This window comes from Electrona antarctica, assembly GCF_951216825.1.
Source record: "Electrona antarctica genome assembly, chromosome: 9".
NCBI classification, from domain to species: domain Eukaryota; kingdom Metazoa; phylum Chordata; class Actinopteri; order Myctophiformes; family Myctophidae; genus Electrona; species Electrona antarctica.
In genome coordinates this window covers 46230895-46302983 of record NC_136790.1, presented here as the reverse complement: position 1 = coordinate 46302983, position 72089 = coordinate 46230895, and the positions used below count along the sequence as shown (strand labels likewise).

The 72089-nt window shown below is 43.3% G+C and overlaps 2 protein-coding genes across 10 annotated transcripts; both read left to right on the top strand.

The window, feature by feature from the left end:
• Window positions 1-4571: 4571 nt before the first annotated feature.
• On the top strand, window positions 4572-12705 carry timm17a (translocase of inner mitochondrial membrane 17 homolog A (yeast)). Of its 2 annotated transcripts, XM_079510538.1 has the most exons (7): window positions 4572-4670; window positions 7050-7149; window positions 8178-8241; window positions 8392-8520; window positions 9438-9548; window positions 10185-10230; window positions 11784-12705. In XM_079510538.1, the coding sequence occupies exons 1-6, from the start codon at window positions 4645-4647 to the stop codon at window positions 10208-10210; spliced, it is 456 nt and encodes a 151-aa protein (XP_079366664.1). In that variant the 5' UTR covers window positions 4572-4644; the 3' UTR covers window positions 10211-10230; window positions 11784-12705. The 2 variants fall into 2 exon arrangements, with proteins under 2 accessions (XP_079366664.1, XP_079366663.1); XM_079510537.1 differs by lacking the exon at window positions 10185-10230.
• A 5622-nt stretch (window positions 12706-18327) lies between these two features.
• Window positions 18328-54270, top strand: LOC306929611 (ras-related protein Rap-1A-like). 8 transcript variants are annotated; one of them, XM_079510207.1, is made up of 8 exons: window positions 18328-18481; window positions 25465-25553; window positions 27043-27111; window positions 27721-27777; window positions 31220-31360; window positions 38578-38721; window positions 40018-40151; window positions 53164-54270. In XM_079510207.1, the coding sequence occupies exons 2-7, from the start codon at window positions 25497-25499 to the stop codon at window positions 40105-40107; spliced, it is 558 nt and encodes a 185-aa protein (XP_079366333.1). In that variant the 5' UTR covers window positions 18328-18481; window positions 25465-25496; the 3' UTR covers window positions 40108-40151; window positions 53164-54270. The 8 variants fall into 8 exon arrangements, with proteins under 8 accessions (XP_079366333.1, XP_079366334.1, XP_079366332.1 ...); XM_079510208.1 differs by having other exon boundaries at window positions 25460-25553; XM_079510206.1 differs by lacking the exon at window positions 53164-54270 and adding an exon at window positions 52998-53011.
• Window positions 54271-72089: the final 17819 nt, after the last annotated feature.

Below are 72089 nucleotides of genomic sequence, written 5' to 3'. Positions count from 1 at the left end.
CAGCGTCATGAAAACCCCCTAGTTTGATATGTCACATGCTACTTAAAGCACAAGGACATTTAGAAAATATTACCTTATAATAGGATGTCAATGGTGGCCACACTGTACAGGCTATTTTCAACACTTTCCCCTCAGACAATTCCAGGCAACCTTTTTTCTGTTATTCAGGATATATTGAAGATGCAAAATCAGCGGAGTTTCGTTTTTTTTGCAATTAGTTAGAGGTTGATCCTGTATTTTCCATAGATTTCCTGTACTATAGCAAACAGCTCAACGTGTCCCCATGTGCAGTTCTTAAACACTGTCTGTCACAGAGCGCTGTGGTGACATAGACAGATTAATGTAAAGTACTGACTCAATTAGTTGGACGAGCTCTTGGCCCTTACTATCATAAGGGACATTGTAGAAGAGAATGTGTGATGTAGCTGGGCCTGTCATAGCAAACTTCCGAAAATGCCATGAGGTTTTCTTTGCGGTTGTTTGTCTTCATTTTTATATATATATATATATATATATATATATATATATATATATATATATAATTCGCACTGTGTGGTTACGCAGAATACAAATTAAAAGTTAGTTTGTGTTGTGTGTGTGTGTGTGTGTTTCATCGTCAAATCTCAAGACAATCTCAGGCAAGAGTTTACCTAGTCCATAGCTCTAATGCGTTGCATTTAGAGCTATGTTACTCTCGACTTCCGCCGCTCACATGAATGCAGACCAGCCTCTCGTCTTTAGCGTAAATAAAAAGAAAGTTTTTGCTACTCACCAAAACAAAGGCGGCTTGTGTCTTTAGAAAGTCTACTTTCCTTAGTGGAAGCACTCTGAGCCCCCCACCACACGTATAAACGGTACTTTTTGGCCAGAAAGGGATTTTTTTTCACCGGAGGAAAAATATTCTCTATGAGGCAATTCTCTGGGCAATATCGGTAGAGGTCGCAGCGGAGTAACTAAAAGTATTTTTTTCCCGGTGGAAACAAAATTCTCTTTTGGCCAAAAAGTACCGTTTATACGTGTGGTGGGGTCTCAGAGTGTGTCCACTAAGGAAAGTATGCTTTCTAATGACACAACCCGCCTTTGTTTTGGTGAGTAGCAAAAACGTTCTTTTTATTTACGCTAAAGACGAGAGGCTGGTCTGCATTCATGCGAGTGGCGGAAGTCGAGAGTAACATAGCTCTAAATGCAACGCATTAGAGCTATGGACCAGAGCTAGAGTTTACCCACATGCATTACATTACACTTACACACATTGGAAAGCAGGCATTAAAACCTGTTCAATTATGAAAGACTTGGTAGGATGGACGTTTTCAGAAGGAAGGAATGGCTGGCCTTTAGTATCTTATCTGATATTCTGTGTTATTCTAGGCTGGATGTTTGGATCTCTTAGATATAGTCTTACATAATAAATCTACACGTCTTATCGTTGAGGATTTATGAAGTAACTAATGGCTTCTATCAGCAATGTACAACTGTTTTGTTGACTTATTCCATACTTTAAAATGAATGTAATTTATAATCTAATGTGATAAGATTTTCCAAGTGGCACTCTGCTGATGTTATGTTTAATATGGAATGATTACCTTACACAGCCTGTATACCTTCAATAAAATGATACTGGTATGTTCACATGGCAAGTCACAACTTCAATGCTGTAAGCCAGAATGAAACAATATCACAAGTGATTATATCTATGCACAATTATGGGATGTGTCTATTAGCTAATAGGCCTACATTGTTGGACTTATCCAGGTGTGTTCCTTTTTCACTGAGCAGTGAAATGGCTTTTGTTGTCTCATGAAACTAATTCTAGCATTCACACGCTGTGTGGCATGTTGTATATGGTAAATGGTAAATGGTGCATTTATATAGCGCTTTACATAGATTGTGCATTACATTCACCCATTCACACACACATTCATACACCGATTGCGGCGGAAGCCATGCAAGGTACCAACCAGCACATCGGGAGCAATTTGGGGTTCAGTGTCTTGCCCAAGGACACTTCGACATGTAGCCAGGAGGAGCCGGGATTCGAACCGCCGACCCATGGATCATTGGACGACCTGCTCTACCTCTTGAGCCACAGTCGCCCCGTATATCACATCTATTTCTTGCATTTTGCAGTATGTGCACTGGCCCTCAATACATGTATACTCAATACGTATTGTATTTATAATTACAAATATAATTAACTATGTGATGTGATGACCATGCAGCATGAAAGCCTACCTGCCCCTATGGGCCTCATGGCTCTGCAAGGCTTACTTGCAAAAATACACATTTGCATTTTTTTTAGGATATGCTTTAGACTATATCGCCACCCTGACATTCAATATTCAGTGGGATTGTGCAACCTCAAAAATACTTTTGTGAACCTCATGAGCAGCAGATAAGTATGAGGAAATAGGGAACTAAAATGGAACGTTGGTGGAAATTAATGTATTTAAGACAATTGATTAGCACAGAAGATGAATGCATCGTATCATCATTCAAGTGTGAAGAGTGTTGACCTGACTTCACTGCACTAAATGAGCTGTATAACCTTTTCATCGGGCAGTCTGTGTAATGTACAGGATTTCTCCATCATCACATCATGTGTAGCTCTCCTCCAGCAGCCGGGAGCTCATAGTAACTATCTGCTGCTGCTGGCTGCTGCTGTCAAAACATGGACCCTCTCCTTCACACCACATGAATGGCCCCCATGCAGTGCTGCCAGCAGACCAGCAAACCATCCAGCCAGCACTGGAGAGAGAGAGAGAAGAGAGAGAGAGAGAGAGAGAGAGAGATGGAAACACTCAACAATCCAGTTCTATTGCTCTGCCTCAGCCTCTGCATCCATGAAATGCCTATATTTGGTCATTTCTCCATGTTGACTTGGTCTGCGGTTCATTCCTTCCCCGTTCCGTTCCTAATAACGGGCTGTGTTCCAACGTACGTCTGTCTGTCTTTCGGCTACAGCTCCTCTCTGACCAACAGGAGGGAAAAAAGGGGAAGGAATTAGATAATGCTCTTTATCAATGGTGAGGTAATATCAGTTTGTTAGATCAATTCTTAGAGCAAACAAAAACATTTCTTGCAGCTCATACAGGTATAAAAATCACTAGCTAGAAGGTAATCCAATTAGAGAATACATGTATAAGAAAGAATGTATATTATTGTAATTGTAGAGTTCTGTACTTCAGTGCAGGGACGTGCACACATAGACAGACATCAAAGGGGGCTTCAGCCCCTTCCCTTTTACCCGTCTGTAAAACAACGACCCTCTCCAGACCACGAATGAATGCAACATTTACTACATGGTGAAAGAAATGCAAATGCCACTCCTTTCCATGCCATATACCGGAAGGCAGCATTCAGGAGAATAGCTTTTGAAATCCATGTCGTTACATCTGCATCTCCACTAGCTAAAGTGCTGGGTTGCACTGAGAAAATAGCTGATCTACAAGCTCTCAACGCGTCGCAGCGCGACACGTTGTGAGCTTGTAGATCTGCTATTTTCGCTATTTTTGTCCAAAAGTGCCCTCTTACGGGATTTTAGCCCCTAGCTGCCTCTCTAACACTCTCTGCACGTCCCTGCTTCAGTGGACTGGAAATCAAGTACAGCATGTCAAGGAATATCCTCAAATGAATGTGTTTGGCTGCAGACCGCGACCCGACTACGGATAAGCGTTTGAAGATGGATGGGTGGATGGATGGATGGGTGGATGGATGGATGGATGGATGGATGGGTGGGTGGGTGGATGGATGGATGGATGGATGGATGGATGGATGGATGGATGGGTGGGTGGGTGGGTGGATGGATGGATGGATGGATGGATGGATGGATGGATGGATGGATGGCTGCGGACCACCATCTGAAAACATTTTGGCCACAGCGACCCCCATGCTATACAAGAGAAGATTTGTGTTAAAAAGTTTCAATATTGAAACATTTTCACAATTCAAGATTTTCCTATCAGATATAAAAGCTCACGTGTTGCACAACTATTTTGGAATAAATATAAAATAGATGTACATTTTCCTGAGGACCCCCCTAGCTGGAACCCTTTCCCTTGAACCCACCCTTGGCCTAAAGCTGGACCCCCCCCCCCCACCCCCCAATCAATCAATCAATCAATCAATCAATCAATCAATCAATCAAACTAATTAAAATCTGCTGAACCAATGTTTATTTGAACGGTTGTTTATTTTTGTCATTTAGTTATCCTGCATAAACTGTGGAAATCTAAAATGACATATCGATATCAGGGAATTAATACAATTGGGCTGTCAGTCAGCTTCAGAAATTCTTACTGTGGTTAAGCAGAAGAAAAATAAATGACTAGTGAATCAAAGTTAGTGTTTAGTTAGTGTGTGTGTGTGTGTGTGTGTGTGTGTGTGTGTGTGTGTGTGTGTGTGTGTGTGTGTGTGTGCGTGCGTGCGTGCGTGCGTGCGTGTGTGTGTGTGTGTGTGTGTGTGTGTGTGTGTGTGTGTGTGTGTGTGTGTGTGCGCGCGTGCGTGCGTGCGTGCGTGTCAGCGCCGCGGAAACTATAATTATTGTGCGGAGTGTCCCTTTAATAATCAGTGTTGCGTCATTCATTCGTTGGTAACCTAACGGGCTTCGTCGTACGGTGACGTCAGAGGGAACAGCTAGAGAACAAAATGGAGGAGTATGCTAGGGAGCCGTGGTGAGTCCCACTTCTAAATAGATCATAATGCTGTTTGTAGCGTCTCTCAACCACTTCATTAACTTAATTAATTAGTTGATGAAGTAGCTTTAGGTTGTGTATTCGTTCCGTGGTGCTGGGGGGTCCGGGGACCACCAGCCCAGCTTGTTGCTGAATGCTAACATCATGTTGATCACGTTGCTGCCGGTGTGACCTTGTCGCCTGTGGTATCCACCTGTTTACACTTAATAATAACTGTCACCTCCATTATTTTATAATAACATTGAAAAGCACTGAACTTGTACCACTAAACTCACGGTTAGGCGAGTTGAAAGACAAGCAGGTGGTGAACTGTTTTCTAGACCAAACCTTTCCTTCGCAGTGCTAACGTTAGCTACATTAGCTTCCCTTTAATATTGTGTTGTTTACTGTTTTTGTATGTATGTTGTGGCATTGTGGCTGAAACTGCCTTACAACGTGAACAAACATCGGCTTGTTTTGATGTCCGGTTGGGTTATTGTACTATTTATGACATGGGTTTTTACTTGATGTCTCACTGTAGTGGCCTTCAGTCTTCTCGACAGAGCAAGGAGACCGGTCAGTCATATCAGGGCCGGCCAGCCAGGGTTTAGACAGACATGTCTTAGCCAAAACATAACATGTGTGCTCAAAGCTCTAGCCTTCTTAGTAGCCTTGATGTCCCAGGCAGTGCTCTCTGCTCTGCTTGCTAAAGGCTAACTGCAAGGAACCCAAATCGGTTACAGTAACGTACTGTTACCGATTTGGGTTCATTGCAGTTAGCAATAGCAACTCGGTAACCTTGGATCATTGTTTACTTGGTCGGTTAGAGACCTAATAATAGCATCAACAGTGTTGGCCCTGGACTGGAGACGATTTTGACAGTCATGTTTCAGGGACAATGTGTGTCTATCGGGAGTGAAGCTTTTTGGGGATAGATACATATTTAATTAATAATGTCTGCTGCTTGTGTATCTCAACTAATGTTTGTATTGGTGATCTCTATCTATTTACAAATGGACATTGAACTGCCATTATGTGTGTGTGTGTGTGCTCCTTTAAATGAGGAAATGGGTTTTGTGTCTATTTACACAAACACGTAAATTAACAAAGGTTAATGAACCCCTCCTGTTGCATAGCTTTTGGAAATCTGATTTTTTTTGAGGGGTGCTAGCCCCTCCTATAGCCAGCTTTGTGTGTACCACAGATTTGAGGATAAAAAGTGAGGATGCCAATTGTGTTTGGCCGGGATGTGAACGATGTATGATGAATCACATGAGTGTGATTCTTTTTTTGTATAGGTATTGATTGAAAATCATACCATTGGTATTTCTAAATAGCTTTTTATACCATAACATTATTCCTAATCGGCATCAGCAGCACCATCTAACAGAATCCGACGGGTAAATGATTGTGTTTGTATATAAACTAAACCTTTTGATACCTGTTTTGCCGTGCATTGAGATTGAGTTTAAGATTACAGCAATAATGCATAATCTTGCACATAAAACACGCAAATAGCCTGCATCCTCAGGCTCACTAAATTGAGAGGACGCACTCGTGTCAAACTCCGGGGCTCCTGAGAAGAAATACTGTACTCAATACTGTACTAGTAGGACTGGGACCCCTAAAAGACCACCCCCTGGGCGATGTAAACCTATTTACATCACCTAAAAGACCACCCCTGGGTGATGTAAACCTATTTACATCACCTAAAAGACCACCCATGTGTGATGTAAACCTATTTACATCACCTAAAAGACCACCCCTGTGTGTTGTAAACCTATATTTACATCACCTAAAAGACCACCCCTGGGTGATGTAAACCTATTTACATCACGGCAGAATTTACTGCCTCACATGTTTAACTTTTGTATTTATACCAGTTAGGGATGTTAATAGTTAATCGATTAATCGCTGTTAAGAAATTAGTCGTTATCAGTTAATAACTAATCGTAATTAATACAAAAGTTGGTGGTTCTATCATTGGGTGGTTTTTCTGTGAATGTAATTCTGTAACACATTATGATGCCATTGCCTGGCCCTGTATCGTCAATGGCCAAATAAATATTTGATGAACAAGGAATATAATATGACTTTTGTATTATCTCTGTATATCAGTAAAATGTAGATTTGTATATTAGACATTGAGGGAAGATTCTCAGATTTCTTTTTACAAAAACGCTTATCAACTAACCGGTTAATCGATCGATAACCTTATCAAAACGTATCAACTAACTATTAATGCGTTAATCGATAATTCACGTCCCTAATACTAGTATTACTAATAGACGTTTCCAACACTGTTGCAGTGTTTATCAGTAGTGACATAAACGTGGACCCAAGCTGTTCTCTTCCTAATGTTTGTTTGTGGTGTTTTAGCCCCTGGAGGATTGTGGACGACTGTGGGGGTGCCTTCACAATGGGAGCCATCGGAGGCGGTATTTTCCAGGCTGTCAAAGGGTTCCGAAATTCACCTTCTGTAAGTTGGAGATATATAAGTATAATGAAGACATTCTTTGTCTTTTAATTTATTACTACTGCTGTCAATATACTGTGTATAACATTTTCGCTTATTTAGTCAGCCAGTTCCACATTTCTTTTGTTAAGACCTTCCGGAAGTCTTCTATTGGTTTCCGCCAGGCTTATCTGAATCTGATTCAAACGCTCGGTTAGATTTTCTTTGCCCGCTAGAAAATAAAACTTCTGAGAGCAGGTTCCCCCGACCTTTTGCTTTTTGGATATGATGTACTGTTGGAGGCCATCGATATTGTCCTTTTCTTTTTGCTGAGGTTTGCGTGATCTGCGCAAAAGGACAGTTAACCCATTTTGGGCGGGAACCCCTTTTGGTGTTAAACATTGTTATAATTTAGCTATTGAAAAATAGCAGATCTACAAGCTCATAGCGCGCCACCGAGTGGCGCGCTACGAGCTTGTAGGTCTGCTATTTTTGAAAAATCGTGAAAATATTTATTCCAGAAAACTGGAGGATTTAGAAGGATTTTTTTTAATTTTGAGGTCAGGCCTAAATGGGTCAAATGATAAGGGACAATATCGGTGGCACCCAACTGTACAGTACATGGCAGAGATCCATATGGGGCTTGTTGTGATATGAGGATAAATGAGACGGGTCATCATTATTTATCTGGCCCTAGGACTGTACAAAAGTGTGCACAAAGTATAATGGGAGCATATGCTTGAGAAAATGTCTATTACTGTATTTGTTATTGAAGGGGTATTTCACTTTAAAACACTTAACGAATTAACGAATACTGTCTGTGTGCACTCAAGAAGACAGTTCTTAACTTGATGTTCAAAATGGATTTTGAAGTTGCAATGAGGTTATATAGGAAAAGGAATAGGAAGTCTGATCAAATGAATACCAAATATATTGAATCATGAAGTGCACACACGCGCGAGTGTTAGAGGCCCCAGAAGTGTTAGTGAAATAATAGCCCTTTTAAGTTGGATGGAATTTGAATGAATGCATGTGTCGTATGTCACTTGTAGGGGATGAGCCACAGAATGAAGGGTAGTATGACTGCCATCAAGACCAGAGCCCCACAGTTGGGAGGTAAGCATTGTGAACATTATGTTTTGCTTCATTCACTTTGATGAACATAATATCATTCGCGAAATAATATGAGCGCTTTCATACCGTGCTATGTTTTTGGTGTAATGCTTGTTTTGCTTGTGTTGTTTGAAAATGTTTCGGTGGATGCAGGTAGCTTTGCTGTATGGGGAGGCCTCTTCTCCATGATCGACTGTGGTCTCGTAAAAGTGCGAGGGAAAGAGGATCCCTGGAACTCGATCACAAGTGGGGCCATGACCGGAGCTATCCTTGCTGCAAGAAGTGAGTTAGATAAACAAGATTTCCAAGATAAACAGATGCTAGCTTTGACCCTACAACACAACTCTAACCAATACAGATATCTCGTGTAAAGTACAGTTAGAGTAAAGTACAGTTATTGAGGCAAAGCAACATCTTAACCATAACCATATTTGTTTTTTATTTTATTTTTTGCGCTGCACCGCTCCAATGAACAGCTACAGTTGGAGGCCATCGATATTGTCCTTTTCTTTTTGCTGAGGTTTGCGTGATCGGCGCAAAAGGACAGTTAACCCATTTTGGGCGGGAACCCCTTTTGGTGTTAAACATTATGATATAATTTAGCTATTGAAAAATAGCAGATCTACAAGCTCATAGCGCGCCACCGAGTGGCGCGCTACGAGCTTGTAGGTCTGCTATTTTTGAAAAATCGTGAAAATATTTATTTCAGAAAACTGGAGGATTTAGAAGGATTTTTTTAAATTTTGAGGTCAGGCCTAAATGGGTCAAATAATAAGGGACAATATCGGTGGCACCCAACTGTATGTATAGTTTGTCTCCATGTATGTACAGTATGTCCTAGTACGCCAATACCGCTGGGTGACCTACAGTGTCACTGTTGAGCAGCCACACACACACAGACACACACACGCGCGCACACACACACACACACACACACACAGACCTATTGACCACTGCAGCGCGCACACACACACGTTCAAACTGGTCGTTTTTTTTTTGGAATATGCTGGACTTTATACAATATACTGGACTTTATACAATATACTGGACATCATGGACTAGACTCGATTCTTGATAGTTTCTATTATATTTGGTAGCTGTATTTACATATTCCTTCGGCTACCATGCTAGAGCTGTAAACGCTTGTTCGTGTTCATTATTTGAACTGCATTTCCATTTCTATTCTGTGTTCTTCTCAGACGGAGCGGTAGCCATGGTGGGCTCTGCAGCTATGGGGGGCATTCTACTGGCACTGATAGAAGGTGCTGGAATCCTGCTCACTAGATTTGCTTCCTCACAGTTCCCAACCGGTGAGTGTAGTTATTTAATTTAAAAAAAATTAAAGATGGAGTGCCATGATTTTTGTTAATTTTAATTTTAAAAATGGGAGGAGAGAATTTTTCCCAAAACGTGTACAGTATTTGTTAACATTTTGTTTATGTGGGCATGCCCACCAGTTCATTAAGTATGCCTGGTTTGCCTGGTGGTTGTGATGGGTGGTGATCCACCTGAACTGAAGCCACACCCACAGCTGTTGTTGTATGATAAAGGGGGGGGGGGGGGGGGGGTTAGGGGAGGGGCTGATAGTGTGATGTCACTATAGTACAGTTTTTTTTCATTGGCACGTTTGACTGTCAAGGTTTCAGCCTCCAGGAAGAAACCCTAAATACAAAGGGAAGACATCATTGCACATAACAACCACGCCAAGGGGTCTAATGAAGTACTGTCACCTCTTAAACACATGAAAAAGTACAAAAATCACAGCACTCCATCTTTAAATAAAATAATTTACATGCTGTAATCCAATATTATTTTCACCAATCTATGTACACGAGTCCACAGAGCGGCAATCATAACTGTGTTGTTAACACATTCACTGGCAGGTATTAATTGATTAATGCCTGCTAAACCGCCAGTGTTTTTCAGTGAAACCCTTATTCTTGCAGGTCCACCGGAACCCGGCGAGACGTGAACCAGATGTAGGAAAATGCTGTATGTTGTGACCCGGAAACGAGATTTTGTGGCCGCGACCATCGGTTCTTTGGTTGTGGGCCGTTTGAATAAAGCTTGTTTTGACCAGGGACGCAGTATGGGAAAGGAATTCGAGTTTCTGGTTCTGATAACGTGGAGGTTTAACGGCAGGCGAAACTTTCACTTCCGGTTAATTTCCTGTTGTATCGGTTGCTTATCGACCTGGAGTCATGCATGCGTTGGCGAAGAGCGCAATCTATTTTAGGTAGGCATGAAGCACAAGAGTACAAAATATCCTTAGCTCTGCAATAGAAATGTTGGCACTTGCACGTGGTACCTGGGTTCGACTTTAAATTGACCTTTCGCAACAGCCCCACCCACTATAGTTAACTGTTGGTGTGCACGTGAAATGTTTTGTAAATGGGTGCTAATTCCCAAGCCAGCTTTTATTAGGTAGTGCTCATTTTGGTTCACTCTGCTTCCTGCTGAGTCAGAGTTAGCAAGATGCGATGGACACCAGACGGCAAGATGTGACAGACAGGAACAAGTTATCAACGTGAAGCAAAACGAGTGCTCCCTGCCCACGTCTAAGCCGATCGCAACGATTGCACGTGGCGTATTGAGTGTGACTGGCTTGGGAACACACGACAGGGAATTATCACTTTACAGCAGGTAGCAGCATACTCCAAAAGGGGTTGAACTTTCTTTGTCTGTGGATGGAACAGTTTTATAGTATACTTGATCCGACTCCCTATGACTTCTGAACATTAGACCTGTATACAGTGCTGGAAGGATTATTTTACTTGTAGACCAGTCATGTTCTTGTACTTTGTCCATTTTGCAAAAGCTTGAAGGACCTTCAAGTTCCAGTATAAACCGGTTGTTAGGGTAGGATGGACACTGACCTTTTGGGGCAGGATTTTTGCCAAAGGTAAATTCCTGTACACAGTACACGCACCTGTTTTAATCTTGAGGCTGATGCATGTTTCGGTGTAAAATACCTTTCTCAGGGAAATGTAGATAATTTTCTGTTGGACGTTTACTTTGTAACATCTTAATTCGCTCATATAATATAAAAGCAGGAAAGTGTGTAGAAAGAGACTATTATAATAGTAGGTATAGGAAGAAAATTCTGGGTACTTCATAAATCAATTAATCCATTCCGGACGGTAACCCCTTTTGGTGTTTAAAGCATTATGTTATACTTTAGCTATTGCAAAATAGATCTACAAGCTCAGCGCACCGAGAGCCGCACTACGAGCTTGTAGGTCTGCTATTTTTTTGAAAAGTCCTGAAAATGTGCAAATCTTTGAATATATATTCTTTCAACGTTTTTAACTCTAATCGTTGCTTCTGGTGAGGTCCCTGGAACAACATATTTTCAGATGGGGGTCGGCGGCCAAATACATATATTTTTGGGGGTCCTTGACATGAAACTGTTTGAGAACCACTGACATAGAAACATGGGGCTTTTCAGAAAACTGTCATGATTTAGAAGACCTTTATAGAATCGTTCTCAGGTCTAAATGGGTTAAATACTTAAGGTTTTCGTCTGTTATTTTCCTTCGCCTCAGGTCCCCAGTTTGCAGAGGAACCCGCTCCTGCCCCCATGCCCTCTCCCCCCTTTGGCGACTACAGTCAATATCAATGAGGTGACCATCTTCTCTCACGCATCCACTAGGCCCTCTGAATTCCTTGTTGAGGTTACACCGGGAAAATGGAGCAAAACTTCATCATTGAACCCAACTTTACAGACTGTGTGTCAGAAATGAAGGGAGAGGACAATGCTCACGTTTATTTGTGTTTGTCTTTTTAGAGCCATGTACAGACTTGCCTTTTTGCCATCCTCAGACTTGTCAATTTGCATCTAGTTCTCCCAGGCGGTGGTTAAAAATATCTAGGCTTTTGTGATAAGGAAAAGATTGATGGTTTATGGAGTTGCATGTTATTTTGTAATCATGCAATGTATGTTTGGCTCTACAAGATGCCGTTCAAGGATGGTGTTGAACCTAGCATAGACATGTCACAGATGGACCCAAATCAAATTGTACCATGTCTATTGTATGTATATACAGTAAAAGCTTACCGCATGTACACGTACTGCTCATTTGCCTTAATGATATCAGTCATGTCACCCGCTTGTGTTGGCCCTGTTTTGTAAATTCCTTACACGATGTTGGCCTTTTTAACTTTAGTTATGAAGGCAAACATCCATTACATTCAATTACATCCCGATGTATTCTTTTTTTATATATAGTGAATTATTTATTACTTATTAGTTGTGAAGAATTGTACCGGATAGCTATTTTCAGGCATTACAGTGCTGTTTATGTTTGACACCAAGAAAAGCAACGCACTGCTAATGGCGTAGGGTTGATGTTGGACAGGAAGGATGGCATTGGCAGTACAAATGTATGGACAAACTCAAGCAAGGGTGTTGATGCACATTAAATCTGTATGACAGATTGAACAATTAAAAAATAATTCTACAATATATCTGTTGTAACGTGTGAATACTGAATACGCACATAATCACTCCCCCCTGGAGTGATAGATATGTACAATAGGCCTATCTCACAGCCCCCTTTCCACACCCACTTCCGGTAGATAGTGGTGTCATTTAACATTAGGCATTACCACTTTTTTTCTCTGGAGAATCTAAGTACATTTCCTAATGTTAAAATGTCAAAGACCGATAATAATATGAAGAAAACACAATGGTATAACAACTCAAATAAGTAGAATAAACCTTAACTTTACAAAACGGTAGTTTGTGGCTTGTGAAAATACCTATTTTAACATGGAAGCCTATGGACCGCAAAAAGAATAACACCACTATCAACAAAAGGGGGCGGGGAAATGCTGTGAGATAGGCCTATTCATCCTTCGATCTGCAAGTTTACAGGGACTTGAAGACCTGTTATTATAATTTTTGTACGTTTTGATCATTTCCCCTATACAATGACGGTCATGCCAAAATGAAATGAAAAAGTTTGAGAACCACTGCTGTAATGTATCTGGCCAAGAGGGATTGCACATTGTCCCCACTAGAGGGCAGGCCTCACACAACTACTGTAGCAATCCCCTCTAATGATGATTCTTTCCCCCCCCTACAATGTAGGGGGGGAAAAGCATCATTAGAGGGGATTGCTACAGTAAATGATGTAGTGCCTACATGATTCACTGTGTAATTTGATCTTTAAAGATGTGTTTATAGTCAACACATAAGGGAGCACTTTGCCCTCATTAGCAGGCATTCTTGGTACATGTGTTGTCTCTTGACTTGGACCCAAGGCACGCACACACACACGGACCCAAGGCCCCGAAGGCACGCACACACACGCAACCTACTTGCAGGTGAAGGACACTGGGTCGATGGAAGAGGACCGCGGTTGCTCAACGTAATGCAGATTTATGTTGTGATATATTTATGATACCAGTTTTAGAGTTCTGAGATTTATTGGGTTATGGATTTGTATGGGTCTCTATTTGTTTGGTAAATTACTTTATTGAATTAACAAATGACAACGTTTCGATCGATTTGCTCCCCATTTGTTAACTACATTTTGTTTTTAATTCTTTCAAAATATTTTTAAAAATTCCCCCATTTTTCATGAATTAAAAACATTTTGCATACAAATTTCATGAATAAATAAAAGAAATTCCATAAATTAGAAAACAAATGTTTAAGAAGTAGTGAACATAGACCATCTACAAGTTCACTACGCAGTGATTTTCACTAGTTTGGGTCCCGGAGAAACTAGGCTAAAAGGTTTGGGAACCACTGCTGTAATCTAAATTACATAATGCACAGAAATCCTCTGATTAATCTTGAGTATGTTGTACAACTCTTAATTTGAGTTCCAAATGAATAAATTATTACTGAGGAGTTTTGCTGTGTTATGGTGATTACTAGGGATGATAAACATTACACCATTAATTGACATTCTTTGATACATTTCACCAGAAATCTGTCCGAGATTGTTAAATGAATGTGGAGCTGCATGCTTTGTAGTAGGCTACATCGGTAGTCCTTGGGCCCAGAACAGAATTTTCACTAGTGAGGGACATTCAAGGTGGCAAATGCTATCATGTTTTTTTGAAAAGGTCTATATCCCTAGATAATATTTCAACATGATAGCAGTTCCCAAGTGGTAGCTTAGTTGCAGTTATCAGCCTTCAAAGACACCAACCATAGATTCACATAATGAAAAATCGCCTAACTGTTTTTTGAATAAAACATGTCATACAGAGGGAAAAATGTATATGTATATGTCTTTCACTCACTTTAATCAATGAACATCATCATAATCATCACTGTCATATCAATATAAATTCTTCAGTATTCATCATCTTCATCATTATCATCACATAATCAATCAGTTTCACTTCATCTTCCTTCTTATTGCTGCAGGTTTGTAGCTTGCACATTTCTGTGCACTTTAATTTGTTGGCAATGCAGGAGCAATCTGAAAGCTTTGCAGGTCCGTACACACTTGCAGGCCATAAGTTCCAGCACGGCCATTTGTGCTGGTGGCCCCTGCATCCAGTCTAAAATAAGCATACCTATAAGAATAAGATATGTCATATCAGTTAGGAGCCTAGAGTTTGAATGGACAGGTATCAGTCAAATGAGAGACATCGAAGAGGAAGGACGGGTGGGGAGGATCAACATATGGAATGTCAGAACAGGTCAGCTCTAGTTTTGAAGCTCCATATATGCAGATCTAGGTGATGATCCAGTCTTCTCCATGTATGGCTATCCAGGGTTTGATGAGGTCAGTGTATATATGGAGACGGCCATATGATCTTTGGTTATGATCAACATAACCAAAGTCATATAGTCCTCTTCTGGTTGGACAGCATTTTGAGTATGACCTTGCTCTCTCCTCTGAATAATGTCCACAAGGCCTCCAGTGACAGTGCACAGGGATCTGATTCTTATTGAACATGAAATGTACATTGATAAATTCTTGTCTTTTAGAGGGGAATCAGAGGGGACGTACTTGCATATCACATTGAGAAAAGAAAGGTGAAGTTCCCCAAGGCATTGAGGGAATTTTGGATTACTGGCTTTTATCTTCCTCCAGGATTTTATTGTAGTAGCATGGCCTGCTGCTCATGCTCTCAACCAGCTACGCTGACTCTGCACATGAACCGTTCTAGTTGGGAAATAGGACATGTGTGCTTCTACAGCCCTATTCTTGTGCTTTGCTTCTAGTATATGCCTTGTTGTGGTAGGGCCATATACTTTATATGTGCCTATTTCCAGGCTCCATCAAGCCAACTATCTTCGTGTCCAAGCTTATCGGTCTTCCAGTGATCATGCAGTTGATCCGTTGTGTCTGCTTCAAGACTGTTATCAGTGTTTGCCATTCATGAGGTAGAGCTGCAATCAAATGCAAAGCACGAAGACCTCTGTGAAAGGCTTCTCAGATGCCAGGATTGAGTTATATGCTGACCAGATAAGGATATTCGGGTGTGGTGGAGGTAAGACTGCTGTTTCCTCAGGTCTTTCAGAGGGCAACTGGTCATTTCAATAAGTAGTGACTGCTAAGCCCTCAGGGACATCTTGCTAGGAACCCCATGAGGGTGACAGGTCATTGCCCCAGGATTAAAGTAATCAAGGTTACATTTAACTTAATTATGACAAGACATTATTGTATGGACATCAAAACAGACTTTAGACTGTAAGATCCTTCTCAATAAATGTAAAGCAAAACATATAGCTATTTATGGGTTTCAGCCTAATTATTTCATAATTTACGCAAATATGCTAAATGACAAAAGGTTGAATAATTTAGTCATGGCAAATTTCAGGACATGTATAGACTCAGAGTCTTAGAGAGACTAAGATAATCTTTGACTAAATGTGAAAAATGTAGAAATATCTTTATTTTGACCTCATTTCTTTCACGACTTAGATTCAATTTAGACTTAAATTTGCATAATAGGTGGCATGATTGCACCATGGTAACAGATTAATTTCTAAACATCACAAACATAGACTTAGACTCTTAGATCACCTTTCTAAGTTAAGTGAAGCAAAGTTATATAGTCATTTCTTGTTTTGGGGAATAATTAGCTAATTATGCTAATTTATTACTATTATAGGCCTACATGTTTATATACTTTTATAGCATACTTTTATATGTCATAGAATTTGTGTGTGTGTGTGTGTAATTATAAGTGTGAATCAAACTTAATTGTAACATATACCATCTACAGTAAACTGCACAAAATCCTACTCTGCATATAATGGGAGTTAATGAGGAAACAATGATTGTCCCAAAAAAGTATTAAAGCTACTCATTTGAAAATGCTATCATGTCTCAAAGTACTTATATGGACCCAACAAACAAAATGGTAGCAAAGATATTTTGCCACCAAAAATGTATACATAACACACAGCCTTTTCATCCTCACTCCTACTTAATTATTATTTCTCAGTGTTTTATACTATTTAACCACTTGAACCCTACAGTCCCTATTCTGGGGTGAACGTTTGGAAAATAGATCTACAAGCTCACAAAGCTTCATGTTGCAACATGCTGTGAGATCTGGTCAGCAATGTTTTCGGGCAAAGACACTAGTAGACTGTAGGGAAATACAAGAGGGCCTAGTATAGGACCCCTGATTGCAAATGATCATATTTTGAACTCTCTGAGACCCTCATAAATTCAAATATGTTTTACAAACATTCCCTGTTACGAGCCTGAAAGGTAAAACTCCTAAATGCAGCTTTATGCAGTTAAAAAAGTAATTATTTGGTTGTGAATGAGAATCATTTTACTGTTGGTTCTTCTATCAAGAGCCTATAGTCCAGTGGTTCCCAAAGTGGGGTCCTTGAGGGAGTTCCAGGGGGTCCCCAGCTAAATGATAGTTTGGAACCAAATGGACCATTATGGGTCTGTAACTCAGAGAGTGTACAAATGGTTCCATTTGTACACTCTCAGAGTTAAAATAACATTGATTTTACAATATAAATTGGGGGTTGCCGAGATAGAAATGCCATTAAATGGGGGTCCGTAGACTAATGTATGTCAAACTGGGGGTCCTTGAAATTAAATGGGTTGAGAATCACTGCTAGAGCCGTAAGCATCTTCTCTTATGGGGGGTCCCTGGCATATCATTTCAAATGGGGGTCTGCAGGGCTAATTAGTGTCCATTTGGGGGTCTAGAGACCAGTGGAAAAAGGAATAATTCAATTCAATTCAATCTTTATTGCAGACTCACGGTCCAGATCACATACAGAGGAACAAAGGACAGTAAATAATAAAACAAATTAAAAAAATAAAGAAAAAATAAAATATACATATATACATACACAGTACATAAGCTCACAGCCTGTAGAGGCAGTTACGCCAATGTCTCCAAATCATGGAAGAGTACCTATTAGAGCTCTTCACAGGGTTGGTTAACAACCTGATGACACAGTTGTCAGACTCCTCTAGTCGACACATGAATTTGTACATTAGGTTTCTAATGTACAAATACAAATACTCAGGAGTACAACATTTTTTACAAAAGTAATTGCATCAAAATGTACTTAAAGTACCAAGAGTATAGCCTACTATTTATTTTTAAATGTTTCAAATGTATAACATCTTCAGCTGCTGAAGTGGTTAATGTATGTTTTGTAATAATCAATCTACAAAGTATTAAGTAACAAAGTTTTCTGTAGTAAAAGTATAAATGTTTTTGATGATTTGAACATGGTGGACCCTATTGGAAACAAGTGTAATGCTTAATTGGGTCGTCCACTCACAGTTAACAGCCTTTGTATTGAGTTTGTGCTTGAAATGTACTGTAATTCTGCAAACTGTTAATACATTTTTCAATCAATCAATCAATCAATAATGTATTGAAAATTGGAACTCCAGTAAAGTAAAAGTACCTCAATTCTTAATTATTATGTTTTACTTATACAGTAGGCCTACTTCAGTAAACTTTACAGTTTACACCGTTGATTAGAGAAGTAAAACCAAATGCCTCCCATTTTTAATTAGCGGTGGTGGTGGTGTAGGCTACTATGGTGCCCGTTTGTTTACGTTTGTATCGCGGATTGGTCCTTTAAGAGAGAAAATGATCGCACTAGTTCCAATGACGTCTACTGCGCACACACCAACGCAGTGTGTACACACACACACGCACACGCCCACGCGCACACAGTCTCACACACAGTCACACGCACGCGCACACTGAGGCCGGAGGGAAACTGACACTTGCGGAGCGGCGAGAGACAGCCAGCCAGCCAGAGAGAAGAGAAACGGTAAGTAGCAAAACGGATCAACTTCAAACCAGATTTAAAAGGGACTAAACAACAAGGGGGTCTGCCTAGTGCCTCCCGGGTGGGATATAACGGACTGCAGAGAGCGGGTGTGTAACAGTAATGTATCTCTAACCCTAAACTAACCCCCGGGGTGGGTGGGTGGCACTAATGAAAGCACGCCGGCCTGCCTGTACTGTACTGTACTGTACTGTGTGGTGTGTGTTTGATTGGGTGTTTTAATAAGGGAGGATAAGGAGAAGTAGCAGGAGATTCAGGAGACTGGGACTGGGGAGCGAGCTGCTGCTGGGAGACAGAGAGCACTCCCATTTTAGTGAAGGAAGGCCGGCCGGGCGGAAGGGAGGAAGGAAGGGCAGGTAACGTTAGCAACCGGCTAAAAGTGCTGCCTTTACGAGCTAAAATGTGTGTTTGTTTTTGTATGAGACATTTCTTTCATGGCTAGTTCTAATTGCACCAAAAAGGCCACTAGTGCGGAAGGGACTATTCTGCCATGTGTTGGTGTTTTAGGACACAGAATGCCTAATGCTAGCCAGCTAGCTGACTAGCTTAATGTTTTGATTAATTGAAAATGGTGGGCCCTATTGTAAACAAGTGTAATGCTTTATTATGGTGTCGTCCACTCACAGTTAACAGTTTTTTTTTATTGAGTTGTGCTTGAAATGTACTGTAATTCTGCAATAAATCAATAGCTAACATGAAGCCAGGGCTAGAAGTGACTCACTGGGGCGGCCCAGTTAGCTAGCTACTTAGCAGTATTTTGCTAACGAGCCAGTTAAACAGGGGGGTTTAGTTTAGTCGTCTTTTTGCCGGTGTGAATAAAAGCATATGCTTTTGGCCGACACATGTATGCTGATCTGGGATGCCCTGGATTAGAGATTACGGGGGGGGGGGGGGGGGGGTCTTCTTGCGGCTTTATGTGTGGCCCAGGGCAGGGGCAGGAGGAGGGGGGGGGGGGGGGGGGGGGGGGCTCAGATAGAAATGAATAGCATGTGTGGAATGTTATAGAAGCTGTGTTAAAATAGCAAACTGTCCTCCTCGCTCCGTCCGGGGAATAGTCACGGCCGCAAATAGCAGGGAATTATTTGACATGACCTGGTATGATAAAAACGTACTGTACGCTACTGCAGCGAAGGCATGATGGACAGGATTCCTTTGATATGATTTGCGACGTGCGATGACTTTCTCTTATTATTGGAACTGTTGCTACCCCCCCCCCCCCCCCCACACACACACACACACACACACACACACACACACACACACACACACACACACACACACACAGCAGCAGCCTGTTGCAGTGATGTCCCCCAAAAACTACGAACCCGAGGCTCTCTCAGACTCTCACCCATGCGTTTTATTTGATGATTGATAGAGAAGATCAACAACATAACATTTTTTGCACAGGTGTACCTTCCCAAAAAGTCAGTGCTTCCTTTAACATGGGGTTATATTATTTCCTCAAGCTAGGTGAGTGAGTGGGTCTCCCCCCACCCCACCCACCCCCTCAGCATCTGTTTCATCCTGTTCTGACTGAGGAAGGATCTGTCTAAACCCACCCAGGTTGGGTGATGAGAGCTAGGCTATAAACCTTCCCCCTCCAAGCATGAACCTACTCGCCCTCCTGTCTAGGGTTTGAACAGGAACCCTGGACTAAAAGTAGCTGCTGCTTTCCATCCGTCCTATCAGAATGAGGCATAACTGGCACTCTGGAAAGAGGATGTAGTTACAGGTCAAGGCCCCGATATGACTGACTGGCAGTTGTCGACTTGTCATTTACTGATCATCATTCTTAAAAGCCAAGTCAGCTAGAAAGTAATCGGTCTTGTCGTCAAGTCAGCAAGATTCTTGGGCTAGTTTCATTTTGTTTTCAAGGTTCCTGCTACAGATTGGGTCCTCTAACTTGTTGAGAAGTAGCTTGTTTATAATAGAGGTCCTGTAAAAGTATGCAGTTTTCTTTGGTTACTGTTGGTCTCCCCCTTGTAGGGAATATTAGCTCAGCTGAATTGTAATTGTTTTAGAGAGAGAAGGCGTGGGCAGTGTTGAGGGTGCTTGTCATTCTGACTGTACTTAACCTCGCACAAATGTGTTTCCCCTAAATTTTGATTCAAGATGTGTCCTATTTACTCAGAAGTCTTAAGTTCATGTGTGAGGAAAATGTCAGTAATGTACTGTAAACTGTACATAATATATACACATGTTGCACATATAACCATTAAGAACTGATTCTACAAATGCCTTCTAAATCAGTTGTTCTCACACACAAGGTTTTTCAAAACTGTTCAAAAAATAGATGTACAGATGCAGATGTACATGAGCTCGCAGCGTGGCACTGTGAACTTGTACATCTGTCATTTTGGAAAAGCCAACAACACTAAAATCTGAAATGAGTCATTACAGACTCTTAAAGATATGCTTGACTGTACAAGAACTTCTCTTATCTTTTTGTCCTTGGAAGCAAGTCTACCACAGTTTATTCCCTGTCAGACTCACTGCTGCCATTAACATGTAAACATGAGCGAGTAAGTCGGTTGGTTTATTGCTAAGTTTTGTGTAACAGTAATATGGTGTGAGATGGCAGATTTTGGTACAGATGAGTAATGGCCAGCAATCTGAATAGACCTGAGGGCATCAGAGCTGTTTTGTCACCTACTTTTCTAACCCCAAAACCTCAAATTGCCTCCCCAATTGTGCAGCATCCATAATTGTCATGTGAGTCACACAGCAAGCAAACAAGAAGATGGCATAACGGTTATTAATGTTATGTATGTATGTTGGACGGATCTGTGGTTTTTCACCATTTGTCTGGGCAGGAAAGATAGAAGAAGGCACCTGTCAAACCAACATGTCTGCTGACTCAGTTCTGTGACAGCTATATCCTTACTATACCAGGAAGTAACATGTGATAGTGTTCGCAATAATCCCTTATTTCCAGATAATATCGTCAAACTGTTTGGCGCTGCAGTTTCACTGCCTTTTTTTTTACCCGGCACCCTACTTTCACTTTTGTCAAACATTCTCTGGCCAGAAGTTTTGTGTGGCTTCACAGGCAGCACCTCCTCTTGCCTTCTCCAGCCTTACATGGAGACATACCTTGGTCCATATTAGACGGTGAGTGATGCAGTGGTGTGTGTTTGCTGCGGCGTGTGGCTTTCCCTCTCTCCTTATTTGTTGGGGCTTCCAGCCTTCCACAATCGTAGAGGAACGGTGGCGGTGTGTTTGTTTTGTTGGGAACATTGCGGCGTGTAGTTGTGGCGGCTGTGGAAAAGGGGCAAGATTTTAGCGTTAAGGGAGATGTCCTTACATGGCCTCGGCCCCTTGTGTGTGTGGTTTTGTGTTACTGTGTGCGAAGGCAGGCAGAGTTGGAGAGTTCAGCCTTGTTTTGCTAGTATGAAATTTGCTACGAATTGTTAATTTGCAGAGAAGGTGTTGGGAGAAAGAAAGAGTGTCCTATATTCTGTAATGGCCTTGCTAGAGGTTCATTTTTTGTTTGCTGTAGAAATAGCTGTACTTTAAAGTGACCATGCATGTCTTGGAAGTTGGCAAAGGAGGAAGAAACTAAGAAAGGTGACAATCGAGGCGTAATAATTGTAAAATCAGGCTGGGTTTTAAAATGGATCCCACAACCCAGGCCATTAAGGGCATTGGGGTCATGTAGGGTGGGAGACAAATGAACCAGGCAGTTTCCCATTCTCAACTACTTCAAGTTCAAAGTAGAGGGAGGCTGGTGTCTGTGACTGAATCACAGTCTATGATGTATAGCAGTTCTTGTATGAACCCTTTTCTTTTTTTTTGCAACAACAAAATGAGTTGTGTTAGTGTGGGAACCTGGTTTGTGAAAACAAACAACACTCATGGCAGTGTTGATTTGGTCGACTAAAACTAAAAAAAATTTCGACTACCTTTTTTCATTGACGGAAACTAAATTAAAACTAAATAAACTAAACTATGGTGACAAACTAATACTAAATACATTGACAATTTCATCAACAAATTAAAACTAGACTCAAATGTTAGGAAGGGACTAGTGGAACAGTCCTTATGACGGCATCAAGGCCCGCCAAAATACATTTTAGTCGACTAAATCAACTGTAGATTTAGTCGACTAAAATCGCATGACATTTAGTAAACACTAAACACATTCCAGGTGACTAAAATGTGACTAAAACTAAATGTAAGCTATTCAAGAGACTATGACTAAAACTAAAATTGAAATTTGCTGCCAAAAACAACACTAGTGTGAACCTAGTTTGTGAAAACAAACACAACACTCTGCCCTTATGGTGAGCCACTAGAAGAGCAGTAGTCGCCACCATGGTTACATCTTAGTTTTGCTCACCCACAATGACACTGGAGGGTGTGACGACGGAACAGATGGCATCTGACTGTGCACTGTTTGTTTGGAGGAGTGAACGTCCTCCATAGTCACTTGTGATGCATTCTTATAATAGTGTTACAGCCGCTGTCTCAGAGGGGGGGGGGTCTTGATGTCATCCGCCTTTGCACGGATTAGGCCACAGTGTTAGTGTTAATATAAGAAACATGATGCATGGATATGCTGACGAGTAAAGGCCCAGCCTTAAATCTCTTATGTGACATTGTGTGTACCGCGTTATGGCACTGTGAGTGAGTGTGACATTGCACATGTGACGCCGTGCATGCACTAACATCGCAGTACTTGGAACGACTGTTTGCAAAGCACACGTGCATGCCTGGGCTGCTATTCCCCCGACTGGCTCCTTCCAAATTGTGCCAGGAGGAATTCTCTTTGCGTGTCAGTGTTTAGTGCATATGAATTATTCACTACTCGGGCTTCATATCCCACATGGTTGTCCCTCGTGACTTAGAGTTGGAGATCCTCGGTCCTCAGTTGGCTTCTCCCTCGATATTTTAGAGGGATTATTGTGCTGTAAAAAGAATGCTGTGGCCGTGGGAGGAGATAATCTATTTTTGAGGATGGCTCGTAATTAGCTTTTTGACAATCTGAAAAAAGGGGATGATGATGATGATTAGGCCAGGCTAGACTCTTATCCTTGGGCCCTGCTTTTTAAGCACATGCTTCTTACTTCTCAACCTTTGGGGGACAATATGGCGAATCCAGCCACAGACTCAAAAGGGTAACGTATTGATTTGTCTTGGTACCTATGGTCATAACGTATGGCATGGTACTAACACTGACCTGTAGTTGAATAACCCTACCCAGATGCTACACGCTTGTAATATTCCTTTGGAAACTTACATGTATCTCTTAGCCAAATAGTCATAGCTATAGTTTTAATCATTTACTTAAACCATTCTGGGCGGGAACCCCTTTTGGTGTTTTAAGCATTGTTATGCTTTAGATATTGAAAAATAGCAGATCTACAAGCTCTTGGTGCCGCGCTACGAGCTTGTAGGTCTGCTATTTTTGAAAAATCGTGAAAATGTGGTGCAAATCTTTGAATATATATTCTTTCATAGTGAACGTTTTTAACTCAAAGGTTTGCTTCTGGGAGGTCCCTGGAACAACATATTTTCAGATGGGGGATCGGCAGCCAAATTCATATAATCTTTGGGGTTCTTGACATGAAAAACCTTGAGAACCACTGACATAGAAACATAGGGTTTTCATAAAACTATCAGGATTTAGAAGGCATTTGTAAAATCGTCCTCAGGTCTAATATATATAAATGTAGTGGTCGGCATAGGTTTGGTAATAATGGCTGCAATTAGTGTTAGTGTTTAGTAGTACCATAGTTATTGAAATGCGGCGTAATGCATTCCAGTTGACTTTTTCTTTCTATTTGACAGTGACGGCTATACAACGCTGAAACAAGCAATAGAAGATCAAAGCCACTAAGTCAGTTAAACTACCGAAGGAGAGAGAAAATAATGTATCAAATTGCTGGATGATGCTTCAAAGCACTCATTGGAGGAATGTTTTATTTCCTGTTCATATCATTTCCTAGTGAACCATTACGTGCTTTTCCTCAGATGATTAATACTTAGTTGCACATCCGTGTCTCACAGCGAAAATAGCTCATCTGCAAAGTGAGCTTGTAGATCTGCTATTGGGGTATAATGAGCAACAACAAAGCATTTAAATCAAGCTTCAAGTATCTGGACCAATAATCCAAACTCACCCCCCTCTCTGACTCTGAGCCATTCTCACCAGGCCTCCTAGCTAGCTTCTCTGTAGAGGCCAACTAGTAGTGACCCAGTTGGCTTGGCTAACTTGGCGTTACGTCACGTGTGCCAACGATTCACAGCCTCCAGTTCCATGTTGCTCAAAGGGATATTCCAGTCATTTCACAACTTCCCCCACCATCTCATTTTCCACTTCCCCCCGACTGTTGCCACAGTCACCTCCAGCTCCAGTGACTGACATAGTGCTGTCGGAGGTACACAAATATGCTAGCTAGGCGATGAGCGAATGAGCTCGACTCTGCATGTCCCGACAGTGGGGTGCATTGGGTGTGTTTTTTTGTGTTCTATGGCCAAATGATTGTGTCATTAAGGGGCTTGTCTGCCAAACCCATGTGTCTTCCTGCCTTCAGTTCCCCATCTCAATATGTCTTTCTCTCTCTCGTGTGCGCGCGCACACACACACACACACACACACACGCGGCAGCACAGCTGGTTTGCGTTAGAGAGGGGTCACATACTCTTCACCTCCTCCACCCTGGAGCAGCTCCACTTATGGGTGTTGCCTCATTGTTGTGCTGCTTCTTGTCCTCCCAGACCTCCAGGAATTACTAGAATCCTTTTCTTCCTGAAGTGGAGAAACTAACTCTGGGACTGGACTGGACTAGTGGGACAATCCCTGTTTTTCCTCTGTTTTTTGATTAGATCTTTCTTTGGACACATTTCATACATTTTTCATCTCATTGTCTTTATTTATTCCTTTCTCTCTCTCTCTCTCTCTCTCTCTCTCTCTCTTTCTCCACTTCTCTTTGCTCCTCTCCTCCCTGTTTTCTCCAGTGCAGAGTGTTGGGCTGTCTGGTGAAGCGATCCCGCCATGCGTGAATACAAACTAGTGGTGTTAGGCTCGGGAGGCGTGGGCAAGTCTGCTCTGGTAAGTATATATATTCTCTTCACTGCCACCATCTCTACTAACAATGACGTGAACGCTAGTACATCCTTATTCAATGGGCAGTGATGTACATAGGTTTTCAATGTAATGAGTCCCGGGATGCAGGGATGGTCTTTTAGATGAGTCCCAGGGACATTTTATGAGTCCCACTTCAACGACGTTGCCGATATTTTGCCCTTTTTTTCCTTTTTTTGCAAATTGCAGCATTTAACTCCCATTTTATATGGTTATAATGTGGTTACATTCATGTAGAAAACAGAAGAAGAAATGATTATTATAACTAAAGCTAGCAAAATAAACTAGAATAAACGGTACGGTAGTGCATCCCGTGGGTGCAGAGGTCATTGTTGTAGTGCGTCCCTTAACTATAAACGGTTTTTGCAAGAACCAATAGTGATGTCAATACTGGTTATCCAATCCCCTCAAATTTGCTTACAGTATATGAAACCGGTATCAAATGTATTTGAACACTTTAAGGTCACTTTGGAACTGCCTCTGCACTGAGATGTGCTCAACCTTTTCCTCACTCCTAACTCCTACAGCATTAGTAGGTCTTCATTAATGCAAAGTAAAACAGTCCTGCTCTCAAACTGGCAAGCAGTGACATGTTTAGAGGCTTGGTGAATTCAGGGCTATTACTTTTCTTTAACACATTCTGGGTGGGAACCCCTTTTGGTGTTTTAACTAAGCAATAGCATTATGTTATACTTTAGCTATTGAAAAATAGCAGATCTACAAGCTCATAGGTCTGCTATTTTTGAAAAATCGTTGAATATATATTATTTCAGAAGCCTTTTTTTATTTCGACGTCAGGCCTAAATTGGTTAACAGAACCATTTGTTGTACAAGATTAATCCTCAACATTTAAGATGAATGATTGCTTGCACTGTATTTCCATCGCTGTGTATGTATTTGATAGACTTAACCCTGGAAACTTTGATTGTGCTGTTGCGTTTATTTGATAGCCAGGCAGACTTTGATACAGCACTGCTAATGCTATAGCACAGTGGTTCCCAAAGTGGGGTCTGGGGACCCCCAGGGGTCCTTGAGGGAGTTCCAGGGGTTCCCCAGCTAAATGATAGTTTGGAACCAAATGGACCATTACGGGTCCATTTGGTTCCATTTGTACACTCTCAGAGTTAAAATGACATTGATTTTACAATATAAATTGGGGGACCCAGAGATAGAAATGCCATTAAATGGGGGGGTCCGTAGACTAATGCATGTCAAACTGGGGTTCCTTGAAATTACCATAAACATCTTCTCTTATGGGGGGGTCCCTGGCATATCTTTTCAAATGGGGGTCCGCGGGGCTAATTAGTGTCAATTTGGGGGTCCTTGATGTGAAAAAGTTTGGGAACCACTGCTAATAGCAGACACTGTCGCTCGGCCACCTTTCGTGTCTCTTGGATGTTTTGCTGGAGGTCACATTGATCTGACGTTGTTCTGCGTCTGTATCTTTTTCTTACAGACAGTCCAGTTTGTACAGGGAATCTTTGTGGAAAAATACGACCCGACAATAGAAGACTCGTACAGAAAGGTAAGTGTTTCTGTGGAGAAGGAGAGAATGGGAAGCGAGTGGAAGAGATTGTGTGCTGGTCTGGAATGAGCTGATTGCTAGCAGCTGGTCTTCAGGTTCACGTCATGATGTTACTGTTTCCTCCTCTCTCTCTCTCTCGCTCTTCTTTCCCTGAACCCCTCTCTCTCTGTCCCCTTTTTGGTCCTCATCACACCCCATTTGGCTCATTATTACCAGCTCTTGTTTTTCCCCCTGTTATTTGGGGTTGGCTTCTTGCAATATAATTTCTGACGTGACATAAGGCTTTGCTTTTTGTTTGACTGTTTGACTTGTTCTTAATATGGGGCGGCGGTGGCTCAGGGGTAGAGTGGCTGGGCGGTAACCGCAAGTTTGCCAGTTCGAACCCAGGCTCCCCCAGAGTCGGTGTCGAAGTGTCCTTGAGCAAGACTCTGAACCCCTAATTGCTCCTGATGTGCTGGTTGGTGCCTTGCATGGTTTCCACCACCATCGGTGTATGAATGTGTGTGTGAATGTAATGCACAATCTATGTAAAGCGCCTTGGATAAAGGTGCTATATACTGTAAATGCACCATTTACCATTTATGCCATCCTTGTCATATCCCCCTACAGCAAGTGGAGGTAGATGGGCAGCAATGTATGCTTGAAATCCTCGACACGGCCGGCACAGTAAGTGAACAACCTCCATAATTGTGGTATCATATCATGGCTCATTCCAATACCCAGCCTCATCCAATACCAAGCTCTATCACTCAATCCAATACCCAGCCTCCTCCAATACCAAGCTCTATCACTCAATCCAATACCCAGCCTCATCCAATACCAAGCTCGTATCACTCAACATTGGCACTGTGAGTAATCCTGGGCTCTACACTCCCTCTGCCAATGTAATAATTTAATTAAATGTAATAAAAAACTCATAATGTAATAATCAGCTCATAATGTAATAACTAATATTAATTATAATTAATAAAAACTCGTAACGTAACTGATATTTCTAACCAGATAGTCGCTCATAATGTAATAAAAGTTCATAATGTAATAAATCAGTACCATGTCAGTATCATGGTCCGTATCATAACGGTATCATGGTCAGTGGCGCCGTCGGGACGTAAAAAGTGGGGGGACATTATTATAATTATTGGGGGGGGTCACTGATGGCATGGCGGTCACTGTTTGTTTTTGTGTGGAAGCATGCAGCGGCAGCCAATACACAACGATTGCGCAACAAAATGGTAACGGTGATAGAGACAGGAACAAATAAATAAACCAGTTATTCCCCAATAGTGCAGGGACATTCAGACCCTTCTGACCCCCCCCCCCCCCCCCCTCTGGCACCTATTATCATGGCCAGTATCATAACGGTATCATGGTCAGTATCATGGCCAGTATCATAACAGTATCATGGTCAGTATCATGGCCAGTATTAAAAGTCAGTATTTTGAACCGTTATTACATTACGAGCAGTTCAAAGTCCACACAGAAAGGCCCTTTCTCCAACCCCACCTAGGGTATGGGCACTCGGAGGAGAGAACATCCCCCCCCCCCCCAGCGCCCACAGCTTTTCTTACTTCACTGGTAAGAAAAGCTGTGGTTTGTCAGAAAGTGATATTCCAATGAGAAAAACACATGTTCCATTAGGAAATTGTATGCCTTTTGGTGTCTCTTCCCAAAGGTATTCTCAATTCTGCTATCTGATCTCGTTAGCTGTGGTTGAAACTGGTAATAGGCTAGTATTCAAGTCAAGAGGTTTTATACACAACATTGATATTCTTCCAGGGACGTTCCTTCCTATGCTATATTGTGTAGCACCTCTCCCCTGATATGATTAGGATTGGGATTCACATTCAAATCAGTAAGACCGAATAGTGTGACTGAATTGATGTGAATTGATGATTTTTATCTGGCTTAGAGAAAGCACTTTTCTTTCAGCTTAGAAACAGCAATGGGATTTATGTTGAGAAAAATGATATAAACATGCCAAGGGTCAGTTGGCCAGCCTTTGAATTGATGGAGGGTTTCTAAAAGGAAATCTAAAAGCAGCAATGTAAACCTCCGCCTGTGGCTTCTAAGAAATGGAATCATGGGATTCTATCAGCTCTAATACTGTCCAGCTGTACAGTATTATTGTACATCGCATTTATTCTGCAACACAAATGTACGCTTACGAGTGTTGTTTTTTGGCAGCAAAATTTGATTTTAGTTTTAGTCATTTGAATAGTTTTCATTTAGTTTCAGTCATATTTTATTCACCTGGAATGTTTTGGTGTTGGTCTAGTTTTAGTCGACTAAATGTCATGCGATTTTAGTCGACTAAATCTACAGTTTATTTAGTCGACTAAAATCTATTTTGGCTGGCTTTGATGCCGTCGAAATGAATTTTACACTGATTTTACACTGTAGATTTTACAATGTAGATCTGCTATTTTCAGAATGCAACCAAGTATAAAATGACTTGTACTGGATCTCTTGGCCACTACTAGTTCCTTTCTAACATTTTAGTCTAGTTTTTATTTGACGAAATTGTCGATATATTTAGTTTTAGTCATCATGGCTTAGTTTTCATTTAGTTTCCATTTAGTTTTCATCAGTGAAAAAAGGTAGTCGACGAACATTTTTTTCAACACTGGTATACTTGTGAAGTTAGATGTGGAACTGTTCTGCTTGCCATGTAGCCACTCAGAATTGCAGCCCAAACAAAGTGTGCTGATAACGTTCCTTATCCACACTGTGTTCAGCAATTCAGCATTGCACTTGTAATGGAGATAAAAAAAATTTTGGACCATTAGTATTACCCATGGTGCGTCAAGCATTTTTCAACATGCATTAATAATATAACCATAATTATTACCAGGGTTTGTTCAAGCTAAAGTTAACCCGTGGGGCACGGTGGCACAGTCGGTAGTGCTGTCGCCTCACAGCTAGAAGGTCCTGGGTTCGATTCCCGCTGTGGGCGCTGGGGGCGTGTTCCCTCCTCCGCGTCATCAGTGCCCATACCCGAGGTGGGGTTGGCGAAAGGGCCTTTCTGTGTGGAGTTTGCATGTTCTCCCCGTGTCCCCTAGGGTAGGTACCCTCACAAAAAACATGCAGTAATCCTGGTCTCTAAAACTACCTCCCCCTGGCCAGCCGGGGCACCTGATGGAGGGGAAAGGAACTGGTCGGAATAACGTGTTCCTTCCACGTGCTACGTCCGGCCAGGGAAATTCCCCCCCTGTCAGGTGAAAAGAAACAGCTTGGACTCCTCATGCATAGAAGGAGGCATGAGGTCAGTCCGCTGCCCCCCCAGGTTGGCAGAGGAAGTGTAGTGCTCAGGATTAGATAATTGGCACTGGGTGAAAAAACTGGGTTGCAAAATCGTGGGGTAAAATATTATTAAAAAAAAGAAAAAAACACCAAAGCGGTTCCTGCTCCAACATCGGTTAGTATAGACAAAAGTGAATTCATTGCATATCCTCACTGGCAATATTCCCACAGTGGGCATTTTTCCCACCCCTTTATGACATAAGAGCAACGTGTCACCCATCCTCCGCTCACTTCACTGGCTCCCCGTCGCGTTCCGAACACAATACAAAATATCCCTGCTCACCCACCAATGCGTCCACGGAAACGCCCCCCTCTACCTCAAATAATTAGTCTCCCTGAAACCCTCGACCCGCACCCTCCGCTCATCAAACACATACTGCCTCAACCCCGTCACGGCCAACCTGCGCACCATGGGTGACAGGGCCTTCTGCACAGCTGCCCCTGAACTGTGGAATGCTCTCCCCGCACACTTGAGAGTGCCACAGTCAATCGACTGCTTCAAGAGAGGACTAAAGACCTACCTTTTTAATAAGGCCTTCCCCCAAACCCACTGATTTTATTCCCTGACCTCATGTTCATTAACTGTTGTTTTTTGTTTCCTGCTTTTAATCATGTAATGTTCTTTTTTTTTTTCTGCTTTTACCTATTGTTTCATATACTATGCCTACTGTAGCACTTTGAGATTCTGAGGAATGTAAAGTGCATTATAAATAAAATCCATTATTATTATTATTAATATGGCCAATTTGTACCGTAAAACAGTAGTGACAGCCTTTTGCTTCTCCCCGTTTCTGAATGGTCATTTTAGGAGCAGTTCACGGCAATGAGGGACCTGTACATGAAGAATGGCCAAGGCTTTGCCTTGGTATATTCCATCACAGCACAGTCGACGTTCAACGACCTCCAGGACCTGAGGGAACAGATCCTACGAGTAAAGGACACGGAGGATGTAAGTAACACCTGAGTTTAGTCGGGAAAATACTGCCTCGTCAAAGTTGGTATTGTGACTTTATAATATTGTCAATTGCTTTGAATGAGAGGCAGGGGGAGAGGTGGTGGAGTTAGTTGCTTTAGCAGACAGCTTGATGGTCCAATGGTGTTGAGAGGTTTTGTCCCAAGCACTTTTTAATACTCTTCATTGGTTCAATATTTTTGACCAGCTGTCTATCATCGATGTGCAAGCTAGTCCTCTATAGTCCAGCTGGTTTTCTCATTGGCTGACGTTGCTGTGCTAGTCCAGTTGGCTTTCTCATTGGCTAAACCGTGATGCGCTGTTTCTGTGTGTGTATTTGCACACCGCAATTGGCTAACATTGGCTTTCAAAGTTTCCACCAACAGGTGGATTTTTGCAAAACACATTTTTGGAACAAAATGCCTCAAATCATCAACGCAGCGTGCAATTTACATGAAATCTTTCACAGACTTTCCTACTAGGCTGATTAATATATCCCATTGGCCTGGTCACCAAAACACATTTTTGGAACAAAATGCCTCAAATCATCCAATTGCCATCCAAGGCGTAAGAAGAAATTGCACCCTTTTCACATTGGCCTATTATAGCGCCACCAGGAGGCCACAACCTGACCTGCCCTGGCGGAGACCTGTGCCCCGAGGGGCACTTTATCTAGTTGTAACTAATCCCTTCCTATCCCTCATTTGCACAGAAATATTAAAATAATAGTTCTGCTTTTTTTTCCCCCTTTTTTTTTTTTCTTTTAACATGCAGTTTGGTTTTCCCCTTCAAATGTTGATTGAGTCTTGGAGGATCTGTCATGTCAATACATTCTGAGCAGTGCATCAGGTTCTCTGTGTCCCTGGTACGCTGGGACACTGTTGGGAGAGCTCTCCATCCATCCCCTCCCAGGCAGGGCAGATAGCTTGTCAGCAGGATTCAGGATGCCCTTTTTTGGTGATCTCTGGAGGGAATGAATGTTACCATAACCCTCCCTCTATTTCTCTCACTCACTCTATCTGGCTCGCTCACTTTCTGTCTCTCTTCTCTCTCTCTCTCTCTCTCTCTCTCTCTCTCGCTCCTTCTCCCATCAGCAGTTTGTAAAACCCCTCACCCCTACTCCTGCCTTCACCCACCCAAATCGGCCAGCCCTCCACTCTCTATACCAATATTCTCTTCAGCTCATTGTTTTGATTGGCCTTTCATCGCCTTTGGCTCTTTGTTACCCCCCCCCCCCCCCCCCCACCTCTCTCTCTCCCCGGCCTGCCTTGTGGTCTGACTGACTGTGGTTCTGGCACTCTGTGTGGGTGATTGGACTGTCAGAGGAAAGCCCCAACTCATCAGAAAATGCACTGGAATCGGGGAGGATCTGCGGTACCTCATTACTGAGCCGCTGTGGTTCTGGGGCCGAGATTCAGGCTCGGGGTTGAAGGGATTTGATTGCAGGATCAGTGTGGCTCCTCCAATATGGTGGAAAGCAGTTGCCATCCCCATTTCTGTTGGAACCGTGTTCCCGGGCCTCCTGATATGTTCCACCCCTGTCCAAACATTCGCGCTTATCTGGTCGCTACGGTTGCTCCGTCAGTGAGCGCTCTACTGGTGATTTAAAAGACGTCGGCTATGACAACCCACGACATCTGTTTATCTTTCTTTTTGCCCCTTGCTGAAAGAATGCAGCAAGCAAAGGAAATGCTTAACACATTGTCCCCGTCTCTCCCCCCCCCCCCCCCTCTCTCTCTCTCTTTGGCTTCTCCTTGCAAAGAGGAGATATTTTTCTTAACTGGAGAGCTGAAGGCTTTGAGGCTGGGGTGGGCAGCAGCGCGCAAGAGCAGTCAAGACTATTTGCCGCCGCAGCTGTTCTCATTCTGGTTGAACTTGATGGGAATGCCACGCACCGTTTACTGCAAACGCTGGTGAAATGTGCAGACTGCACTCTGCCTCGCCAAGATCAATTAAAAAAGGCCCTTTAATGACATGCGTTTTTTGATCGCAGTGGGGCTGAATTCCTCCTCCTGAGAAGACTTGTTAAGGGTCTCGTGAGGCAGAGAGAGTTAAAGTAACTCGCTTGAGGAGTGTATATAAAAAAAAAAAAAGAAAGCCGACATGCCTCATTGCCTCCCACTGCTCTTACGTAACTGACGTCTTATGACTCTTCCAAGCTGTGGCTTCTTCATCTCACTGGCGTGAACAGGGTGTTAACCTATTCTGGGCTCTTGGTGTTTTAAGCATTATGTTATACTTTAGCTATTGAAAAATTGCGGCACTCTGTGCCGCGCTATGAGCTTGTAGCTTGTATTCTTAAAGAGCAAACTTTTTTTTTAACTCAAATCTTTGCTTCTGGGGGGGTCCCTGGAACAACACATTTTCAATTGGGTGTCGGCGGCCAATTACATATAATTTTGGGGGTCCTTGACATGAAATAGTTTGAGAACCACTGACATTCAGAAAACTGTCTGATTTAGAAGGCTTTTTAAAATCGGGTCTAAATGGGTTAAAGGGGCATTCCACTCATTTTCAACATTTTACTATGTCATTAATATACCATAGAGCTGTGGAAATAATAAAAAAGTCCCCCCATTCTGTGTTTCCTAGAACTAGAGGTCTGATTTTTTTCATAATTACAGTTCTAGGAAACACAGAATGGGGGGACTTTTTATTATTTCCACACAACAGCTCTATGGTATATTAATGACATAGTAAAATGTTGAAAATGAGTGGAATGCCCCTTTAACTAATGCCTGACTCCGTGCCTGTGACTCACTTCTCCATGTGGAAGCACCGTCTCAGTGTCTATATTCATGTTTCTACTCGGACCAAGCATCCTTATCCCTATTCTGAATTCCATGATTCTGTCTGCAGTCCAGCCTCTAGAATGATTGTGTCTGCAGTCCAGCCTCTAGAATGCCATTGTGTGGCGGGATGGGACCTGTCTAAAAGGAGCCTGTGTGTGTGTGGACACTGCTAGTTAACATAGCTCTGCCGTATTATTGCTGACCTTAACAGTCCAACCCTTCTTGCCCCTCCAGCTTGGCTTGTTACAGTTTGTGTTAGAATGGCATACCACAGGTTCACTTGGGACCTCTGATGGGGGGGATAGGGGGGGGCTGTCATTCAACGGTCTCGTCTGAAGGCTTGTTTGGTTATCAAACATCAAGCGGCAACCTCCATGGGGCTAAACCAAACATACCCACTTCCTGTCGTCTGCCCCCACAGCTCAGAGTGAGAAGAGTGTGGAAACGTGCGCGAGAGAGAGGGGGCGGGGGGAAATTTAAAAAAAATGTCTTCTAAATCCTGACAGTTTTCTGAGTCAATTTCAGGCACATTTTCACGATTTTTCAAAAATAGCAGACCTACAAGTTCATAGCGCGCCACTCGGTGGCGCGCTATGAGCTTGTAGATCTGCTATTTTTCAAGCAGCAACCTCCATGGGGCTAAACCAAACATACCCACTTCCTGTCGTCTGCCCCACAGCTCAGAGTGAGAGTGTGGAAACGTGTGCGAGAGAGAGGGGGCAGGGGGGGGGGGGGGGGGTACTAGAATATTTGAGTATTTAGGATAACATCTTCTGGAAGTACTTGGTCATAGCCCTGTCCAAGAACAACCTCTGAAATACTAGGCAGTTGTTGACTAGGAAAAATAATGGATATGCATGAACAGGTTGGTGCATATCAGTCAGGACACTACCATATTGCTCACAAATCTTGTCCAGTTTTTTTCCAGCTCCACAAGTCACGTCGTCTTTGGACAAGGCTGAATGAGATGGGGGGGAGGGGTACAGGTTAACAGTATCAATTAGTTAGCATACTATCCGTTGCGACCCACCACAATATAAGCAAAGCATTATGCAAATTGATGGATTGCATTGGATTTAAACTTACCCTGCTTTAGTATGTTTCTTGCCTACACCTGCGTGACCACAAAGTCACAGACCTTTGGCGAAAACGCGGGATCGTACCGAACACTTACAGAAACACTCGATGTTACTTGTACTTAAGCGCTTGGCTCTATGCACTCCTATCGCACAACGAATAGTGACGCACTGAGAGCGTATAGATCTGACTATTTTTATTATTTTATTTTAAATTTAACTAATGTAAAATTGTGTGAAGATGTTTGAACATTTGCCCAAAGCGGGGATGGCTGGTTTTAATGTGCTTAACCCATTCAGGCCTGACGTCAAAATTTAAAAAAAAAAGTTTTCTAAATCATGACAATTTTCAGAAAGATTTGAGGCACATTTTAACGATTTTTCAAAAATAGCAGACCTACAAGTTCATAGCGCGCCACTCGGTGGCGCGCTATGAGCTTGTAGATCTGCTATTTTTCAATAGCTAAATTATAACATAATGTTTAAAACACCAAAAGGGGTTCCCGCCCAAAATGGGTTAATGGTTAATGTGGTTAAACGCTAACGTGACATGGATGCGTTCCAGGTCTCAATGGATTAAACACTATGGTATCATTCCAGAGAGGAGCTGGAGCAGAGACACTAAACTAAGCACACAGCAGTGTTAGAAAGGGGGCAGGAAGGAAAGCGATGTTATCCCGGGTCTGGGCGGGTCCGCCATGACTTCCTTCTGGCAGACCTTGCTCCCTAGATAGGCTGTCAGGAAACAGCAGGCAGGAGTCAACGCATCCCCAACACTCCCCTGCTGTCCTCTGCCCAGTGGGACGGCTAAGGGCTAGTCCTGTTCTCTGTGGGACGGCTAAGGGCTAGTCCTGTCCTCTGTGGGACGGCTAAGGGCTAGTCCTGTCCTCTGTGGGACGGCTAAGGGCTAGTCCTGTTCTCTGTGGGACGGCTAAGGGCTAGTCCTGTCCTCTGTGGGACGGCTAAGGGCTAGTCCTGTCCTCTGTGGGACGGCTAAGGGCTAGTCCTGTTCTCTGTGGGACGGCTAAGGGCTAGTCCTGTCCTCTGTGGGACGGCTAAGGGCTAGTCCTGTCCTCTGTGGGATGGCTAAGGGCTAGTCCTGTTCTCAGTGGGACGGCTAAGGGCTAGTCCTGTCCTCTGTGGGACGGCTAAGGGCTAGTCCTGTCCTCTGTGGGACGGCTAAGGGCTAGTCCTGTCCTCTGTGGGACGGCTAAGGGCTAGTCCTGTTCTCAGTGGGACGGCTAAGGGCTAGTCCTGTCCTCTGTGGGACGGCTAAGGGCTAGTCCTGTTCTCTGTGGGACGGCTAAGGGCTAGTCCTGTCCTCTGTGGGACGGCTAAGGGATAGTCCTGTCCTCAGTGGGACGGCTAAGGGCTAGTCCTGTCCTCTGTGGGACGGCTAAGGGCTAGTCCTGTCCTCTGTGGGACGGCTAAGGGCTAGTCCTGTTCTCTGTGGGACGGCTAAGGGCTAGTCCTGTCCTCTGTGGGACGGCTAAGGGCTAGTCCTGTCCTCTGTGGGACGGCTAAGGGATAGTCCTGTCCTCAGTGGGACGGCTAAGGGCTAGTCCTGTCCTCTGTGGGACGGCTAAGGGCTAGTCCTGTCCTCTGTGGGACGGCTAAGGGCTAGTCCTGTTCTCTGTGGGACGGCTAAGGGCTAGTCCTGTTCTCTGTGGGACGGCTAAGGGCTAGTCCTGTTCTCTGTGGGACGGCTAAGGGCTAGTCCTGTTCTCTGTGGGACGGCTAAGGGCTAGTCCTGTCCTCTGTGGGACGGCTAAGGGCTAGTCCTGTCCTCTGTGGGACGGCTAAGGGCTAGTCCTGTTCTCAGTGGGACGGCTAAGGGCTAGTCCTGTCCTCTGTGGGACGGCTAAGGGCTAGTCCTGTTCTCTGTGGGACGGCTAAGGGCTAGTCCTGTTCTCTGTGGGACGGCTAAGGGCTAGTCCTGTCCTCTGTGGGACGGCTAAGGGATAGTCCTGTCCTCTGCCCAGTGGGACGGCTAAGGGCTAGTCCTGTTCTCTGTGGGACGGCTAAGGGATAGTCCTGTCCTCTGCCCAGTGGGACGGCTAAGGGCTAGTCCTGTCCTCTGCCCAGTGGGGCGGCTAAGGGCTAGTCCTGTTCTCTGCCCAGTGGGACGGCTAATGGCTAGTCCTGTTCTCTGTCCAGTGGGACGGCTAAGGGCTAAGCCTTATTCTTGTCCCAGAGTAATACAAAAATAGGAAACAAGTTTGCATATTTGGCAGATTCTTAAAGCACTGTTTTTTTATTTTTGTAGTTTCATTGGGTACCGATCCAGGAAAATCAATTGAGGAGGATGTCCTTTTTTTTCAAAAGCAAACCAAAAAGATACTGCCTCTGCTGCAGCTTTGTATTGATTCTCTGTCCTTTTTGGGTTGCTGTGCCAGTTCTCGGTTGATGATGCTTTCTGTGAAGCATCCAAGCCGCCTTGAGATTAAATTGAATAGACTACTTAGCTGCAGATAAGTGCTGCAAATGAAATGGACTGCGTTGCTAACGAGAGCGCCTGCTGCTCATCTCTTCATAATCTCCATCCTCTCCTTCCTTCTGCCTCTCTTTTGCCCTCTCCCCTTTCGCCCTCATGTCTTCTGTCTCTCTCCGTTCATCCCGTCTACTTATCCTCTAGCCTCGGAAACAGACGTTTTTATTTCCAGGGAGGGGAAAAAAAAGTCTGGGACCGAGTCCAATTCAAATCGACATAGAGTAGCGCAAACGTCGATCACTTTCACAGCTGATTTCTGATTGTCTGCACCTTTGTTAAATTGACGTACACACACACACACACACACACACACACACACACACACACACACACACACACAAAAAGCATAGGTGGACCCAAGGCTACTTACTGTATCCTCTATTCACCTCCTCCTCACTCTTCTTCTTTTACTGTACATGATACTGAAGTCACAGAATATGCCATTTTTGGATCAGTACAAAATATGTATCCTCTTGTGGATCAGTACAAAATATGTATCATCTTGTGGATCAGTACAAAATATGTATCATCTTGTGGATCAGTACAAAATATGTATCTTGTGGATCAGTACAAAATATGTATCTTGTGGATCAGTACAAAATATGTATCATCTTGTGGATCAGTACAAAGTGTGTGTGTGTGTGTGTGTGTGTGTGTGTGTGTGTGTGTGTGTGTGTGTGTGTGTGTGTGTGTGTGTGTGTGTGTGTGTGTGTGTGTGTGTGTGTGTGTGTGTGTTCAGTCAGTCAGTCAGTCAGTCAGTCAGTCATGTACAGTAGATGGATATTAAGCTAGATAAATGTGTGTGGAGAAAAGCAAGTTAAAATGGTGTGTGTGTCCTCGTTCCGTCCTGTGCAGGTGCCAATGATCCTGGTGGGGAACAAGTGTGACCTGGAGGATGAGCGCGTGGTGGGGAAGGAGCAGGGTCAGAACCTGGCCAGACAGTGGAACCACTGTGCCTTTTTAGAGTCCTCCGCGAAGGCAAAGACCAACGTCCTCGAAGTGAGTACAACACACGGATTGCACTGCACACACACAGCGGCTCTACTACCCTAACCCGCATCGCAAATGGCGACCGATACAGGTTGAGTTAGCCCTGTTTCATACTCTGTCGTACAACGGTGTCGTGCAGAGAAAATGGCTGATTTTCCGATGAGCTTGTAGATGGGATTTTCCCTTTTTTTTTGTATACATGATAGGGACGTTTGTGGCTGGGTGTATTTAACCCATTCAGGCCTGACGTCGAAATTTAAAAAAAAAAAAGTTTTCTAAATCATGACAATTTTCGGAAAGATTTGAGGCACATTTTAACGATTTTTCAAAAATAGCAGACCTACAAGTTCATAGCGCGCCACTCGGTGGCGCGCTATGAGCTTGTAGATCTGCTATTTTTCAATAGCTAAATTATAACATAATGTTTAAAACACCAAAAGGGGTTCCCGGTTTAATGGTTAATGTGGTTAAACGCTAACGTGACATGGATGCGTTCCAGGTCTCAATGGATTAACTAGAAACAACATTTTGTAGAAAATGTAATGTGTTCCTGCAGCTCACTAAGTCTGTTTGGTAACATCATCTTTGATGGATTTAATTGAATAGTTTTATTAGACAAATGTTAAAAACAAATCAAATCGTACAGTCAAACACTTAATCCAAAAGAGATGACACCATTTAGGCCCTATGCAATCAATTCATAGACAATTCATAGACTTTAAGTTTAAACCCTCATCTCAAAGCATTTCCACACTAACAGACATGAATTTCAGTTTGAGATGTTGTACCTGCTGCAGACAACCAACCACATCCAGTATTCTACCTGTAATGGTTAATGGTGCATTTATATAGCGCTTTTATCCTAAAGCACATAGATTGTGCATTTCCTTCACCCATTCACACACTGATGGCGGAGGAAACCAGGCAAGGCACCAACCAGCACATCGGGAGCAATTAGGGTTTCAGCGTCTTGCTCAAGGACACTTCGACACACTCCGATCTACCGGCCACTCTACCCCTGACCCACTGCTGCCCCTTAAACCTATTCATAGTCTGGATTTTCGGTGGTGAGGTGACCACCGGAGCTGAAATAACGTTGAGCGGTGGTGAGTAAAAACAGAGAAGGGCTGGAGCGGTGGTGGTGGTTTGCTCTTCACCGCAGCTCGTGACGTCATGTTGTAGTTCGGTGGTCACCTAACCACCGAAAATCCAGACTATGTATGAGCCTTTAGTGTCACCTGCGTCAACCCTCTCATTAATCACCATCTTCTCCTGTCCTGTGTTCTGATTCTCCCTTTCTTGTAGATCTTCTATGACCTGGTCAGACAGATAAATAGGAAAACGCCAGTGGAAAAGAAGAAAGCAAAAAAGAAAAACAACTGTGTCCTGCTTTAAAAGACACCCATCCTACCCCTAACCCTGCAGCAGCTCTGAGCCAGGTGTGTGTCTGTGTCTCTCTGTCTGTGTCTGAGCCAGGTGTGTGTCTGTCTCTGTGTCTCTGTGGCTGTGTCTATGTGTGTCTGTGTGTCTGTCTCTGTGTCTGTCAGTGGTGGAAAAAGTACTAAAAGTTTTTACTTAAGTAAAAGTATCAATACTGCAATATAGAAATACTACTACTTGTAGAATGTGTATATAGGACTGAAGTGGTTAATGTATATTTTGAAATAATCAAAATGTGACTAAAGTTGTCAAATAATTGTAGTGGAGTGCTATTTTTGAAAAATCGTAAAAATGCGCCACAAATCTTTGAATATATATTCTTTCAGAGCTAACGTTTTTTCAGGCCTAAATGGGTACTAAATGTACTTAGTTACTTTCCGTGTGTGTGTGTGTGTGTGTGGTGTGTGTGAGATCATGATTTCAATAATACACCGTTATCCACAATGTTTACCCTGTTTTTCATTGCAAAAGTTTAAATGAAATGTTCGCCACAGTACACACCTGGTAGACTCTCTCTCTGTGGCTGTATCAAGGTCATTACACACAGTACACACCTGGTAGACTCTCTGTGGCTGTATCAAGGTCATTATACACAGTACACACCTGGTAGACTCTCCCTGTGGCTGTATCAAGGTCATTACACACAGTACACACCTGGTAGACTCTCTCTCTGTGGCTGTATCAAGGTCATTACACACAGTACACACCTGGTAGACTCTCTCTGTGGCTGTATCAAGGTCATTACACACAGCACACACCTGGTAGACTCTCTCTGTGGCTGTAGGACCTGGCTAAGATATGTATGCACTTCATTTAGGAGAGAATATCTCAACTGTTCTTGGCTAATATGACCCCCGTGAACAACTTGGGAACTGTGAAAAATTCTCTATCCGGGGCGAAATACCCGAAACTGACCACGCCCTTTTAAAAATGACCATTAGAGCTACAGATTTTCTAAGGAGCTCAAAATGTTTGTTGAATCCATGCCCAAGCCAGCAACCCTCCAGGTTATCATAGTGGCCAAATCCAATATGGCCGCCAGTCCGCCACCTGAAAAAAGTGGCGGACATTTAGAAAATTAGAAACATTTTGGAATGATCATCTTTATGACTGGGTGTGGCTGAACCTCTATTTTGCATCAAAGATGGCGACTATCTGACAATTTGTTTTACTTACTTTAACTTTGTCCTTTTTTGCAAACTTGGTGCCTATTTTGTGCTTTTTGAGCATTAGAAACACATTGGAATAATGCAAAGCTGGAATCCTTTGCACCTCGATATATATAGAAGTTGGTCAGGACAAAAAAAGGTCTTCTCCGTTTGGAATCTAAAGGATTGTGTGTGTGTGTGTGTGTGTGTGTGTGTGTGTGTGTGTGTGTGTGTGTGTGTGTGTGTGTGTGTGTGTGTGTGTGTGTGTGTGTGTGTGTGTGTGTGTGTGTGTGTGTGTGTGTGTGTGTGTGTGTGTGTGTGTGTGTGTGTGTGTGTGTGTGTGTGTGTGTGTGTGTGTGTGTGTGTGTGTGTGTGTGTGTGTGTGTGTGTGTGTGTGTGTGTGTGTGTGTGTGTGTGTGTGTGTGTGTGTGTTTCCAATTTAAACATATTGTTTTAAATTTGATACCTTTGACTAATGCTCAGCATAGTAGCATACATTATTAAGCTATGCTATTATTCTCTTGTTTCAATAAAATTACATCTGTAGTTTACACATTTATGTTTTAGAGTTGGTCAGAAAGACAGGAAGCAGAGCTGGAGGTAGCAGAGACTAAAATGTTGAGGTTCTCTCTGGGAGTAACAAGGATGGATAGGATCATGAATGAGTACATCAGAGGGACAGCACATGTCAGATGTTTTGGAGATAAAGCCAGAGAGGCCAGACTGAGATGGTTTGGACACGTACAGGGGAGGGATAGTAAGTATATCGGTAGAAGGACACTGAGGTTGGAACTGCCAGGCAGGAAGACCAAAGAGAAGATTTATGGATGTAGTGAAAGAGCTCTTTCAATAAAGCCCTTTGAATTGAATTGAAATATTGGAGGCCGACTAGCATGGTGAAGTGCTTACATGTTCGTATTAAGGAATGGTATTTTTTTCCCTTTCTTCCCCCTAAGCATCCGGCTTATAAGAGCACAAGGTCTTATGATGTGCTTCATTATAATCAATAATGGAGAGTTAGACCTTCATTCAGCCCAGGACACTGAAGGACAGATGAAACCATAGTGGAGATGGAGAAATTGGAAGACAAAACTAGCTAGAAGGACAATTCTTTCTTTGGCGTAATAATAATAATAATACAACTTTATTTGTATAGCACCTTTCATGACATGAAATGCAGCTCAAAGTGCTTTACAGAGCAATGGAGAAAAGAAAAAAGAAAAAGGACTGCTGCATTATTCTGAAAGGAAAGAGAAGTAGACATGTCTGTTTTTTTTTCTTTGTACCATGAAAATGTCTTTAATACTTTTACTTTTGATACTTAAATACATCTTAACACTTTTCTTAAGTTGTGTGTGTGTGTGTGTGTGTGTGTGTGTGTGTGTGTGTGTGTGTGTGTGTGTGTGTGTGTGTGTGTGCGTGTGCGTGTGCGTGTGCGCGCGCGAGAATCGTGATCTCAATTATTGTGGAGGAATATCGAGATTCACATTTGAGCAAGAATGTGCAGCACTAATGTGTGCAGTTTTCACTGTAATGAGTCCCAGGATGCAGGGATGGTCTTTTAGATGAGTCCCAGGGACATTTTATGAGTCCCACTTCAACGACGTTAGGAGTCATATTTTGCCATTTTTTACAAATTGCAGCATTTAACTCCCATTTCATTTTATATGTTTATAAATTATAATGTGGTTATTTTCATGTAGAAAACAGAATAAGCAAATAGCAAAATAAACTAGAATACAAAACAGTACAGTAGTGTACTGATGCAGAGGTCGTTGTTTTATTGCGTCCCTTAACTATAAATTGCGTTTTGGGATGAAAAATGCACCCCATTTTGTGTGTGTGTGTGTGTGTGTGTGTGTGTGTGTGTGTGTGTGTGTGTGTGCGTGTGTGCGTGTGCGCGTGTGCGTGCGTGCGCGCGCACGCGCGCAACAATCTGACCACCAGTTACACGGTAACTGCAGTGATCTGGACGGCGTAAACACGGCCATTGTCTTAAACTAGGAACAATTCCGCATGATGCTGAATGAGTCAGGCTTGTTGTCCACAGGAAACGTGTTCGGACCCGTCCGTCCATCCCGTAAGTTTCCATGAACCACTGCTGTTGTTCAGTGTTGATTTCGTCGACTAAAACTAAGACGAAAAATGTTCGTCGACTACCCTTTTCCACTGATAAACTAAATGGAAACTAAATGACTAAGCTAATAACTAAGCTATGATGACTAAAACTAAGACTAAATGTATTGATGATTTCGTCAACAAATAAAAACTAGACTAATGTTAGGAATGGACTAATGGACAAGAGACCCAGTATAAGTCATGTTACGCTTGGTTGTATGCTGAAAATAGCCGATCTACAAGCTCACAACGCGTCGCGCTGCTTGTAGATCAGCTATTTTCAGCAAGTGTAAAAACAGTCATTACGACGGCATCAAGGCCCGCCAAAACACATTTTAGTCGACTAAATCAACTGCAGATTTAGTCGACTAAAATCTTATGACATTAAAGGTGGCCTTACACTAGCCGATTTTTTTCTGAAATCTGATAGCACCACACACTGCAGGATAATCGGAGCGGGGCAGAGCAAATATCAAACATTCTTGATGTTGATCGGGGCGATCGCGCTTTGAGCAGTCGGGCACCCCCCGAGCGTCAAAAATGCCCGATTATCGGCTAGTGTAAGGCAACCTTTAGTCGACTAAAAGTAGACTAAAATGTGACTAAAACTATTCAAGAGACTCATGACTAAATCTCTATTTGCTGCCAAAAACAACACCGCTGTTGTTGCACCACCACCTCCTCCTCCTCGTGACGAGCATCACAAACCCAGCCCAGTGTTTTGTGAATAAGGCCCATACTCCTGACTGAGTCAGTGCAGAGTGCTGTCGTCAGCAACCTTCATGTTAGAGTGCTGTTGCGACTTCAGCAGATGGAGGAATGAGTCTGTGAATGACTGCGAGAAAAATGTGCTTTGGTGTGAAACTGTGAATGCACAATGTGGGCATTTCTGACTGCCCATTTCACAATCCTGTCCAAGTTACTTCTCCATTTTTGTTTTTCTCCAGTGATTTTTATTTTTTGACCTGTGAACAAACTCATGTTGTGTACTACTCAAATAGTCTCATCAAATAGGCTTGGGTAATATTCTCATATGGCCATTAAATATGGCTTGTAAGGAGCGATTTGGACACTCATTCATGAAGGAAGCATGAGTTCAAGTCTGTTGCTCTCCCCAGGTTGGCGGAGGGTGTGTAGAGCCCAGGATCACATTAGATAATTGACACAGGGGTGAAAAATGGGTGGGATAAAGAAATTAATTAAACACAGCAAAGGTCGTCAGGAACGGGAATCGAACCTGCAACAAGTAAAGCTGTCGGGCTGCATTTGCAGACTAGGTGCCCGGACTGCTAGGCCGTCCCGGGCCAGGGTGTGCATTCTATTATTTATAGCATCTTTGTTCTGGTTTTAAGTCAAATGGCTTTAATACCAACGTAGGAACAAACTGTGATCTGTCCTTCCGTTCAGTCGGTGACACACGGTACAATCGACCACGAATCGGAACAAGCCTACCGTTAAACTGTCAAAATGCCTTAGATGGCCTAACTTGCGCTTGCTTGAGGCCGACTTCACCACTGCTGAGATTGAATGGGATTAATATAGTTGATTCCCACCATATATTTTTAGGTGTCTGACAGTCAGCAGCAGCCTGCAAAGCTCTTGTGGCCAAGCAGGATTTTGGGGCTTGGCTTTAGGCTATACTACGACCCAGAATAGTTTCTGTCCATGACCGACTGACTCACTATCCGTTGTTGAAACATGCACAGATGACATGTCATAAAGTGCTTAGTACATGACTAATCCACATGATACAATATGTATACATAGAAATAAATAAATGTCTGTCTTAAATGTTGATGTAGCCTACGTGTCTATAAGTCTAAACAAGACATTCAGTTCAGTCTGTGCAATGTCACCAGACTTGGTTCTTGGTCTAATTGTTGACAAATAGAAACTGTTCAAGAGTCTGGTGCTGCTTTTTGAGGGTGAGGTTGCTTCTCATCCTCAGGGTGTCGTCATCATTTTTCGATCATGGATTTCACAATGCCACGCCAGACTTTCCGGTCCTTTATTGCCATCCCCAGTTCCTGCTTACTGATGCATCTGTCCCTATAGTGATGACATCACAGGAAACGACAGTTTTCTACCTCTGGTCTGCTTTGAGGCAGGACTCCAGAGAAGAAGGGAAGATATAACCTCATTGTCAGCTATGTAGCAGTGGCCGGCAAACTGTGTTCTTCTCGATCGGACTAGTGAAGAAACACGGGGAAGGTTGCCGTATATTAGATTAGTCGATGGGTGGCTCTTCCGAGACAGATTTTGCGCTCTCATTAGAAGGCGGGTGTAAGTGCCATCCAACCGTTTCTCTAATTTCTTTGAAAGTGTCCATGTCTCGGAGCCATAGAGTAGAATCGGCTCGACGGTTACTGGTAGAGTGCTCTGAGGATGCTGGGACTTCTGTGTGTGTGTGTGTGTGTGTGTGTGTGTGTGTGTGTGTGTGTGTGTGTGTGTGTGTGTGTGTGTGTGTGTGTGTGTGTGTGTGTGTGTGTGTGTGTGTGTGTGTGTGTGTGTGTGTGTGTGTGTGTGTGTGTGTGTGTGTGTGTGTGTGTGTGTGTGTGTGTGTGTGTGTGTGTGTGTGTGTGTGTGTGTGTGTGTGTGTGTGTGTGTGTGTGTGTGTGTGTGTGTGTGTGTGTGTGTCACATTTTAGTCGACTAAATGTCATAAGATTTTAGTCCACTAAATGTACAGTTGATTAAGTCGACTAAAATGTATTTTGGCGGGCCTTGATGCCGTCGTAAGGACTGATTTTACACTAGCAGATCTACAAGCTCACAACGCGTCGCAGCGCGACGTGTTGTGTAATTGTAGATTGGCTATTTTCAGCATGCAACAAAGTGTAAAATTACTTACACTGGATCTCTTGTCCACTAGGCCCTAACATTTTAGTCTAGTTTTTATTTGTTGACGAAATTGTCAGTATATTTAGTCTTAGTCATCATAGCTTAGTTTCCATGTAGTTTTCATCAGTGAGCTGCCAGAGATTAAAATAGGGTGCATTTTGCATCCCAAAACGCAGTTCATTGTTAAGGGACGCAATAAAACGACGACCTCTGCATCCACAGGATGCACTACTGTACTGTTTTTTTTATTCTAGTTTACTTTTCTAGCTTTAGTTATAATAATCATTTCTTCTTCTGAATATAACCACATTATAACCATATAAAATGAAATGGGAGTTAAATGCTGCAATTTGTAAAAATAAATACTCCTAACGTCGTTGAAGTGGGACTCATAAAATGTCCCTGGGACTCATCTAAAAGACCATCCCTGCATCCCGGGACTCATTACATTGAAAACCTATTTACATCACTGAGCTGTGCGCGGCTGTACGTATGTGACATAAATCAACACAAAAACGTAATATGCATCATTAACCCAATGTCAGAATGGTTCTCAAAATGTATTCAGGTTTCAATATAACTGCCAAGCAGCGTTGCTAAGGAAATGTTGGATACTTTGTTTCTTAAAACAATTGCATTGACCCGAGCCCCAGTCGGCACATACAGACCCAACCAACCACCCGTTTGCAAGTAAGCAAACGGTGGATTCTCTACCAGCAAAGCTTTCTCCTTTTTTATGGTGATTGTGTAATTATTCGTTGACTTTAGATGTAGCTTGACGTTTTGCAACTACTCTGCCTTGATGATAAGCCATGAGCGTTCTAAATGGCTAGTTGATTGATTGTCTAGATACCATTCTCCAGAGGGACTTTTGTGTTGTAATTGACTCATTTATGGTATAGATGCTGGACCAACGATCACATTGTAGTAATTGGCTAGCAGAACTGCTGGATGATTTTATGTTGGCGTAATAGACAAACTACTGCTTGGCTCTCATGACTCACAAATATAATATCTGTATATCGCCATCGGCAAAGTCCTCTTTGACAGCCATCCCTGCCAAACCACAAATGAACAAGTTTATTTAAGCCTGTAGGGTAATTTAGATTTATCACCATGACTGCAATTCTTGTCTTATTTGCATTATTAGGCGAGGCATATTCAGGAATCCTTAAGGAATGTGTGGACAGTCTGTCGAAATGACTTAAAATGTAATTGCATTAGTAAGAAAACTAAGAATCTAACGTATGCATCCATGTCTTTCTTACCAAAGAATTTAAGGCAGCGAGAGTCTGCTGGAAAGTGCTGTTCGCTCTGCACATATAAAGCAGCTGGATGCACCTTGATGTGGAAAGTTTGCCCTGGGACGGTAACGCTGGGCTTTAATTGGTTAACGGAATCTTAATGAGATCTTGGGAGTGTGTAACCTCAGCTGGAGATCTGCAGCATGAGGCCTCCATGTTTCCACACATTGAAACTAGTGAGGGAGTGTGTAACCTCAGCTGGAGATCTGCAGCATGAGGCCTCCATGTTTCCACACATTGAAACTAGTGAGGGAGTGTGTAACCTCAGCTGGAGATCTGCAGCATGAGGCCTCCATGTTTCCAAACATTGAAACTAGTGAGGGAGTGTGTAACCTCAGCTGGAGATCTGCAGCATGAGGCCTCCATGTTTCCACACATTGAAACTAGTGAGGGAGTGTGTATAACCTCAGCTGGAGATCTGCAGCATGAGGCCTCCATGTTTCCAAACATTGAAACTAGTGAGGGAGTGTGTAACCTCAGCTGGAGATCTGCAGCATGAGGCCTCCATGTTTCCAAACATTGAAACTAGTGAGGGAGTGTGTAACCTCAGCTGGAGATCTGCAGCATGAGGCCTCCATGTTTCCAAACATTGAAACTAGTGAGGGAGTGTGTAACCTCAGCTGGAGATCTGCAGCATGAGGCCTCCATGTTTCCACACATTGAAACTAGTGAGGGAGTGTGTAACCTCAGCTGGAGATCTGCAGCATGAGGCCTCCATGTTTCCAAACATTGAAACTAGTGAGGGAGTGTGTAACCTCAGCTGGAGATCTGCAGCATGAGGCCTCCATGTTTCCAAACATTGAAACTAGTGAGGGAGTGTGTAACCTCAGCTGGAGATCTGCAGCATGAGGCCTCCATGTTTCCACACATTGAAACTAGTGAGGGAGTGTGTAACCTCAGCTGGAGATCTGCAGCATGAGGCCTCCATGTTTCCACACATTGAAACTAGTGAACCAGAACTAGTGACTGTGTCGCTGGGTCTTCTACACCTGGGCTCATTATTATGTTTTTTAACTTTTCACTCATTTTCAGTTTTATCAAATTAATTATTATGTTTTCAATGTCTGTTTAGACCGTAGGACGTGTACAAACGTCATAGCTAATCCAACCGTTGCATCCAGTGGACGTGTATGTACACACGTCATAGTGCTTTTTAATTGATATCAAACAAAAAAATAAAATTCTATATATTTATTTATTTTTTGGCTTTGCCTCCTTCTGCAATGTACTCCTTTCTGTTTGCACATGCGTGCTGCCGTTCACTTCCTTGTTTACGGCTCAGAAAGAATGCCTCGTATCTCCTAATCTAGGGAACTCTCTGGTTTTGACCAAACGAGCATACTTCTGTCTTCATTTCTGACTTCAACAAGCCTCTCGTTTGGAATATTAACGCTTCTAAAGAGACTTTAGCGTAATCATCGCGAGGCAAGCAACATTATGCCTCCCGTTTTGGGGGGAACGGAAGGCGGGGCTTTTCAGAGTAAAATCTCCCATATCTTCTGGCACTCTAGCGCCTTTTATTTTGAAGAAAATCCCGGCACTGATTGTGTTTAACGGTATAAATGCTCGTGGCGGAGCGTTCCGTCAGAAGGAATCCAACCAGCAACTGCTTCTGGCTTAATGTTCCGTCTGATAAGCTTTATTATTGATATCAAACCGGATCGCTGATTTCTATTTTTTTTTTAATTATTATTTTGGCTTGGCCTTTCCTTTAGCGATCCTAGACCGTGTTGCGCAACCGTGCTCCCGTCCACCTCCCATTATACAGGCTGACTAAAAAGCTGAATAACTCAAAATCTACAGAGCTCTCCGTGGTTTGGATAAAATGCGCGATTGCTGATTATCCGGTGGTTTAGATGGAAACATTGGCGCTTTTCTAGAGCAAGGATGGCTTCATTTTAGCTCGCTAGCATTGACGCTATTTGTGTAGCATTAAACATGGACTCCCAAAACAGGATGTGGGTCCAGCGTGTGCAGCATTGAAATGGCCTCGGCAGTCTGAGGTTGGCTGTGCGTCCAGCAGGTGTGCTGTGGAGTATATGGGTTAACATGGGCAGTCTGAGGTTGGCTGTGCGTCCAGCAGGTGTGCTGTGGAGTATATGGGTTAACATGGGCAGTCTGAGGCTGGCTGTGCGTCCACCCGGTGTGCTGTGGAGTATATGGGTTAACATGGGTTTGCTCATTTGGTTTAGGTTTCATGTCCCCCATGTAGTGTTTTGGTATGACCCGCCCGGTGATTGAGCCCCTCATAGATGGCCAGCCTCCTCCACAGTCACACTGTGGAAATGGAGACATCATCGCCGGTACACTCATGCCGTCCTCTCTCTATATAAATGATTGTGGACGCATCTCTACTATGCCCACAACATCATCCCAATAAGCCTATTTGTCTTCATTGTTGTCGATTCACGTTGACTCCAGAAATGCACGTGTTCACCTGCTGTCACTAGCGCTGCGCAGTTACAATACACGGATTCTAAGGTTGAAAAGAAGCTGTTACTGTTGCTCCTGCATTCATCGGTTTGTGAGCAGACTTTTGGTCCCAGTCAGTGATAACACACTGGATTAGTAAGATAGACAGGGCCACAAAGAGGGCCCCGATGTTGGCCACACCACAAACAGTGTCCCTGAACCACCCACTGAGCCCCTAGGCACACATCCATCTGTGTTGGTCAGTTGGAGAAGGTGTGTGTGTGTGTGTGTGTGTGTGTGTGTGTGTGTGTGTGTGTGTGTGTGTGTGTGTGTGTGTGTGTGTGTGTGTGTGTGTGTGTGTGTGTGTGTGTGTGTGTGTGTGTGTGTGTGTGTGTGTGTGTGTGTGTGTGTGTGTGTGTGTGTGTGTGTGTGTGTGTGTGTGTGTGTGTGTGTGTGTGTGTGTGTGTGTGTGTGTGTGTGTGTGTGTGTGTCTCTGTCTGCATGCCCTGGGGCAGTGTCTGCCCCCCCCTCGAGCCAGTGAACTGACACTAATAGGATTACAGACCCACTGTTTCACTGCCCACCATACAGCAGCATTTAAACTACGAGAGGCAGGAAGTGAGGTTGGGGAAAGGGAGGGGGTTGGGTGGGCATGAACGGAACAAAGAGGGACTTGGATCTGTTGTTGGACGTCCGACGGTCATTTTCCTTAACGCTCTGCAACCCCATGAACAGTGTCCCACTTCATCTGCCCCTGGAATGTGTATTCACATTCCCCAGTCACACTTTGCATAAAGAAAAGGCCTATAAGATATAAATGCACGATTTACCATTTATAAAAGTACACTTTACATACCGTAGATTGTGGATTACATTCACCCATTCATACAGCGATGGCAGAGGAAACCAGTGCAAGGCACCAACCAGCACATCAGGAGCAATTAGGGATTCAGTGTCTTGCTCAAGGACACTTCGACACTAACTCTGGGGGTTTCAAACTCCCCTGCCCACTCTACCCTTCCCTAGACCAGGGGTTCTCAACCCGTGGGTCGCGACCCCTCGGGGGGTCGCCAAATTATTTTAGGGGGTCCCCAAATTATATTCAATTTTTTTTTAATAATAATAATAATACATTTTATTTTCACGATTTTTCAAAAATAGCAGACCTACAAGCTCGTAGCGCGCCACTCGGTGGCGCGCTATGAGCTTGTAGATCTGCTATTTGCTATTTTTCAATAGCTAAATTATAACATAATGCTTAAAACACCAAAAGGGGTTCCCGCCCAAAATGGGTTAAGGTTATTGTAGCAGTCAATTTATATTGGGGGTCGGGAGGGGGCGGGGCGGGGGTCCCGAGACATTGCCAAAGCATTTCCGGGGGTCCCCGGCCAAAAACGTTGAGAACCCCTGCCCTAGACTGATACCTTATAATTATCATTCTAACCCGACTGAACAGGTAGTCATAATGGAGCACAGAGCTGGCAGGGTAATTCAACCTGCATCTGGTGCTGCACGTCATATGATTTTACAGAATGGTAAACGGCCTTGTCGGGGCCCGTAATAATAAATCTTGGATTTTTATGATATAAATTGCAGTTGGCGCGCTTCCTTCAAGTCATTTCATCAGATGTACTGATTGATTTTAAGCCATTCCCAGCACTCTGCTGCTCTCCTACCAAATGGCTTCAATGTAAAGCAACATGAATACTTATATAAAAGGGGTCATAATATCACATTGCCAGGCCTGAAAGTACTGAACGGCCATTTGAACTCTATATGAATCCATTTCAATCGTCATTGGGTTTTGGAGCAGGCTGTGGTTTTGCATAGATCAGATGAGCATCTCGGTTGATTTTGGCTCAACTCTCTGGACGTGTCTGTTGGGGAGAAGGGAGTGTCTGATTCTGGACTCCCACCCCCGGGGTTACCTCATTCGCAGCTGGCCATTAGTCCTCCCTCTGACAGGCAGTGGTGGGAAAAAGTACTCAATTGTTTTACATAAGTAAAAGAACCAATACTGCAATGTAGAACTACTTCCAAGTAAAAGTATGGAATTGAAAATGTACTTGAGTAAAAGTATCGGCATCAAAATGTACTTAAAAGTACTAAAAGTAAAAGTAGTCATTGTGCAGAATGTGCCATTTCACAAGTTCAAAATGTGTAGAAAATCTATTGAATAGCCGATCCACAAGCTCGGCTATTTTAAAATGGCCGGAATGTATAGGGTTGAAGTGGTTAATGTATGTTTTTAAAATCACCAAAGCAACTAGTAAGTAAGTTTTCAAATAATTGTAGTGGAGTAAAAGTACAAATCTTGGCTCTGAGGTGTAGTGGAGTAGAAGTACTGAAAATTGTAAAGTGCAAATACCTCATAATTGTACTTAAGTAAAAGTACTTAGTTACTTTCCACCACTGCAGACGGGGACCTAAGATGTGGGAGGAGGAGGCGGTGTCGTCATTGGCTTGTCAGAACTGGAGACGGGACATCGTGTGTGTGTGTGCAGTCATTCAGGGGGAGGTTGGGAAAACCTGGGGCGGGGCGGCAGTCAATGTTTCTAAATGGCCACAAGAGGGCGTCAATGGATAACACATGTATGCTAATTTAGTGAGGATTCATGTATGGAAATGTATTTTGGCGGGCCTTGATGCCGTCGTATTGACTGATTTTACACTTACTGAAAATAGCCGATCTACAAGATTGTAGATCGGCTATTTTCAGCATGCAACTAATTGTAAAATGACTTGTACTGGATCTCTTGTCCACTAGTCCCTTCCTAACTTTTTAGTCTAGTTTTTATTTGTTGACGAAATTGTCAGTATATTTAGTCTTAGTTTTAGTCATCGTAGCTTAGCTTTCATTTAGTTTCCATTTAGTTTTCGTCAGTGGAAAAAGGTAGTCGACGAACACTTTTCGTCTTAGTTTTAGTCGACAAAACACTGGAAAACCCCAGCCGTACCAGGAGTCCCGAGGACAAGGAGTTGAAACGTCCTGTGAATGTCCTGTCTTGTCTTTTCCTCTTCAGAATGCTGTAATGAATGTCCTGTCTTGTCTTTTCCTCTTCAGAATGCTGTAATGAATGTCCTGTCTTGTCTTTTCCTCTTCAGAATGCTGTAATGAATGTCCTGTCTTGTCTTTTCCTCTTCAGAATGCTGTAATGAATGTCCTGTCTTGTCTTTTCCCCTCTTCAGAATGCTGTAATGAAGAACTGTTGCCCTGATTGGAACGTGCCAGCATTCCGACAGTCCCCCACCATCCCCCTCCCCCGCCCACCCGCTGCCATCAGCCATAAAACGGTGATTCGGCTGACCGATGTGCTCCTGTTGAAGATGAGGATGATCTACTTGAGAGAGAAAGGAAGAGCGAATGAGAGAGAGAGAAGACTCTGGTCTCTCAACCTCTGAGGGCAGTCCTCGGTGTCTTCTGTATCAGTGCGAGTCTGAACGGACAATCCGCACACCAACAAACTCCACCACAACAACGAACTCTGACCATGATGATGATAAAAGCTTGACAAAACGCCTCTGATGGTAGAAACAAAAATGTGTCCCATTATTATCTGCCAATCTGTCCAGAGAGCAGCCCCCTTAACTTGTGTTTTTCGTTTTCCTCCCAAGAGTGTGACAGGAATGAATTAATGTTAAGGTGCAGAAATAAACTTCAATTCAGTATTTTTTCATCTTCGCAATATTATTAGTGTATTTGAAAGACATGGAAGTTGAGCCCTTTTCTTTTTTTAGTTGTATGATTATAAATATTTGAAATGAGCATGAAAAAAGAAACCACATTTGTTATTAAAGCGTAAATGTTTTCAAGTGAAACCAAGTGGCAACGTGAGAACTTGTTTTGTTTTTTATAGCCATACACCTTATCCTCCATGTCTGTCATGTCGATGGTGATGGATCCAGAACCACAAAGGATGTTTCATTTCGCCCTGTTCTATTCATGGACTTTTCTCTTCTGCAGATATCTCTCTCTCTGATGTGACTTAATTTTATACTCAGTCACTGGGAATTCATAGCTCCCATAATATATTCTAATGCCATTTTTTTTTGCATAACAATGCTTCAGAAGAAAAAAAAACTGGGTCTTTTATAGAAGAAATATGGGGAATAATAAGGATTGATTTCTATGTCTCTTGAAGCTGAAATATATTATACTAAACCAACTCTAATAATGCTTCTTGTGTTTTTCTGTCAAATGATGTTCCAGCTTTTATGGATTATTAAAGTACATTTTAGTACGTTTTCATTATATTGGTCATTGTATTTTTGTGAATTAAACTTTTATCCAAAACAGATTTGACTGATTTTGCGACCTGTGAAATGAAATGGTGTTAACGTTACATTCTACGTTGAGCATGCGTTCTCATGACGCCAAAGCATTGGGGGGGGGGGGGCAATTGCATGATATTGATAACATGTTTGCTCGCTTCAGTATTCAAAACATGATTGTTTCAATATTGATTTTAATTCCATACAGTGAGTTGAACTCAGCCTCAATCAATCAATCACTTAATGGTGTTTGCATGAGAGGACAGGCTGTGTGTACTTTACGCCTACTGCTGGGGTTCCCATTAACCAGTGTTGTTTTCGTCGACTAAAACTAATAGGACATTTTTTCGTCAACTACCTTTTTTCACTGACGAAAACTACATGACTACGATGACTAAAACTAATACTAAATATAGCCTACTGACAATTTCGTCAAATAAAAACTACACTAAAATGTTAGGAAGGTACTAGTGGACAAGAGATCCAGTATAAGTCATTTTACACTTGGTTGCATGCTGAAAATAGCCGATCCACAAGCTCACAAGTCAACGCAGTGCAACGCGTTGTGAGCTTGTAGATCGGCTATTTTCAGCAAGTGTAAAATCAGTCATTACGACGACATCAAGGCCATTTTAGTCGACTAAAACTAGACTAACACTAAAACATGCCAGGTGACTAAGATGTGACTAAAACTAAGTGAAAACTTCAGGAGACTACGACTAAAACTAAAATAGAAATTTGCTGCCAAAAACCTTTTGTGGCCTATACCACTAGAAAAACAGTGGTATAGGCATAAAGTAGTCTCAACTAGAAAAAGTGCCCTTCTGGGCACAGGTCTCCTCCAGGAGGATAGGAGTGTGTGTGATGTTTGGCAAAATGTTTAGGAGTGATATAAACATGTTTGTTTGTTTTTTTTAACAATTTTCTTCATTTTGTTGAGGAAATGCAGAGCCAGATCACTCATAGCATCTCTGAGGATTGAATTCTGGATGAGCAGGACATGTGCAGCATTTTGTACAAAACTGGCCACTCCTGAAGACTTTGGAGGGCAATCTTAGCCAGTCAGTGTAGAATCTGAGAAATCAAACAGACTCGTCTTGATCACATGACTACATAGATCATGTATACCGATTTGCATGAGATTTGGATGAAATCTGTGCGACTAATATAAACAATGTGTTTTGCAGAAATCGGCCTAATGGTGGCGCTATAACCGGCAGATGTGGAGGGATGCAGGGAAAATGTTTTTCCATGGCCTCTAGGGAGTGCATATAAAGTTGTACACAGATCCATGCAGTTATAGGTAAAAACAGGAATTGCCCTGTTATAGTGCCACCATGAGGCTGGTTTGGAAAATAAATTGTGTCATGTCGTCCTCAGCCTAGTGGAAATGTGCGTGTATAATTTCACGGAAATTGCACACTGTGTTTGTGATTTGTGGCATTTTGTTCGAAACGGACCAATCATGTGAGCTTTGGAAGCGAATCTTAGCCAATCAGGAAGGAAGATGGGAAATGGTGCAGATCCGTGTTGATCACATGACTATGGAGATAGTGTATACCGAATTGTGTGATGTATGGATAAAGTGTGTATGAGTAATCTACAGAAATGTGTTTTGCCTAAATCGGCCTCATGGTGGCGCTATAACAGGCCATTGAGGAATATTTGGGGCAGATGTTTGTCGTTGGCATCCAGAGAGTGTGTGTGCAAAGTTTGGCATGGATCGGGCCAACGGTGCCGGAGATTAGCTGGTAACAGACGGACGGAAGGAAGGAAGGACGGACGGACACACACACGGACGGACGGAGTGCAAAACATGCTCTCTCCCCATGCCTTCGGCCTGGTGGAGACAATAATACTGTCTGCTCTAGATTGAAGAATTGTAGTAGCCTACTAGAGGCCCCAATACCAGCCTTAGCCTAATAGAGGCCCCAATACCAGCCTTAGCCTACTAGAGGCCCCAATACCAGCCTTATCCTACTAGAAGCCCCAATGCCAGCCTTATCCTACTAGAGGCCCCAATACCAGCCTTATCCTACTAGAAGCCCCAATACCAGCCTTAGCCTACTAGAGGCCCCAATACCAGCCTTATCCTACTAGAGGCCCCAATACCAGCCTTATCCTACTAGAGGCCCCAATACCAGCCTTATCCTACTATAGGCCCCAATACCAGCCTTAGCCTACTAGAGGCCCCAATACCAGCCTTATCCTACTAGAGGCCCCAATACCAGCCTTAGCCTACTAGAGGCCCCAATACCAGCCTTAGCCTACTAGAGGCCCCAATACCAGCCTTATCCTACTAGAGGCCCCAATACCAGCCTTATCCTACTAGAGGCCCCAATACCAGCCTTATAGAGGCCCCAATACCAGCCTTAGCCTACTAGAGGCCCAATACCAGCCTTATCCTACCATGGCCCCAATACCAGCCTTAGCCTACTAGAGGCCCCAATACCAGCCTTGTCCTACTAGAGGCCCCAATACCAGCCTTAGCCTACTAGAGGCCCCAATACCAGCCTTAGCCTACTAGAGGCCCCAATACCAGCCTTAGCCTACTAGAGGCCCCAATACCAGCCTTAGCCTATACTAGAGGCCCCAATACCGGTCTTAGCCTACTAGAGGCCCCAATACCAGCCTTAGCCTATACTAGAGGCCCCAATACCGGTCTTAGCCTACTAGAGGCCCCAATACCAGCCTTATCCTACTAGAGGCCCCAATACCAGCCGTAGCCTACTAGAGGCCCCAATACCAGCCTTAGCCTATACTAGAGGCCCCAATACCGGTCTTAGCCTACTAGAGGCCCCAATACCAGCCTTATCCTACTAGAGGCCCCAATACCAGCCTTAGCCTACTAGAAGCCCCAATGCCAGCCTTATCCTACTAGAGGCCCCAATACCAGCCTTATCCTACTAGAAGCCCCAATACCAGCCTTAGCCTACTAGAGGCCCCAATACCAGCCTTATCCTACTAGAGGCCCCAATACCAGCCTTATCCTACTAGAGGCCCCAATACCAGCCTTATCCTACTATAGGCCCCAATACCAGCCTTAGCCTACTAGAGGCCCCAATACCAGCCTTATCCTACTAGAGGCCCCAATACCAGCCTTAGCCTACTAGAGGCCCCAATACCAGCCTTAGCCTACTAGAGGCCCCAATACCAGCCTTATCCTACTAGAGGCCCCAATACCAGCCTTATCCTACTAGAGGCCCCAATACCAGCCTTATAGAGGCCCCAATACCAGCCTTAGCCTACTAGAGGCCCAATACCAGCCTTATCCTACCATGGCCCCAATACCAGCCTTAGCCTACTAGAGGCCCCAATACCAGCCTTATCCTACTAGAGGCCCCAATACCAGCCTTAGCCTACTAGAGGCCCCAATACCAGCCTTAGCCTACTAGAGGCCCCAATACCAGCCTTAGCCTACTAGAGGCCCCAATACCAGCCTTAGCCTATACTAGAGGCCCCAATACCGGTCTTAGCCTACTAGAGGCCCCAATACCAGCCTTAGCCTATACTAGAGGCCCCAATACCGGTCTTAGCCTACTAGAGGCCCCAATACCAGCCTTATCCTACTAGAGGCCCCAATACCAGCCGTAGCCTACTAGAGGCCCCAATACCAGCCTTAGCCTATACTAGAGGCCCCAATACCGGTCTTAGCCTACTAGAGGCCCCAATACCAGCCTTATCCTACTAGAGGCCCCAATACCAGCCTTAGCCTACTAGAGGCCCCAATACCAGCCTTAGCCTACTAGAGGCCCCAATACCAGCCTTATCCTACTAGAAGCCCCAATACCAGCCTTAGCCTACTAGAGGCCCCAATACCAGCCTTATCCTACTAGAGGCCCCAATACCAGCCTTATCCTACTAGAGGCCCCAATACCAGCCTTATCCTACTATAGGCCCCAATACCAGCCTTAGCCTACTAGAGGCCCCAATACCAGCCTTATCCTACTAGAGGCCCCAATACCAGCCTTAGCCTACTAGAGGCCCCAATACCAGCCTTAGCCTACTAGAGGCCCCAATACCAGCCTTATCCTACTAGAGGCCCCAATACCAGCCTTATCCTACTAGAGGCCCCAATACCAGCCTTATAGAGGCCCCAATACCAGCCTTAGCCTACTAGAGGCCCAATACCAGCCTTATCCTACCATGGCCCCAATACCAGCCTTAGCCTACTAGAGGCCCCAATACCAGCCTTATCCTACTAGAGGCCCCAATACCAGCCTTAGCCTACTAGAGGCCCCAATACCAGCCTTAGCCTACTAGAGGCCCCAATACCAGCCTTAGCCTACTAGAGGCCCCAATACCAGCCTTAGCCTATACTAGAGGCCCCAATACCGGTCTTAGCCTACTAGAGGCCCCAATACCAGCCTTAGCCTATACTAGAGGCCCCAATACCGGTCTTAGCCTACTAGAGGCCCCAATACCAGCCTTATCCTACTAGAGGCCCCAATACCAGCCGTAGCCTACTAGAGGCCCCAATACCAGCCTTAGCCTATACTAGAGGCCCCAATACCGGTCTTAGCCTACTAGAGGCCCCAATACCAGCCTTATCCTACTAGAGGCCCCAATACCAGCCTTAGCCTACTAGAGGCCCCAATACCAGCCTTAGCCTACTAGAGGCCCCAATACCAGCCTTAGCCTACTAGAGGCTCCAATACCAGCCTTATCCTACTAGAGACCCCAATACCAGCCTTATCCTACTAGAGGCCCCAATACCAGCCTTAGCCTACTAGAGGCACCAATACCAGCCTTAGCCTACTAGAGGCACCAATACCAGCCTTAGCCTACTAGAGGCCCCAATACCAGCCTTAGCCTACTAGAGACCCCAATACCAGCCTTAGCGGCACTGTTCTTTTGGCAAATCTAAGTGAGCAAATATAAGACTTCCGGTGGACGATCTCTTCAAAATAAGAGTACCCTCTAGAGTATTGAAAAAAAGATTAATTTGCACATTAAAACTATAAATTAAGCATTTAAACGATGCTATAGGACACACATTATGTTTCTGTGTAAAAATAAGTAATAAGTAATGTTTCTGTGTAAAGATAAGTAATTAAAAAGTTATCTAAATGGATAAATGCTATTCACTGGAGAGCATGGACTTTATAAAGTGGACGCTGGACAAAAATCCCTGCTATGTTTCGACTAGTGTGACATACGCACGCGTCCGGGGAGACCTCCTCTACAACACCACACTGTCCGCTAAGCAGCAGAGGTGTAAAACAAAAATTGGCACCAGGTCACAGGTCAAAAAATGTCAAAAAAAATCCCATTTCCAGACTACAGTGGACTAAAGTGGACGCTGGACAAAAATCCCTGCTATGTTTCGACTAGTGTGACATATGCACGCGTCCGGGGAGACCTCCTCTACGACACCACACTGTCCGCTAAGCAGCAGAGGTGTAAAACAAAAATTGGCACCAGGTCACAGGTAAAAAAACATAAAAAACGTCCCATTTCCAGACTACAGTGGACTAAAGTGGACGCTGGACAAAAATCCCTGCTATGTTTCGACTAGTGTGACATACGCACGCGTCCGGGGACACCTCCTCTACAACACCACACTGTCCGCTAAGCAGCAGAGGTGTAAAACAAAAATTGGCACCAGGTCAGATGTAAAAAAACTTAAAAAAACTTCCCATTTATGTTTTTTTTACCTGTGACCTGGTGCCAATTTTTGTTTTACACCTCTGCTGCTTAGCGGACAGTGTGGTGTTGTAGAGGAGGTCTCCCCGGACGCGTGCATATGTCACACTAGTCGAAACATAGCAGGGATTTCTGTCCAGTGTCCACTTTAGTCCACTGTAGTCTGGAAATGGGACGTTTTTTTATGTTTTTTTTACCTGTGACCTGGTGCCAATTTTTGTTTTACACCTCTGCTGCTTAGCGGACAGTGTGGTGTTCTAGAGGAGGTCTCCCCGGACGCGTGCGTATGTCACACTAGTCGAAACATAGCAGGGATTTTTGTCCAGTGTCCACTTTAGTCCACTGTAGTCTGGAAATGGGAAGTTTTTTTAAGTTGTTTTACATCTGACCTGGTGCCAATTTTTGTTTTACACCTCTGCTGCTTAGCGGACAGTGTGGTGTCGTAGAGGAGGTCTCCCCGGACGCGTGCATATGTCACACTAGTCGAAACATAGCAGGGATTTTTGTCCAGTGTCCACTTTAGTCCACTGTAGTCTGGAAATGGGAAGTTTTTTTAAGTTTTTTTACATCTGACCTGGTGCCAATTTTTGTTTTACACCTCTGCTGCTTAGCGGACAGTGTGGTGTCGTAGAGGAGGTCTCCCCGGACGCGTGCATATGTCACACTAGTCGAAACATAGCAGGGATTTTTGTCCAGTGTCCACTTTAGTCCACTGTAGTCTGGAAATGGGAAGTTTTTTTTAAGTTTTTTTTACATCTGACCTGGTGCCAATTTTTGTTTTACACCTCTGCTGCTTAGCGGACAGTGTGGTGTTGTAGAGGAGGTCTCCCCGGACGCGTGCATATGTCACACTAGTCGAAACATAGCAGGGATTTTGTCCAGCATCCACTTTATTAAGTCCATGCACTCCAGTGAATGGACTTGGGCACTCCAGTGCATGGACTTGGGCATTTATCCATTTAGATAACTTTTTTACGTTATTTAATTACTTATTTTTACACAGAAACATAATGTGTGTCTTCACAATAACTGTAATGTAATAACAATACTAATAATGTAATGTAATAATTATTGTGTGGCAGCGGTGGCCGAACGGATAGCGGTGCGGTCTAGATACCGGAAGGTTCCCAGTTCGAATCAGCCGTCCGACACGTTAAAATTACCACCGCTGAAATGCCCTTGAACAAGGCATCAACCACTACGATGAAATGTGTTCTATGAGCAGGGCCTGGCTGGAAACAAGTTCTTGAGCTTAGCCCAGATACCCTGGGTAAATATAGATTTCATTTCATTTCATTTAATTAACCACGCTTTTATTCTGAAAGCAACCGGATGTCTTAAATTTGCTAGCTCTCTGGCAGGAAGTTCTAGATTTGCCAAAAGAACGGAGCCGTGTAAGCCTACTAGAGGCCCCAATACCAGCCTTAGCCTACTAGAGGCCCCAATACCAGCCTTAGCCTACTAGAGGCCCCAATACCAGCCTTAGCCTACTAGAGGCCCCAATACCAGCCTTAGCCTACTAGAGGCCCCAATACCAGCCTTAGCCTACTAGAGGCCCCAATACCAGCCTTAGCCTACTAGAGGCCCCAATACCAGCCTTAGCCTACTAGAGGCCCCAATACCAGCCTTAGCCTACTAGAGGCCCCAATACCAGCCTTAGCCTACTAGAGGCCCCAATACCAGCCTTAGCCTACTAGAGGCCCCAATACCAGCCTTAGCCTACTAGAGGCCCCAATACCAGCTCTAGCCTACTAGGTCCACTCCCAATAATAGAATACCAGCGGTAGACTGAATTTAAAAATCAAACATTCATAAATAAAATAATTCAAAGACATTACATTTTTTTTTGTATTAGTAGTAAAATTATTTGATCTACAAGCTCACGACGTCATGCTTGTAGATAGATGTTCATTTGTTTGGGTCCTGGAGAGACAACATTTCCCTTCTGGTCTTGAGCTGAAACACTGCAGCAGACTTGTAGGCCTATGTCTGTTTTGAAAAATCGTGAAAATGTGCCTCAAATCTTTGAATATAGAGCGAACGTTTTCAACTCAAATCTTTGCTACTGGGAGGGTCCCTGGAACAACATATGAGGTTTTTCAGAAAATTGTCATGGTTTAGAAGACATTTTTTTAAATTTCGACATCAGGTCTAAATGGGTTTAACAAACCTGTTGACGAACAGAACTCAATTGACCTCTTACTCTCAGTGGCCACAGGGTGGCAGTGTATGAACATAAGTGTCATACAGCCATATGTCCTGTAATCTAACCAGTTTATTGCAAAAGCATGATGTGCTTCGACGTATCAGTGTTCATGACACTGACACACACGCAGTGCTGTCATTATTTAATGGATTTTCTCATAAGAATATCAGTTGGGGGTAAAAAGAAGAAATACAAATCACACTTGTGTGAATTAAGTGAGTGGCGCCTAGTAATGTTTAACATTCAGTGCCCAATAAAGACTTCTCCAGACCTCTTTATAATTAGCCTACCCAGCTAGCTGTGCCCAGGACGTCTGGGGGTCTTAGGGTCCTTTTTATTTATTTATTTATTCTCCTTGTGTTTCGCACATTGTTTTTGGCAGCAAATTTCTATTTTAGTTTTAGTCATAGTCTCTTGAATAGTTTTCATTTAGTTTTAGTCACATTTTGGTCACCTGTAATGTTTGTGTTTATTTCTAGTTTTAGTCGACTAAATATCATAACATTTTTGTCGACTAAATCTACAGACTAAAATCTATCTTGGCGGGCCTTGATGCCGTTGTAATGACTGTTTTTTACACTTGCTGAAAATAGCCTGTAAAGTTGCCCGAGGGCCAAGGCTCAGTGATGCTTTTTGCTATTTTTCAAATAGATGTTCTACTTAACTAGACTAAACATCATTTGGATTTGCATTAATTTCAAAAGATAATAGAAATACTTACTGCTCATAAACATTGTGAAACACCCCTACTCCTCAACAGTACTTGGCACCTTCCCCCCCTTCTTAAGCCGAATGGTTGAGTCCTGCTCTGTTTCGGCAGATTAGACAGAAGAGTGCCAGCACTGGAGAGGTGATACAGGTGACAAACAATGAGCAAACACAGGTTACCTTAAACTGAATGTTTTACCCTGCAAGTCTGTGTATAATTTCATTTGTACATCATTATGAAACATGAATGTGTTTGCGTGTATTGTGAATGCAATCATCAACAGTATTGACAATGACAATTATATGTTAGGACATGTCTGCCCCACTATACCCACACACTTCAGTTGCTTCCAACCCGGCCGGTTAATAGTTGGATGCATCTGTGTGGTGTGTGCGTGCGTGCAATGTCCTTAATCAGAGCGTGTGTGTGTATAGGGCACAGGCTGCCCCTAGCCCCTCTCGGGACCCCTCTCGGTTAAGCTCTTTTCATTGCTTCCCCGTAGGGTCCCTCCGCAGTTCGTAAGCACTCAATATAACGCAGCTGTACATACGCTCCGTTCAGGCCGATCTGTGCTCCGCTTAAGTGTCGGTGAGATGTTTCAAAGATGCATAAAACTGCTATAGGAGACAACGGAAACGTGGGAGAAATTTCAGTTTTGGCTGCTCTGAAATTATCTCTTCCTTCCTTGACTTCCTTATTGACCGCCTCCCGCACCGAGACTGGCTAGCTGCGACAGAGCAGATCAGAGGCAGGAACGTAGGGACGCGCAGCATTCCACTCATTTTCAACATTTTACTATGTCATTAATATACCTTAAGAGCTGTTGTGTGGAAATAATAAAAAAGTCCCCCCCATTCTGCGTTTCCTGGAACTGGAGGTCTGAAAAAAATGTTGAAAATGAGTGGTATTCCCCTTTAACCTAGCATCTCGTAATATATATATTGTATATATTCTAGAGAGTTTAGATGTGACAGCGTGAGGTCATAATGGAATATTTTCTCCCTGTTTTCGGGGGTTAATGGAAGGCGGGGCTTTTCAGAGTGAAATCTGCCCCATCTGCTGGGCACACATAGACATCAAAGGGGGCTTCAGCCCCTGCCCTTTTACCCTTCTGTAAAACAACTGAGAGACTGCCCTCTCCAGACCACGAATGCAGTATTTACTATGCGGTGAAAGAAATGCAAAACGCCACTCCTCTCCTTTCCATGCCATGCCGGAAGGCAGCATTCAGGAGAATTGCTTTTTTCCGAAGTCTCTTGAACTTGGAACGCAGCATTTTGTGTTGAACAAATTTGTTTCTAAATCCATGTCGTATACACCGCATCTCCAGTAGATATCGAGTGCTGGGTTGCACCACCGAAAATAGCTGATCTAGAACGAATGAAAATACATCGCATGGATGCAACTGGGACGTATCCTCAGTGATGTATCCCAAGGTCATCGGGGTTTCGGGTCTCGCGCACATCATACCCCTCACTCGGGTGACCCAGCCGGGGTCCCGACTTACGTCCCAGTAGCTACCCTCGATCAGACCCACTAGGGAAAGACCAGGGCCATACAATCCGTAGGAACCACTCCGGAACTACTGTGCCGGGACTGAGAGGTACTATTCTGGCATGTGGAGGGACTAGGCTCTGTGGGTTGCCTCCTGTCCGGGCCCCTCCTACGTCTCACCAGGGCCACTCCTGCTCTCACCAGGAGTACAGTGAGGACCTCTGTCTCGCTGCGACGCGTTGATCACCTTATGTGATCCTCTCACACTGATTGCTATTGTAGCCCCCAGCCAAGACCCAGCCCGCAACAGCCCTGCCAATCGGGCTCAGCTCTGTTGGCACGACAGGTTGAGCGTTGTGGTCTGGCGAGTGGGAGCCCCGGGTTCAATGCCTGCTTCGGGGATAGTGTAATGCTACACTATCAACACCACACACACACACTTTTTGATTGATTGATTGAAATATTTATTAACAGTTTGCAGAATTACAGCACATTTCAAGCACAAACTCAATACAAAGACTGTTAACTGTGAGTGGACAACCCAATTAAGCATTACACTTGTTTACAAGAGGGTCCACCTTGTTCAATTCATCAAAACATTTAGAGACGTACAAATAGACACTTCTATATATAGTCAAAGAACAGAACAGGAATTCATCAGAAGGGAGGTAAAAAGGGACACACACACACACACACACACACACACACACACACACACACACACACACACACACACACACACACACACACACACACACACACACACACAGAGTAACAGAGTACAGAGTAAGGCCAAGTGTGGACAAGGACGGACACATGCACACCGCATAGACGAACAGTCTGGTGAGACGTAGAAGGACACAAACCGGAGGCAGGAGGCAAACCATAGTCCTAGAGACCTCTCAGTGCCTGCTATCCCCCAAGAACACACACGGCAGAGAGAGCTTCCTGTTAGTTCTGGCAGGAGAGAAAGGACAGTGGGCGGGTCCACGGGGGGGGGGGGGTGCCCTTGGCGCGGCGGTGCCCTGGGCACGGCGGTGCCCTGGGCACGGCGGTCGCTGTGGTGTGGCCAGCGCTGGTTTGCTGCACCTGGCCGGCAGGTTTCGAACCACAGCCTGTTGGCCGGGTGTGGCCTTCCCTCCCGGTGCTGGTTGCGCCTCAGTGATGGCTGCGCACGGGGAGCCCCTCCGTAGACTTGTCTATAGCTGGAAGCCTGGAGGAGAGGAGCAGTGACTTGGCCAATCACTGCTGACCCGCCAACTGGAGAGTATCAACATTTTGGCACCATTCAAACGTGCTGATAACGGATGATTTCGCCGATTATATACATGATACCAGTCGAATGGGGTGCTCTAAGAAGGTTGGAGACCACCTGATGATCTCTCTTCCAGGCCAAGGCATCCATTGGAAATGGATTATATTCGTATCTTTGATGTATTTACAAACAAAACACCATACTAAAAGCAAAGCTGACATGTTGAAAATGTGGAAATAAGCTCATGTCTCCCACTTGGCTGTATTAGCTGTCTTCTAATCTACATGACCTATGGCAGCGGTTGAGTGTCTGGGTTTATTTTTTTCAGGGTTCTTACAAGAAGCAGACTGGTGGGGATCGAGCTCCAGCTATTCCCTAAAGTTATTGCGGGCCATTTCCCGGTGAGGTGAGAACAAAAAAATGCTGTATCATGTATCATCTAAGCTCCTTGCATCCGAGGAGGAGGAGGAGGAGGAGAATGCTGATGGCGGTGATGGGATTAGCGCTTTACGTGACTCAACGTCTCAGTTTGGTATTTTATTCTTATCACCTAAACTCCAGCCTTGATCATGCCTTTTTAATCCCTTTAGTGCAGCAGCAGCCCAACTCCAACACTTCTTATCCCTTTCTGCCTGCCAGAGGTGTTATTCAACTCCATTCTGCACCGTCCTGGAAGGGTAGAGAAGAGATACTGCTATATATAGCACCAGGTGGGCTTACTGTCACCTATGAAGCTCTCATATTGCTGCTGAATATTTGCTTGTATAGTTATTGGAGCTTGTAGTTTAACACAAAGCTTGCTAGCCATCTCAGGCGCCTCTGGTGCTAAATTATAGCATTGGAGGACCACCCTTTTCCATGGCCGACAGCAGGGGGGAGAAACAGGAGGGGAGGGGCCTATCGGATCTTATGCAGTGTGATTCTGTTGACTGGAGTTGTATGTACGCTCCACATTTGCATTTACTCTGTCTCGTCTCGGTCTCGCCCATAATTTGACTCAGTCTCGGACCTTAAAGGTGTAGTGCAACGGAAATGGTGGACATTTTTAGTTTCAAACGGTTTCAAGTCTGAAGTTTCTGAACCAATCAGAGCGTCGCATCCCTTCAGGCGATGGGACGGTAGCTAGGGACGGTAGCTATGCTATACGCAGCGCATGGTGTGTGTTTGTTTACAAATCAGATAGATGGCCATGCTGTACCAGTTTACTGTTATGTGGCTTATTTGTACCCTATAATGTTTTGAGATACATATTTTAGCGTGATGATTAAGCTGAAACCAAGTAATACACTGTCTGGATGTTATCTTGAATGGGAATAAAAACGGAGGATTTCTGTAATCAGTAGCAGCTGTGCTGCCAGTGCTGGACGGATGCGGAGATATGGGGAATTAAACGGGTGAGCTTCATTTTTATTGGCTTTTATCGATGTGGGTCTCGACACGTCATCACGCAGCACGTTTTAGTTTTCAGGAAGTAATACAAAATATATTTTGAACACACAAAAATGAGAATTTGCCCATTTTTTGGCATCCATTGTTAGGTATGCCCATATGATGACCACGGATATGGTCTAAAAGTGTGAAAAACGTATTTTTCATTTCACTACACCTTTAAGGGACTCGGGACTCTTCCCCCACCGAGTCCACACGAGTCACTACAATGCAATGAAATAAATGTATTATACCCATAATACACATTCACATTATAAGAGAGCAGCTGTCTGGCGCTGATAGACAGATATCGTTAAGTAACGCAGAGCAGCTGATGTGCCTGTTGTTTTCTGTACCTATATCAAAGGAGGAAAATTAATAATAATCTGGTCTCTGTCTTTTTTCCAGTGAGCAATATGCATTGCCTTTTTGTTTGATAACTGGTTGGACTACTTTATTTAATAAAATAACGTTCGGAATACTCATTACTCTTTGTGGATTACTTTGGGATACTTTGAATCTGGGACACCTTAAAAGTACGGAATTGAAAATGTACTTGAGTAAAAGTACAAAAGTATCGGCATCAAAATGTACTTTTGTACTAAAAGTAAAAGTACTCATATTGCAGAATGTCCCATTTCACAAGTTCAAACTGTGTACAAAATCTTTTGAAAATAGCAGATCTACAAGCTCACAATGCGTCGCAACGCCGAAATGTATAGCATTGAAGTGGTTAATGTATGTTTTCTAATCGAAATCGAAATCGTCTTAGAAATCATCTAAATCATGTAACTAGTAACTAAAGTTTTCAAATAATTGTAGTGAAGTAAAAGTACAAATTTTGGCTCTGAGATGTAGTGGAGTAGAAGTAAAAGTACTGGAAATGAGAAATACTCAATTAAAGTACAAATACCTCAAAATTGTACTTAAGTACAGTACTTAACTAAAATACTTTCCACCACTGAGACTAACAGTACATTTTATTTAATAACCGAAGGAAGAGAGATGCGGAATGAGGTCATATTTTTGGGGGAAATATTATGAAATGTTATTTGGGTCTGTAGATGACTTCTTAACATGATTACTTATATAACCATGCCAGTGGGACCTCACTTTAATGGATACTTGCATCTTCTAAAGATTATAACAAGCTCTGTCTGGAGGAAATTTCTATCGAAACAAACAATAGATTGTTATTTAAAAAGTAAGATGTTCTTTCTCTGGATCAACGTATCAATTTCGTCTTTCATCTACCGAATGGCCTCCCCTTCACGGTTTGAAACCTTTGTCGCAGACAATAAACCGTAGTACAGTATACTCATTCTTAATTGAGGAGCCTGTTATAAGTGCAGCAGGCTTCCATCCTTCCACTTAAGGGTCCCTCAACCCATTATGAGAGATTATATATTTTCTTCCCACTCCACCCCACTGACATCCCCCAACCCCATCCCAAAGGCCCCACAACACTCGCCCCCATCGCACGCACGCACACACACACACGCACACGCACGCACACACACACTCTCTCTCTTTTCCTCCTATAATAGCTCTTTGCGAGATCAATTAACAGATTAGCGGCTGTGTGCTATGGATTGAAGGCCCCGGTCTAGGGGTGTCTACTGGTCTGTCTAATGCATTTTGCGTAGAGGAGGGAGCGAAGTAGCGAACATGAGCCTGACTGCTGGGAGAAGGTATTGACAGTCGGGAGGCTTTTATACCCTCCAAGGATTGCTCTGTCATGTCCTGTCTCTCTGTATTTATTTTCCAGATCTATGTTGATTATGCTAACATTGTACATTTTGGTTCAATGCCAAATTTCTCTTATTTCACTGATTTGATTTTGCCCCGGCACGCTTTTGCACGGCAACAATACATTTTGTTTTCTGCATGGTCCCTTAAATGTTTATTAATTTGTAATGTAGGCCTATATGCATGATGCAGTTAGTACATTATGCATACTTTGATGTAAGAGCCTGTATAATTATGTTCCTTTCCATCCACTGCTGTTTATATCATTGTTGTTTTGCCTTTCTCTTGGGACCCGCTGTGCCATTTCCAGCCAGTGATATGTTTATGTGATAAATCCATAGTTATATAAGGCAGTGGTTCTCAAAGTGGGGTCCGGGGACACCCAGGGGTCCTTGAGGGAGTTCCAGGGGGTCCCCTGCAGCTAAATGATAGTTTAGTTTGGAACCAAATGGACCCTTATGGGTCTGTAACTCTGAGAGTGTACAAATGAAACCAAACGGAGCCGTTAAACTTGGGGTCCTTGAAATTAAACGGGTTGAGAATCACTGCTAGAGCTATACAAATCTTCTCTTATGGGGGTTGTGTTGCCTTTAAGGCAAATATGTAATTCTATGCAACATGTTTCATGTTTGTATTTCTGTTTACATTAGAAAAGTTTGTACTTTATTGTGAAAGTGTGTGCCAGTGCTTTTATTTTGTATTTAATGAGAGTCACTTCCTGTTATAGTACCATTTTGCATGCAGCAGTGCACAGAGAAGGCAGACCTGGTCAGAACTTGAGCCTTGGAACACATCTTACCCACTTGGAAGCAATTTAGACGCAATGTCGTAAGTTGTGCTGCTGAATTCAGTTATTGTAACTTTCTGTGAACTCCTTGTGTGACATTTTGTGAATGTTTATTTGGAATTCGGGAATGTTTTTGACAATGTTTGCTGCTGTCTGTAGAACATAGCCTAGTGCACACTCAGGTGTATGTCATCCTACTAATTAACACTGATGAGTGTAGGTGGTTTAGCCACAGTGTGTATGGTTAGTTAATTGCCTGGGTTTCTTTGTTGTGAAATGCTTGGAATGCTGTCAATTAAGAGTAAACTGAATGTTTGCGTTTTATTATTTTTGCAGTTTTCACCGCCTTGTCAGTGAATGAAGTAAACAGTCAATTACACCTTCGTCTTCTTTGGCTGCGGTTTATCTTGATGTTAAGTGGCAGTCCCATACATAAGTGTAAGAGTTTGGAAGCGCTCGTTATCAGTAAAGCAACCTCCTGCTGCTTCTGCATTATGTGCATTGTGCACATTCAAAACAGGTGGTACGCATGGGCGCTTCCAAACTCCAACACTCCACAAAAAAATCACCTGCAAGGAATTTCTTGACAGGAAGTAGCTCATAATAACATGTTTACGGTGGATAAACAAACACTTTGCAGATAGAGGATAATTCAAGCTTTTTGTACAGCTGCAATGTTGGTGAGTTTGATGTTGTTTAATACAATTGGATTTCTTTTTTCCTGTTTGGATGAATGGGCTGTCAATGGGAAGTTGCACCTTGTTAGCACCTTGCTGGCAGGATGGATGTGGTCTGAATATGGTCAATACTGTTAGCGTCTATGAGGAGTATTATTATGGAGATAATTTTCCTAAGAATTCGTTGGGGAATGGAGCACAACAAAACACAACAAATATATCTTGTAAATTCCTGTGTTAAATCTGTTCTCCACTATAGGCATGTTGCCTGCCCTATATAATGATGTATTTATTCCTGGTGTTCTCTTGGGTTGCATTTCTGTTTATTAGATTAGTTCGGATTTGTCTGTTTCCTCACATGGGGCTTTGTTGTCATTTATGTATTTTCATTATTGTGTGTAGATATGTGTGCGTGTGTGGGGGGACAAAAGCTAATGGACGTTAATGTCATTAACACACTATCCACTTATGATTAGTTACAATTTGCAATCGCATGCATGGTTTTCGTGTGCATATGTGTTTGTTTGCACAAGGAGTATAGGCAATTTAGACACAGCATATCTCACCTGTATTTGCACAGGCGGGCTTTGTTGCATGCGTGCTCCAGTCCAGCAACCTGTGTCCATGTTTACTTTACTTCATATATAGATGTATTTATTTGTCTGTGGGTTGACTGTGAACAGACTGTTTGAACAGCAGCACCACTCTTTACTTTTGACAGCCATGGTTGTTTGGTTTCAGACCAGGAAAATACATGCTTGAAATATGCGTTGCAAAATGTTTTGTGGTTGGACTTCATGGACTTGATTTAGAATCCCATAGTACTTTTTGTAATCTGATGGTCTCCCTGTTGATACCTACAATGATACATGTTTATTTATGTTATTATTATTATTCTTTCTTCTTCCTTTTTTGCCCCTGCTTGGTTTCGCTTTAGAGCGTTTCATCCAAATGAACCCACTGAAACGTTGCCTGTAGATTTAGTGATGACAGGAGCACATTGGAAAATCAATGGTAATGTCTTTAAGAATCAGCTCGGCTGTGGTTCTTTTGTCTGCTGCCTTGAGTTCCAGTCTATTACTCTTACCGATATACTTCCAACAGCATTGTCTGGCTCTGAGCTGCTGTGGGACTGGCACTAAATGAAGGTCATGTTTTTACATCTATTAAGTAGGGCTGATGCTCTACCAACTAAAACTGGCTTTTGAGAAGGGTATCATAAATAATATGTCTTCCAAACTTAATCTGTAATATCTGAAAAATGCAGCTTTCTTTTAATGTATTTTGTTTTGTTGTGTTTGTACTGTTTTTGTTTCTGTCTTTTTTTGTACCCTTGAAACCTTTTTTTGGGGCAATAAGTGGACAAAAAACATGAATTAATTGGAATTTAATATACAGGAAAAGGTATAGGGCCATTGTGATGGTCTACTTTTGTAGGAGAAAACTATCGCACACCTAGCAATCAGGCGTATGCACAGGTGCGTAGGCCAGTGGACATCAATGAAAGCAATAAGGTACACCCGCACACTGTATCTGCTCGGCACAAGAGTATTGTCTTATTTAATGAAGCAACGTTTCGGTCACTAGGGACCTTCCTCAGGCATGAGGTGGTCTACTTTTGAAATGCATGCTGCAGTGTGGCTACACTGTTGCACTACCAACAGGAACTTATAGTTACAATCAGTGTTTTCGTCGACTAAAACTAAGACGAAAAATGTACGTCGACTACCTTTTTCCACTGACGGAAACTAAATGAAAACTAAGACGGCATCAAGGCCCGCCAAAATAGATTTCAGTCGACTAAATCAACTGTAGATTTAGTCGACTAAATCTTATGACATTTAGTCGACTAAAACCAGACTAACACTAAAACATTCCAGGTGACTAAAATG

Bases quoted from the DNA above. Each gene is read 5' to 3' on its own strand.
- timm17a (XM_079510537.1), top strand. From the start codon at position 4,645: ATGGAGGAGTATGCTAGGGAGCCGTG. The intron at 8,242-8,391 runs GTAAGCATTGTG...CGGTGGATGCAG, and splicing joins CAGAGCCCCACAGTTGGGAG to GTAGCTTTGCTGTATGGGGA. The intron at 8,521-9,437 runs GTGAGTTAGATA...TGTTCTTCTCAG, and splicing joins AGCTATCCTTGCTGCAAGAA to ACGGAGCGGTAGCCATGGTG.
- LOC306929611 (XM_079510207.1), top strand. From the start codon at position 25,497: ATGCGTGAATACAAACTAGTGGTGTTAGGCTCGGGAGGCGTGGGCAAG. The intron at 25,554-27,042 runs GTAAGTATATAT...TTTTTCTTACAG, and splicing joins GCGTGGGCAAGTCTGCTCTG to ACAGTCCAGTTTGTACAGGG. The intron at 31,361-38,577 runs GTAAGTAACACC...CGTCCTGTGCAG, and splicing joins GAGTAAAGGACACGGAGGAT to GTGCCAATGATCCTGGTGGG.